The sequence below is a fragment of the Typha angustifolia genome, chromosome 12 (assembly GCF_048772165.1).
Source record: "Typha angustifolia cultivar Huaian chromosome 12, ASM4877216v1, whole genome shotgun sequence".
Taxonomy (NCBI): domain Eukaryota; kingdom Viridiplantae; phylum Streptophyta; class Magnoliopsida; order Poales; family Typhaceae; genus Typha; species Typha angustifolia.
Genome location: NC_133250.1, coordinates 7,502,391 through 7,564,337, shown reverse-complemented (window position 1 = coordinate 7,564,337; position 61,947 = coordinate 7,502,391). Strand labels below are relative to the sequence as shown.

Below are 61,947 nucleotides of genomic sequence, written 5' to 3'. Positions count from 1 at the left end.
AAACATGATTAAAAGGAGAAAGAAGAGAACAAGAGATTAAAAAGAATTACTTTTGTCGATTATGATGTTATGTGTCAATCATATGATAAATTTTTATTAGAAACTCTAACAGTAATCGATGAAGGACAAATTTGATAATTTTAATTAGTTTAAGGAATCTTCTTGTTTTTTATTTAAAAAAGAAGAAGATAATTGATTAAAAGAGCACTCAGAAATTTTATTTTATTTATTATTAACAGTTTTATACCTTAACGTTAATCTTTTTAAGCGGGGATAATTATACATATTAGTTAACTTAAGACTTAACTACACTCCGACGCCCTGTGCTTTGACCTGATATCACTTTGCTGCCTTATAATTATATTTTGAAAAGGTTTTTTTTACTAGACTAAATTACCCTCGTAAAGGTAAAAAGAAAAAACTTTTAGACAATTTTGCTCTCATTTCTTAGGATGCTTTCTTCTTTTCCAAGCCATCTCATTCCGAAGTAATTTTTGACTTCAGAATTTATCTCTTGTTATATAACTTTATAGGATAAAAAAAGTACTTCATCATATTAGGCTTCCTGCAACTAAAAAATAAAACAGAAAAACACAAATATGACACCTACGATCTATAGATAATTTTTGAAGTTACCATTAGATGTTGTAGGAGCTAAGTAAACAATGAGAAAGAAAGCTGCTACCTAAGGCGAAAGAAAACTAAATCTTATCATCTTCATATGAGATAGAGGTGTGCGATTTTTAAAGTACAAACAAAATTCATCTATTACGATTTTAGAAAAAATTAAAATATTAATATTGTCACAGAAGGAAAGAAGATGGGACGAGAATAGAAGTAAAAGAGGAAGAAAGAAGAGAAAAAAAATAAGATGAGGAGGGAAGAAGGGAAGAAGAATGAGTTTCATCCAATTGATAGTAAGTAAAGGTAGATAGGTAATTTTATACTATCAACTAGTAAACTTTAATATATTCCTCCATTAACATAGGGATAGAAAGATAATTTTAGGTCATTGCTAACGCTGTCTAAGGATTGTAGCTTTTCAAAAGTCTAGGAGATGTTTATACGCTTATATAATATATAAGGCAAAGTTATAGTGAGTCGAAGTATAAGAGGTAAAATATAATTAAGTCTTAATTTAACTGTATTCTCAGTCTAAGTAAAAAAAAAAACACATAAAAGTGTTCTGATGAAGGGTATTTTAGGTAGTTAAATTTTTTTATTTTTGAAATGAATGAAATATCTTTTATTCTAATACATGGGTCGAATGGTAAATAACGATTAGGGAAGATGTAAATGATTATATATGTAAAACGTAGGGTGTTTTTAATTAATTTTTAAAAAGATGAGGGGGGTGAAAGTAAAACATTAGCTCTATTTGAGGGGTCAAAGTGTAAAAAAGATTCCACTACATTTCACCGGTGACGAATGACGATTCCTTCCCAATAGGCCATATCTCCGGCACGACTCTCTCTCTCTCCTCCTCCTCAGTCTTCAAGCCGTTCCCTAGAATGGCTTCTCCCCTCTCCTTCCAATCCAAAACCCTAACCTTAACCCCCTTCCGGCCTCCCCCGACCTACCTCTCCCGCCGAGCGCACTTCGGTTTCCTCCCCACCCCCTTCCTCCTTCGCCGCTCCTTCGCCGCCAGGGTCGGGTCGGGCCCTCACCTTCCGGAATTCGAGACGGTCGACGGACTTGCGCGGGAGCTGTTCGGGAGGGTGGAGGGATTGATCTACACCGTCGCCGATGCCGCCGTCTCGTCCCCCGACACCACCGCGACCGTCGTCGAAGGCTCGAAGCAGCAAACGGGGGATTGGTTGTCGGGCATCACAGGATACATGGAGACTGTTTTGAAGGTTGGTAGTTTTTGTCGGTTTGAGTTCTGGATTTGATTTTGAAGGCTGTTTGGATAACAAGGAGCGGTTTTTGTAACATATATAGGGATTGCAATTATGTTAAGCAGTATTTAAGTAGTTGGATTTAGTTCAGGAGTGTATAATTGGAAATACACTAGGCTGAGGGATTGTACATGCATATTTGGGTGCATTTTAGAGTTCATTTCAGTGATTCAGATTGTGTACAACATCTATCTTAATCTTCTATTTTGTATTGAGTAATTTTAAAAACAATATGGATCTAATAGTCCAATATAATATATTCCCTTGCTTTATGCTATCGACATCATACCTTTTTAGTGTGTTCAATTATCATCTATTAGATATTTAACTTGGATGCTTCATCATAAGAATTACGTTGTTTAACCCCTTGAGGACTATTAAAATTTGTGGTCCTTTGATGCATATGCAAAGAATGTGTAAGCTAACGACAGATTTGGAGCACTAAAGCGTCATCAAAATTATATAGAGCAGACACTATTTTAGTTGGGAATCTTAGATTTGTATTGGCAATTTTTCTGTTAATATTTTTCTCTTTCTTGGTTCATCTACTGCAGGTTTTAAAAGATGGGCTATCAGTTCTTCATGTTCCATATGCGTATGGTTTTGCAATCATTCTTCTCACTATTCTTGTGAAGGCAGCTACATTTCCTTTGACTAAGAAACAGGTTTGATTTGTCCCATTTTATTGTTTAACATGATCTCTTCTAGTTGTTCTGCTTTTACTGTCCAGAGTTTATCTTCTAGTAGTTTTTGCATTTTTGATTGAGCTGCTTTTTGCATTTCACATTGAATGGAATGGGGAAAAAATAGTGAACCTTCCTTTTATCACTACTATTTATGATCATTTTAGATAGCAGAGTGATCAACTTGTAGCCTTATATGCATGTTAGCTTATTTGTTATCTGAAAGACACTTCTATAGATGCAATTAAATGAAGTTCTACATTATTTTAGCTAATTTTCTTGCAAACGGGTTCCTGATTTAACTTAACAATGCATAATAAGATGAGGTTATATAATATGTGAACAAGTCATTGAGAAAAGTAAAATAGAATCGGTTAAGAATTTATCGATCAGAAAATTAGAATATCCTGGGGAATGTAAATTCAGCAACACTGAAAATTAAGTGAGATATAGGAATATATTTTTCTTTCAAATATTGCCATACCCATGGGAATTTAATAATACATAATCTGTTAGATTGAATGATACATTACTTGTTTATATACAGTATCTTCTACCACTTCATAGAAGATTTTGGGAAGCTGCAGAATTATTAGATTTTCTATCAATAGATGAGTAGAAAAGTGTTTCTCACAAATTAAACTTCACATTTTCTGAATGAAATTGTATGAATTCAAGAAAACTTTACAATTATGATATGAGGTTCTCTTTCAAGAGCACTTGGAAGGCCTATTTTGCAACTAAACAATATTCAAGCATTAATAATATGAAGGAAAAATGTTAAACAAATGGGGTTCCTCAGGACATAAACCAAGTAAGAATAATGTAAATAAAGAGAGATGGAAAACACGGAGGGAGTCAGATGAAAGATATGTAGATTATGGAGATTGTTGTAGCTTGTAATAATTGTGTAGCTTAATTAGGAACCAAGGATTGAAGTGCCATCGACATGGGTGCTCCGGCTGCACAATCTTATATCCATGACGAGGATACAAATAAAAACTTATAATTGATCTGGAGGTTCAAATATAGTTATTAAATTGTTAGCACATGTTAATTGGAAAAGTTCATTATGTGATGCTGTAAATTAGCCAAAATGTACTGAGAATGCAATAGAAAGATGAACTTTCTCTATGAAAACCTTACCCTTCACTCTCGGTGGATGGGTGGAGTTCAAGTCTCGAGTGCAAACGAAGAATGAAAACCAAGTTATATGTAAAAGTAAAGAAGTGGAGGCAAAATTTTAAAGTCTATGTAGTTCTGTGTGTACTTCCTCTCTTTCATGAGGATGGCCAAGTGGCATGAAGAGGGATAGGTTCCTTTCTCTTATCCAATTAGAACCTTGCATCTGATTAGATTGTTTGTGGGGCCATTACTTACTAAGGTGATGATAGTAATTGAGATCATTAGTGATGTAGTGGAAAATAAGGAACATTTTGATATGAGGAAAGATAAAGAGGTATAGAATATATATATATAGTCCATGGATAAAAAATAGGTTATCCTAGGATCCCTTTCTCACATCCAAGTATATTTTTCCTTACTAATATAGTAAGATAAACAAGGAGGACAGGAGAATGCGGCATCCACCACAAAATTACAAGAGAAGAATAAAGAGAGGAAAAAGAAGAGTCCAACATGGGATATTAGAATCCTCCAGAGTCCACAGTCCACACCAAGAATTAATTTCAAATTCCAAAGTAAAGCTAAATATTTTCTAATTTTTCATTAAGACCATGGTTCAAGTATTGGTCGATCTCTGTCTGTATCACCAAAATGGATTCAAGTATTGGTCGATTTAGTCAGCCCCACTTCGAATTGCCCGAAACGGATGATCGATATAGCCGACACATATATTTTTTTCAAGCACCCAATCCCAATTTTGAAATTGATACTTAGAACCTTAATTAAGACTACATAAAGAGATAGGTAAATTAAAATGTATTTACTTCTAAATCTGATTAGTAACAAAACTGAGAAAGTACTTAAAGATAATTAAAATATCAATAAATTATCTCCGAATCAACTAAAATTTAACATTAGGAAGTTACATGTTAATTAGGATACTCTGAAAGATAATATTATTTTAGCTCAGAATAGTCTGGAAATTTGTAAAATATTGGAATACTAAGTTTCTATTTTCTATATGGTAGTCTGAGTATATACTATATAGACCCCATATAAATACATTTTAATACTATTCATGCTTAGTATTGTTGAAGATGTACAGTTACATGCTTTCTTCTTCATATCTAAATTCCTTTAATACACCTTAACATTATGAGATGGTTCTTAGTATAATATACTGCTTTCTGTTAGTTTTTTTTTAATCCTTGTCTATTTCCTGACTAGCATGTTTCTCATCTCTTTTCTATATTTATATTTTTTACTGCAGTGACAATAAAAAGATTGTCAATGGTTGGTTAACTTGTTACTGAATATGATCTTCCTTAATTTTTAAAAATTATGTTTGCACAAAAAAGCCTCTTGACTTTTGTGCAAAATTTTCATACATTTCTGTAATATGATTTGTTTCTTCTAGTTTCTACAACATTCTCTTTCAGTCAGTAGATTTACGTTTTTGTTTGTCTTCAGGAGATCTTATTATCAAGTTCTGTTAACATCACCTAGTTGAAAGTTTAAATCTTCTGGACTTGGTTCGTCCTTTTGGAGTCTGAGCCTTTCTTTCTTTTCAGGTTGAGTCGGCTTTGGCAATGCGATCACTTCAACCTCAAGTCAAGGCCATACAACAGCGTTATGCTGGTGATCAGGTAGTTGATCTTTATCAAACTTATAACCTTGTAAACTTTTGAAAATGCTACTATTGTCTGAATAGGTATGGTAAAGTTTCTGATACTTTTTTTCTTTCAGTTTCTTGGTGTCTATTTTGGAACTGACACTACTCTTATGCTTAGAAAATTTAGCAATTAATATATTTCATAAGGTAACATTCATGAAAATTCCTTTCTCCTTAATTTTGCAGGAAAGAATACAACTCGAAACTGCTCGCTTGTATAAATTGGCTGGTGTCAACCCTCTAGCTGGTACTTTTAACATGATTCTTCTTCGTAATATTTTGCTGTCGTCATAAATTTGGCAGCTTGTGTTTTCTATTATGGAAGCTTGTGAGTAGGGTGTCAACAATTTCATCAAGGAAACGTGAAGACATGTTCTAGTGTCAACTAGAATCTGACCAGATTGTTGCTTTCAAGATTGAGCATGTACTTAGTGAAGGACCGCTGCTGCTAGTCTTGGCATTATTTTTTATAGCAATTCTGGACATATTTATATGCACTTACAATATTTAAAGGCAAGGACGAGTAGTGGACATGCTTGTTGTGAGCAATATTACTGTGTCTTGCGCAAGATATAAATATCTACTTCAAATATATTGATATGTAGTTGCACCGTTTTTTGTTTGTTTAGGTGAAGCAATTCAATGTGCATTTATCTGTTCAATTATATGTTTTTTAGGACTTCTTTATGTCCTTATATTAGTGTATCTAATAGTCAATTTCTTGAACACCTTTACTGCATCAGGATGTTTGCCCACTCTGGCTACAATACCAGTTTGGATTGGGTTGTATAGGGCCCTCTCAAATGTAGCTGATGAGGTCAGATAGTTTAAAGTTGTTTTGGATACACTGCACTGCAGTCCTTATTTCTTTTTATGTGTTATATATACCTGACATGGTTTATTATAAATGAAGGGACTTCTGACTGAGGGCTTCTTCTGGATACCTTCTTTGGCTGGTCCGACTACCATTGCAGCTCGACAAAGTGGTAGTGGAATCTCTTGGCTTTTTCCTTTTACAGTAAGTGCACTGCATATGTTTTTTGTTTGGTTTTCCAGGATGCTAACATTAAGGAAACAGATGAATTATGTAATGGTATTTATAACCTCTCCTAAGTAATATACAAGCTTAGCAACTTTGAAATCTGCTTACTTTGATTCATTTATTTGGAATAAGAGTGAAATAATCTTCATCTTTATGACTTGGAAAGATATGGAAATGCAATTGCTAACCCTAACCATTTTGATATAAGAGAGTAATGGTGTCATAGTTAAACCGATGTAGTTGAGATCCGAAACTGGGAATCCTGAAAGCAATATGAACCTCTTTAACCATCTAAGTACAATCCTATTGGCAGGTATTTGTTGTTTTTTTTTCGTGTTTACTGTAATAAGAATCATAACAAGAGAGCTAATCTGTGTATTTCATGAAGATAAAGCTTATGACAGTGTGTTTCATAAGAAATTAATGTGGTTGCATTTGAAAGTAGTGGTTATTGAGACTGTAAGTGTGTTCAAGGATGTATGCTATAATCACAAGTAGCATAGGCCAATAGGGAGAGAAACAAGTGAATTTCTAATAGATGTTTGGAAATCTTGAACTAAAAGTACATCCAATCTGATCATATATCGTTTATGAAATGCTATATATATTCGTCTAATTTTGAGATGGTTCATGTCTTCTTCAGGATGGTCATCCACCTCTTGGATGGTCTGATACATTAGCCTATCTTGTTCTGCCAGTTCTTCTGGTTATCTCTCAGTATATATCAGCTCAAATTATGCAGCCGCCACAGGTTAGTGGTATTTGTAGAACTGTTAAACATTTTCTATAATATTTACATGACTATATATTTTTCTCCTAAAAGCTACACTTCCGTTGGTCCTTCAGCATATTTAATAAGATTCACTCCATGATTGCTACTTATCAGCTTATTGATTATTCATCAAACTATCAGTTCAGATATTTTTAATTTGTTACTTCTTGCAATAAGAGGCTTCTATTGTTATACTTAATACACATGTTAACTTCTTATGCTTTCTTGAGCTTGATAACTTGGCTTCGTTAAGATCTTACTTTCTTTTTCTCAAATTTGATCACCTTTATTATTGTTACTTTCTTTTTTAACTTTTTATGTATAGTTTTTGATTCTTCAAATTGTCTTTATTGCATCTTTTGTGCCTTAGAGATGAGTGACCCTCCTGACATCAAACATTAACATAGTTTTAATGTTTAGAGATAAGCTAGACTTTTACATGTCTAGGACCGTAGATGTACTTTTGGATGTCCTGGTTGAATGAGTCTTAGCTACAACAATAGTTTAATAATTATTACTGCCAAGCTAGGTTTCATTTCTTGCAAGTTTTTTTTTTTCTCTTGCTTTTGCCTGAACTTGGCACCAAATTTAAAGGTTGATGCAGGCTTTTGAATAGTCATAGTTTGAATATTCTTCCTTGAGCTTTGTCAACTCTGAGTTCTGATCATATCTGAAGCCTGCATCTAGCTATTTCTGGATTCTTCAGTACTTATTGAATCCCACTGAATTTGGATCTATTATTGTCTTTGAAAAAGAAGATCATGCTTTTAAGTTTTTCCAGGCATGAAAAGTTGGAGTATGCATACCTTGAGTTATATTGTGTATAACAAGTTTAATCCTTCAACTCTCTAAGATATGAAAAGTAATTGGAGAGCTTCGGGCATTTTTATTCCTATCATGAGCATGGTCCTTCTACCTTCTCAATCACTATTACATTCAGAATTGCTTTCTCTTCAAGCTCCTTGTTTCATAGATACTTGTGCCATTTTTTGGAGAGTGTGTCTTGATAAATTTTTCAAGTTGTTTGGCTTCAGTAAACTATGATACATTCAGCAAGGCTCTGAATCAAGAAAATTGGAGGTCCAATTAAAACTCTCAATCCCTCTATTAAAAAGAAAAATATCTATTATGTTTTTTTTCCTTTCACTGCCAAAAAAAGTAAAAAAAGAAAGAACTCACCAAGCCTTTTGTCTCAGCTATTTATGTGGATCCTTTTTGTCCAGTCATCTCTATTTACTGCAATGGTTGATGTCAAATCATGTCTTTTCTTACTAATTCCTCTCATGTTAGTTTTGGCTTCCCTTCCCTCTAGATGGGTGCAAAGATTATTTTCACTTATTTAGTTTCTTTATTGGATATTGTCAGAAACTGTATATTAACAGAGTTACCAATATTAAATTAATATTCAGTTTAATGGTTCATATTCTTCTGTCTCCAACTGGGTGGTGAAGTGACCAGAGGTCCTAAAAATGAGAGCTAGATTATAAATTCTATGCCGGGGAATGGAATTATTGTAGCATATTAATTTTTACCTCTCCGTGAAGTGTGATTAGTTTTCAACATTTCATTACTTGATCTGTCGATTACAAATCTCTATTATTTCATTTTCAGATACATGCACCGCTATCTTACAGAATAGTCAAATAAATATCAGTGTTGATCTCTTAATTTTTGTTTTCTTTTGTTGTGCAGAGTAATGATCCTAGTCAAAAGAGTGCTCAGGCTGTAACTAAGTTCCTTCCTTTGATGATTGGTTATTTTGCTCTTTCTGTTCCTTCTGGACTAAGTCTATATTGGTGAGCAGGTGTTACTTTCTTTTCAACTGTTCCTATTGAATAACTTATACGAGGTCAGAGAATAGTTTAGAATACTGAATTTTCTTGTAGAAAAATAGTTCTTATAGTCTTACAAGGTTGATTTGGCATGAAGGAGCTGGTTCTCTATTATTTAGTAAAATAGATTGTGATGTTTGTGGAGGCTTATGTAGTAAATGGTTCATGAGGAGATTGAACTGATTCAGAGTTTGGATGCTATTCTACATCTTTCTTGAACAAACACTTTGCCAAATTCTTTTTCTTGTGAAATTTTATGACTTCTAGAACATGTTGAACAGATGAATTTAGCTGAGAGAAAAGGACTGGTTAGAAGATTTAGCAATCACTTGCTGGAATTAGAAAAATGACTTGGATGTTTGCTAAAAACTGGCCTGAAATTTGATAATTTCATAAGGTTGTACAGGAAAGCATGGTGTTTATGAGAGAGATGTGGGTGTTATAGTTAACCTACGGATTAGGCTTCTAGAGAATTTTTTTGATACCCACATAGAGATTAAAGAGTAAAACCTCAGAGTTGCTCGAATTATTAGGATTGGTGTTTGATTCCTTATCTGATTGTCTTAGCAAGCTTAATTTGATAATTTCTATTATTTTTATAGGCTTGAAGGAAATATTCAGTGGAACATGTATTTTATTCCTCTGAGTTTCTGTTTCTTTCAGTTTCTGAACTAGATATTCTGTCCTCTTCTTAGTCACATTTTCTTTGTATCTATGTTATTACCGTTATTTGTATTTATTTGGCATGATATACTCTTCTGTTGTGGAAGATCCTTGCTAGTCTGAGAAGATTTTTGCTACCAGAGATATCTTTTGATCTATTAAAAAGGATCTAATCAGTCAGTTGAACTGATTTCTAGGTTCACAAATAATATTCTGAGCACAGCACAGCAATTATGGCTTCAAAAGCTTGGTGGCGCAAAGAACCCTGTTATAGAGTACATTGACAGAGCGGCTAGAGATGAACCATTGAACACTAACAAGTCTGGATCCACCATACAGAAGTCTGTAAGTGAACCTAAAGCAGAAAAAGCAAAGTCCCGCCAAGATATAAATTCTGGCGGATTACGTCCTGGTGAAAGGTTAATGTTGGATAATGCTCAGAAGACCATCTTCAAATCTTCATTTCCATTTTGCTTTTATTTAGTCATTAACTATAGGATGCAGGTTCAAACAACTTAAGGAGCAAGAGGCAAGGAGAAGAAAGCTAAAGGAAGAAGAGAAGAGAGCAAAAGAGGTAACTATAGATTCTCCAGTCATTGCTGAACAACAAAATATGGACGTTAAAGTTGTAAAGAACGCTGATGAACAGGTAGAAGCTGATTTATGCCTGGCTGTAGTTGGAACTCTGTTGTGCTACATCAATATTTTCTCAATAATAAAGCCACTGACACAAACAGTGTATATAAACAGGATTTTGACCAGGACCAAACAAAAGTGTACCTGCCAATGAATAACAATGGAGGACTTAGCCAGGATGCTGATTCCACTACAGATGTCAGGAATCTTAATGGGAATACACACAAGGTACTCATTAACTAGGACTCTTATGTGAAGGTTTCGTCTAACATGAATGTGATTTAAATTACTTGCGAAAAGAATCCACTTCTTTCTTTTCTAGCATAGTAGTTGGACAAAACGGAAGCAAGAGAATAGATGTCGTAATCGACATTGCTTGAGCTGCATGTAGAACAGTGAGAACTTATGTCACCTTGATGCGTTAAATTAGGTGCCTTTATGCCTCGTCTTATTATTTCTTTTGTGTGTTAGTTTTGGTCTTCCCCTCTCTCAATGCCTATTTCAATTAAAGCACTCTTACTTTTACTCTCTTGAACATGTCCAAACCACCTACAATCAATTATCATAGAAGCTATTCTCTGTCAGATGCACTAATTTTGACTCTCATTTCTTCTTTCTCTTTTGCTAATAGCCCAACCTCGCTTAAATTCTATATATACCTCACATACTAATTTTTCTGTATATTGGAGGTGATTATGAGATGTTAGTTGTTACTCATACATGTGGTTCCTTTTCAGTTCAATTATTCAGTAAATAGTGATATCATTTATGTGCCTTGATTTAGCTATCCATTGTTATACAATTATTTATGTTGGTACCCGGTGTGAATTCTAAGTACAGCCACATGAAAGATATCCATTCAACGACCTTAAGAAGAAATACATATTGCTCATCTGATCTAATATTGAGTTATATGGCTATATATCAGGATGAAGTGGCTGAGATGCATGCCTCCAGTATCAACCAGACTACAGAGAGTGCTTCTGATGTAAGAGATCAAGAGACTGAAAGAGAAGAAGCTTAGGGATGTAGAAACTGCAGTAACATTCTCCTCTCTACTCATGGCATTCTACACCATGTCCCAAATTATCATTGGGAGAGGTTATACCTTTTCCAGGGATGCTTGCAAGTTCAGCAGCAATAGTGCATCAAAGTTCTTATTCCATGGTCATACAAAGACCCTTTGGATGTAAAATATGTGATGCAGAAAAAAAAAAAAAACTCTATCCTGTGCATCAGTTTTGTTGGGATATAAGAATTTTACCTTCCAAGACCTATTTTTCCTTCTTCTATTTTTTTTTTAGGTATTATAGTATGATTTTCTCTCGCTGACTTTGGCAAAATGTATGATGAAAGCATGGATGATTCAAATAAGTGTATTGATTAAAATGAAATCCTTCCACCTTTCTATTTCAAAAAATAAGGTTGATTTACATACCTTTCTCTTCCATTCGTCCACACTGTGACTTGATGCCGTCATATAATTTGTGTTAATGGCTACTAAGGTTTTGTATCCTCAACAAACAAGCAAAAACAAAAACATCAAAAAAGAAAAGGAAAAAAGAAGAAGAAGGAAGAAGAGAAGATAGTAGGATCCGACCATTATAATTGAGCTATAATAGTCGGACTAACTGAATATATAAATAGTTTGGAAACATGCTAGTTTAAATATACAAATTGTTTGGGGGTAACATTCGAGTTTGGTTGGCACAATTCCCCAGTGTGCAAGATATTCCAGTCGCAGAAATTTATGCATCTGATTAGCAGAGGATCCGAGGTAAGATTCAAAAAACTGAGGAGCTCTCCCAGGCCTCGAGTAATCTCCTTTTTTTTTTTTTTTTTTTTTTTGTTAAATGCTCATTCCTCTTAAAAAAAAAAAACCTATACCGGAATTTTTTTTCTTTTTGTTTTTTGATGGTCAAGTGAATGAGCATGTTACTTAGGCAGGTGATCTGACCAATAGCTCATGGTTTTGGCTAGCTATTACGCAGCGGCTAGTTATGAACTAAAAAACATTTATACGTTTTAGCGAGTCCATGCGATACTTCAACTTTTTCGTAATATGAAGTAAGCATCAAAGTAAAATTAATATGAAAAGGAAAAAGCCTTCACTAACATTTAGATAAAAGCTATTTTAATGAAGTTTTAATTCTTTTCATTTACTCAAACTTTAGATAAAATACAAATAGTGAGTTCAAGCTACTAAGTTACCCTAATAAATATCTTTTCTAGATGCTTAAAAGGGAAGGTATATGATTGACGAGGTGTCATCCTTTTGCCCTTGTCTATCCAGCAGTGGATAAGCTTGAGGCTAATCCAATCGTTAATAAGATTGGGTTCAACTTAGTCTTTTGTGTTACTACTGTTTCGTCCAAAACTTAAATGAGATGTCACGTTCTCCCCCACCTAATGCATAGTTGTTCCAGCTGCTTGATGATTTTAAAAATCTACAATGAGGCTTTTGTATCACCATAGCAAGTTCATCCTTTTCCGACTTGTTTCGCCGTGTGGCAATTCTTTCCAACGCACTAAGTATTCAGTGGTTGGTATGACTCCTTGACGTCACATTATTTAAGAGTCACTTCTTTACTTTTATCAAGAGCGGATGTCATCATTGTTGGGACATGTCGTGACACTTTACAGCTGCAGTCTTTTAAGTCTTTTTGGTAAGACTACCGGATGGATTTTGAGATCTAGAGTTAATTCTAGTTTGTAGGCCACTTTGCCCACTTTCTTGACAATTACAAATGGCTCTTCGTATTGACGAATGAGCCCTTTGTGGACCTTTCGGAAAGCCTTGATCTGGTGTGATTGAAGTTTGACAAGAACTTGATCGCCCACTTCAAACTTTAGATGCCTTCACTTGTCATCCGCCCACTTCGTCTTCTACGTATCTTTCTCTAAGAAGGCCTTCGCAAGGTCGTTCTTCTCTTTTATATTTGCTACGAATTGTGAGGTATTTGGGTTGCGACATGCTTCACCTGTAGCAGTAGTATGCAGAGCGAGTGGTTGTTGTCTAGTTGCAAGCTCACAAGAGCTAGTATGCAACGCCTTGTTGCGCTGCATATTGTAGCAAAATTGGGCCATATCAAGGTGATGTTCCCAATCTCGCTGGTTAATACTCACATAATGCCTTATGTACTCTTCAAGTAGGGCATTGATGCGCTAGTTGTACACAATCTAACACTAATTATTATAAGCATTCATGCACTTCGTGTGTGATCCAATCTCGCTAATACTAAAAGTGAGCACAATGTTAGAATAAACTTAGTACAAATATTTACATATAAAACCTTCTCAATATTAGAAAATTAGAAAAACTATGGGAAAATAGAGAACGTTCACTAAGCAAGAAAACATAGTAGATCAACTCGTACCTCGTTGATAGATCAATCTGTATCTGAGGAACAACACTTGTACAACACAGTATAAGAATTTCACAATGATAAACCACAAAATAATATATAAGAAAAGAAAAAGTATAAGAGGATAATACTCAATTGAGAAGATGCACTTTATCACAGAGTCCAAACTATGAAATCTGATGCAAACGTCAAAAGTCAACTATAAATCCAATTAAGTAAAGATTTTCTTCTACTATGTTCACTCAATTTTTATCATACCCCATAGGTGTCTAAGCCAATGCCCTAATCTCATTAGAAGACCTTTGTTATTTTAATCTCCTAACTTAACTAAAAAGATACCCACATTACATCCTACTTTATTTAGGAAACCGAAAACAAGATGAACTAATATTCCTACTGAAATTAAATTAGGACTCTTTATGAGAAGTCCTAATCCAATGGTTTCCTTAGAGGGTTTATTGTTAAGGAGGTCCAACTTTGCCATCATGTCACCTCCTTTTCCTCTGAAGCCTATAGGCAACTTTGATGGGCTTTAAAAAGGCTAGGATACATTATGAAAGGGTCATTTTAGAGACTGGTTCTGAAACCATTTTGAAAGGTCCTTTGCTCAAAGGGGAGAAGAGCTCCTCCTGACATAGCAGGAGGTTAGCCTTTTCTCTTTCTTCTTTTAAATGTCTTTCTCTTTTGCCCTCTTTTCCAAGTGTTAAAGGATTCTTCACACTAGATTCATGTTGTTGAATGGGTAGCTAATTCAACAATTTGTTGGCTGGATATATACCTCTGAGCCGTAATTTCTAGTAGAGTTTTCAGCTCTTTTTTAGTTAGAATTTTGATCCAAAGTACCATAATACTATTTTATATCAAATACAATAAATATGATAAATTATCGAGATGCTTAAATTACTCTTCTTCTTTTTTTCATCAATTTTTCTAATAGATATAATAATGTATTTTAGTCATTTGGGCGAGACTCTATTAAGCAGAACAGAAACTTTTAACGATTCTGTACTAGGTTTGATAAATAAAATTATAATTTTAAATATAAGTACTTCTTATTTGAAAGGTAATTTTATTTTCCAACAATAAATATGAGGAATGATATTTATATATAGACATTTTATATATAAGTGGTTAACATCCATGTTGAGTTTTTTCTTTGAAAACTAGTAGGTGAGATATCATTCATTTTAAATCATAAGATTTTAATCAGCAAGTTAGTACCACTAAATTACAAGCCTAATATATAGAAAAAAAAATAGTTTGAAAACCCCACAACTTGAAAAGTATTTGTAGTACAACAATTAAATATTGTGTCAAGACTTTTGGGTGGAGTAAATATAGCAATTACAAGCACACCACAGATTGGAAGAAGTTTTCATTTGCTTTGTCACAACTCTAGCAGATGTAGAAGCAAGCATTACAACATCCTACACAAGAAAGAAAGATGAAGCAAGAAATGAAAATTAAAAAAATAAAACAAAAATAAATTATCGATTGTGATGGGAAAGGTGAGGGCGAGGATAATGACAACTACACCGTCTAAGCAAAGGAGGAGGAGAAAGACGGCAATAACGATGATAGAGGGATGTAGAGATTGATGATGACAGAAGCAATAGAGACCGAAGAAACAGTAGTGGCAGCGAGCCCCAAGAATGGGCGTGCCACAGGCACGGCATGGCATGGCACTTGCCAGCCGTGCCATAAGAGGAGAAGGAAAAAAAAACCGAGATACTCACCTTTATTGTCACTGACTGCCACTTCCCGGATTCGGATTCGCAACTTAAGTTATATATATATATATATATATATATATATATATTATTTCTCTCTCTTTCTCTTGATCTCATCTTTTCCCTTGTGCTAGGGCACTCGACACTCTTAGACGACGGCGATGGTGATCGACAACAAGTAGCTCGACGGCGAGCGACGGAACTATTAGGACTCGTGCCATGTGCCGGTATGTCGCTGGCACGACAAGTGCCGATCGACACGCTCAGCATGAAGATAATATTAAACAGTGAAAACGACAACAGAAGAGAATGAAAAAACAGAGAAAAAGAGAGAAGAAAGATGAGAAAACCTCCCATCAAAGACGAGTAGGTAGATAAACGAAGGAAAAGCAAAGTTAAACATTGGCCGTTAGAAAGAAAAAGAAAAAGAAAAGTTGAAAATAAATTTTATTTTAAAATTGATCCGTTGCTTCCGGTCAACATCTTATAGAGTACGTGCATCAAATGTACTCGCAAAGGTGGCCTCATCTTCTTTTTTTGTACGCCTACAAATTTGTTCTTTTTCTCAAAAAAAGGAAACAAATTTTTGATAATAACAAAATTACCCCCTCCCCTTGCATACATGATGCATGACTGGCATGGGCATCATTGTCATTTTACTTATGATTACTATAACAATAGCAATGCCCACAGATTTCACCTCTCCCCAACAAAACCACACTGCCACGTCTGCTCAACCCGCCCGCACGTCCTCGAACAAAACCACCCCTCCCGGTCCCGGAAGATGATCCATCGTCAATCCTTCTCCCCTCTCTCCTCCTCCTTCTCTCCATGGCCACCTCCTCTAAGCTCCTCTTCCGCCGGGCTGCAGCCGCCCGCGGCCACCTCCCTCCTCCTCCTACTGCGGCCCGCCTCGTCCGTTCCCATCCCCACTCCTCCAGCCCAAACCCTAGCCACCTCAAGACCTTCTCGATCTACCGGTGGAACCCGGACGACCCATCGAAGAAGCCCCACCTCCAGAACTACGAGGTCGACCTGTCCCAGTGCGGCCCGATGGTCCTCGACGCCCTCCTCAAGATCAAGAACGAGGCCGACCCCACCCTCACCTTCCGCCGCTCGTGCCGCGAGGGCATCTGCGGCTCCTGCGCCATGAACATCGACGGCGACAACGGCCTCGCCTGCCTCACCAAGATTGGGTCCGGATCTAATCATCGTCCGACGGTGATCGCGCCGCTGCCGCACATGTTCGTGGTGAAGGACTTGGTGGTCGACATGACCAATTTCTACGCGCAGTACAAGAGCGTGGAGCCGTGGCTCAAGAGGAAGGGGCCGGCGCCGGAGGGGGGGAAGGAGGTGCGCCAGAGCAAGGCGGAGAGGGCGAAGCTGGATGGGATGTACGAGTGCATCTTATGTGCTTGCTGTAGTACTTCGTGCCCTAGCTACTGGTGGAATCCCGAGACCTACCTCGGCCCCGCCGCCCTGCTCCAGGCCAATAGGTTCGTCATTCCTCGCTTATTCACATCTATTTCTCCTTCATTTTAAAAAGTTTACTTTATCGCATAATTGCTGCAACTCTCTACAAAGTTATCATAAACGCCGATGAGATCATTTGGTTCTAAAAGTAAAAGCAAGAATGGTATTTTGGTCATTCAGATGGGCCATCTTTTAGTGGGAGTGAATCTCTTAAATAATGGAAAATCTCCTCAATTTCTCTTTTTTTCCTTAACAGGGGTAAATTGCCTTAAGACAGCCTAACATTGACACTGAAATGTTATTTCTTTTAAAAGAAAAATCTAATGGACGACTAATAGAAGGGACATGCCGGATGTATTCTATAGAGTTTTTTTTTTTTAAAGAAGGTTTTCCATAGTTAAGTAGATCAATATGTCATGAAAGAAATATATAAGGGGGTCTATGTAAAAATGGACAACAGTTCGAGCAGTCTAAATGTTATTATTCCTGAGTAATTTTATTATTTGATCACCATATCTATCAATATTTGTATTTGTATGTAGGAAATAAAAGGAGATCAATGATGTCGTGCCGATGGTGGCACAACACCTTGGCACGGGCTAGCACACTCTGTGCTGAGACATGTTGACCAATATGGATGCATGTCGGATCGTTACACATGAGTGTCGTGCTATTCCGAATCAGCACGAGTGTGTCGAACCGTGCAGATTTACACAGATCGCATGAGGTTTAAAACAGGTCCATTATAGTGGTAAATCTAAAATATTTTATGAGGTCTTTTTTTTTATCATGTGACAAACATAACTTTTTTTTCTATTTCAATCATATAACTATTTGACTATAGTTATATCTTTAATTAAATAGGTCATTTACCAAAAGTAATCTAAAGATAATAGATTTTAAAACATATTTAAATGCTCCAAAATTTTTATTAAAGATATGACAAAGACATGCTAATGCATGTCAGTGGCACGCAAGGGGCGTGCCAACTGGAAATTGACATGGCACGTACCTTCGGCACGACCATTATTGAAGCAAATATAGTTTTGCAACTATGTGATCCATTTTCTCCATTTCCATTAGCGATATGTTGGGAATATTCTTTAAAAATTAACTATAATGATATTTCCAAAAGAGTCAGATATGAAATTTTGTTTCACACCAGGTCTGCTATCATGTATTTGACTCGGAATTTTGTGATCTTCCGCTTTCAAATACGAGTGTTAATTCATGTTCGATGATGTATTACATTTTTCCAGCAAAAGCATGGGAAACAGTTTTTCAGGCTACATTTTCTGACAAAATTATTCTGAAAATCACCTGCAATTTGGAAGATGTGGAGCTCATATTTTGCTGCATAAGCACTTCTATATGTAGATTGATATGCTAGCTCTACCATAGGAATTTAAGAAAGCCATCTGAAAACAAGAGCATGCATGATATATCTTTGGCACTGGAAAGAGCTAAGAAATTGTTCAAAGATTAGTACTTCTTTATGCAAATTTTCTCTTCCATCTTTTTGCTGCTATCTGAAAGCCTCCTACTATGCGGTGACTGACTAAAATTTGTTTGGCAATCAACATATATAGTTGCACTGACACTATAGTCTTGGCTGTTTATATCGACATTTATATAAAGCCAAATGTGTTTTTCCTGTTGCTCTGTAGATGGATTCAGGACAGCCGTGATCAATACACAAAGGAGCGTCTTGAGGCCCTAAATGACGAGTTCAAGCTCTATCGCTGCCACCTTATAAAGAACTGTGTTCATGCCTGTCCTAAGGGATTGAACCCAGCAAAGCATATTGAAACAATGAAGAAGATGCTGCTTCAGTAACTGGTTTCTGGTGTTTTCCTGTTTACAAGATGCTCGGAACTTTTTGTATGCTAGTAATTGCTACCCTGATCTCTTCATATTTGTACCTGTGAAATAAAAGCCAGGAGTTTCTTTTATCTTCAAGGAAGGACATGATTCTTGGTTTTGCATTCTGGTGTACTTTTGGTTCAGATTAGTATGCCTCCTTCAATGGAACTCATTTCCCCTACTACTTGAGGCATTTAAGAGTCATTACCGTTTCTCCTGAGGGAATGATGAATTTATTGTGATTATTTGTACATTTTCTGCACTAGATTATGCCACTAGTGGATTGGACTTTCTTTTTTTCTTTTAAGTCCTTTAAGTTGTGATTAGTTGTTATTGCAATTTTCAGAGCAGTGATTGACGTTCACTTATGAAATAAGACTAATGTTTTATAGTTATTCCGATTAATTATACTAGTATAAGAGATAGTTTGGCACTCGTTTAGTTTATGTATTTAGTTATATTCTAGTATGATATATAATAATTATATTTGATATAATATAAAATTAAAATAATAGTTTAACAAATGATTTAAAATATTTTCTATAATAACTGGACGGGGAGAAGAGAGAGTAGAGGAAATAGAACTAGAGAGTGAGTTTTTAAAAGATGAAAGATAGAGAGGAGAAAGAAGTAGGCATTACTATAGAGTAATATAGATAAAGTGGTTGTTTATTATTGTTTTAGTGTAAGGATATCTTATGAGTAATGACCATTTATTCGAATCTCAAGAAATTATTAAGCCTATTTGAGAATCATGAGAATAAATATGTCACTTTACTCTTATTTCCAGTTAATGAGGCCTTTTAGAAGGCTTATAAAAAAGAAAAGCACATGAGTAAAACAAATCGAGATAATTTAGAAAAAAATCATCCTTTGATTTGTTAGGTAGCTTAAAAGTGAAATTTAATAAATAACTAACAGTGATCCCTTTTTTTTCTTAAAAAATTAAAGCTATTTACCAACCAACTCTAATAGAATTAGTAGGTACCATGTTCATGACCAAGGAGGTCATGAGTTCAACTCCAATCCCAAATAATATTATGGAGAAATTATTTAGTGGTTTGGTGGTTTGGCTCGATTCGGTTGATGGCTCGGCAGTGCGGTTAGCTTGGAAGAATAGCTTGGCAACGCAATAGCTTGGAGTAGGTCTCGACGGCGTTTGATTCGAAGTAATTGTTCAGCGATGTATATGGCTTGAAGCCTAGACTAGACAGCTAAAAGCTCGGTGAGGCCTAAAGTGCCTCTGTATCTAGGGAGGGTTGGCTCTTTGTCCAGCCTATATTTAGCCTTCAGGCTCATAAATGAATAAAAAAAAATAGAGCTATTTATTATTGGTAAAAATTATTTTTTAAATTTATTTTTACAATCAAATATTAGAAAAATCAAAACCAACTTTTTCATCTCACATTTTGGCATCTAAACACTCCGACTATAAAAGACAGTAATATTAACCCCTTCCTATGACTAAAGAGATCGTATAATTAACTCCAACCATAAGCAATCAATATGAAGAAAATTATTTAGTAGCTTTGCTCAACGGTTCAACTCAATTGATGATTCGACAGTAGCTTGGAGCAAAATAGTTTGAAACAAATCTTGGCTAAGTAACACACATGATTTGAAGCCTAAATTAGACGTTTATTATATTAATTAAAATATGATGGGGCCTAAATATCTTTTTATCTAGAAAGGATTAGCTATATATTAGGTAAAATTTAGTGGAGCCTAAGCATTTATTTTATCTTAGATATGGTTTGCTCTTTTTTGAACCCAAATCCAGCCATCAGGTTTTTGAATGATAAAAGAAAATAGACAGAAATAAACAACTGAAAGGTACCGGATCCAAACACCCTTGAGACCACCGGACGGACCAGACCAAGATATCCGTGGGACCCGCTCTTGCCCTCTCTCTTCTCCACTCTTCACCAACCACAACACACCTAACTACACTAACCGCCACTCTCTCTCTCTCTCTCTCTCCTCTATTTAAATAATCTTCTTCCCTCCTCTCTTCTCCGGCAAACACTCTCCAATCACCACCACCCTCCGCTATCAGCCATGCACATCATGGCACAAGCCCGACCTCTCTTTCTCGTCACCACCGTCCTCCTTACCATCGCCGCCGCCGCCTCTGCCCAAACGCCATTGACGACGCCGATGTCGGACGACTACGGTTACGTCGAAGGACGGACGATTGTATACGATCCTCAAATGCTAGATAATCCTTTCTATAACCTCTCCGACTACGGATCTGCCGGAGCCGATCCCGGACCGGTTTCCTATTTCAACCCCAAACCCAAACCCGAAGCCAAGCACGAACCTAAACCGACCAAATCCAACCTTAAGAACGAGACCGAAGCTGACAGCCCCAGTCCCGCGCCTTCCTCCGGGGGTGAGGAAGGCACGCCAAGCCTGGCCCCTGAATTCGTTGCTGCACTGGAGGATATCGACGCACTTGACATGTTAACTAATTCCACTGACGTCGGGCCACCGGGATCGGACTACGGTAGCGCCTCCTCTGCCGAGGTGCCGTCGATGGCCGCCGCCGTTGTCGCCGCCGTCGGCTACTTGCTCTTCTGAGCTACTTCTTCTCAGTGAATGGATTCTTATTGGGTCATGGCTCAGAAAAGTAATATTAGATCGTATTCCATATAATGGAACTCAAATTGAATAATCTCTAGTTTTGTCTCCATATGAAGATCAGACAAGCAGTACTTATTTTTAAATTTCTTTTTCTTTTTTTTAAAATGAATTTTTTTGGATTTTATAAGAACATTAATTTGGATGGAGATTATCTTGACTACCAAGATGTCTTTTAGGGATTTTTTTTGATAATTGTGGCGGAAAATTTGCAAAACTTTATAATTGCTACTTAATTTGTTATTTATTGTGCTCCTTCGAAAATATCATTATGTCATCAGTTAAATCTAATTAATCATAATTAAAACTAAATTTAGATTAATAAAAGACTAATTTACCTTATATAAAATGGTTTGGAAAGATATCTAACATTACCAATATAAGATTTACAAAAGTTGGAGTTAATTTTATACATGCTAAGTTACTTCTTCTTCTTTTTTTATTGAATAAATGAGTTACTTTTTATTGCCCCATTAATAACATCACTTCTTAAATATGTTCTCCTCTATGAAAATATTGGGTATTTATTGAAAGCACTCTATCTTTTATTTTATTTTCATTCATACCATATCATATAAATATTTATTATTTCACCCTATATTTCACTTAAAATACTTTAATATCATGTTATTAGTTTTTTTTAATGGTCAGTTACTATATAGATGAGCTAAAATAACTATAGATGCAAATTGATATTAATATTCTTGAATACATTTTTTAGCATAAGATAAAAATAAATTATAAAAATTATATTTGAAAGTCAAATGAGGGATATTTTAAGCATTTTTTTTTTCATCTTCAAAAGTAATATATCATTCTCTATTTTATTAGCTGTTGTTAGAGTAAACTAAGATTAAATTGAGTAAGTTCTCTCTTAACTATGATCCCCGGTACCACTTATACCTAAGGGTATAATCGAATAGTAAGAAAATCATATCCATATATTTTTCTCAAATGCAGATCTAAATATGGATACTAAATATGATTACCATATCTACTAAACACCATTACAGATATGGATTGGATCAGATATCAAACATATCCATATTTATTTTCTAAATGAATAGGAACTTGTGATATAATTAATGATCCAGGGATAATCAGTAATATATGTTAAAACTATATTAGAGATTTACATATAAGTATTAAAAAAAAATTACATTATGGGAGCTTTTAGATAACACCCTTACATTTTTATCATTTTTTTTTATTAACATCTCGGCTTTGAGGCTTTTGTAATTTTATCCTTTTTTTTTTCTCCTTTTCAACATATTACAGTCAGTTTTTTATGAACTTTTTCCCTTGCAAAAGAAGCCTTTAATTTCCAAATAAATGATTTAGGACTAGGGGTGTAAACGAGCCGAGCTTGATCGAGCCTGGCTCTAATCAAGCTTGAATTGAAATTAATTTCGAGCCTGTCTTTGTGATCAAGCTTGAATTGAAATAATTTCAATCCGAGCCAATTTCGAGCTTAAACGAGCTGCTTAATTAGCAATTTCAAGTCTTATCAATTTCAAACCATTTTCGAGCCTGAGCAAGCTTGAATTAATTTAGGCTTAAATTAAGCTTGAAATAAAACCTAATTCAACTATAAAGATATAAATATTATCAAAATATAAATTACAAGCAATAAAGATAAATGAGTTAGAAAACTATAAGCTACTAAAATATAAATTACAAACAATAAAGATAATCGTGTCAGAAAATAATAGCCGAAATTCTAAATGGGTGAAAGAGTTTGACCTGATGGTTCATATTAGTTTGATATTACTCATATAATATATATATATATATATTCGAGCCTTATTTGAGCCGACTCGATTGAGCCGGCTCGGGATCAAGCTTGGCTCGAATTTAATTTCGAGCCTAGCTTTAATGATCAAGCTCGGCTCAGCCTATTTTTGAGCCGAGCTTGATCGAGCATTATCGAGTTGAGCTCGAGCCAGCTCGATTATTTTGACAACCCTATTTAGAACCTTCCACAGTTTGATTTTGATCGGTATCATTTTTCTTGAAGTCGAAGCTTTTCTTGGAGCATGATGTATAGGGCAATTATAATTCCTATAACCCTTATTGGTGAGATTGTCTTTAGGTTAAACACTAAAAAAAAATAGTACCTTATCTTTCTACAATTATTCTTCCTTGGAAACACATTTGGATATAAGTTTATTTATACTCTAGGATTTATTTTGGGTGTTGTAAGCTGTCTTAATTTGGCTAAACTCGAGAGACAAACAGTTAAAAAGTATAGTATAAAAGTCCTTAATTTTGGTTTGAACATGAATCATCTTAAAAGTATACTCTCTAATCCTATTAGCATCTGCATATTTCATGCTCGTCAGATCATACAATAGTTTTTCAGCTTCAACTTTATTAGATGTAAGATATTTATTTCCTACAAGAATAAAGAATTCTTTGGCATTATTGGCCACAAGCAAGTACTCATAAGATGTTGGAAAATAGAGTTTTTTCATTAAGATCATGCTTAACCTATTGATTTTTCCCATTTGTATAATGATCAATGTGTTTAGGATCGAGAGTTATTAGTAGTAGTTTAGGAGATTCCTTTCATGCAAGGTTAAATCAGTATCTTGTTTCCATCTTTTATAGTTGGAACTAGTTAGTCTCAATTGTAAGAGTATCTTCAAGGGAAGGCTCTATAATTGGAGCAGAAAGGTTTTAAATATAGAGCTAAGAGCCCGGTGCACTCCAATACACCGGGCTCTATATTTATATTTAATTAATATAATTTTTATACTTATATATTATATTTTAAATCACTTAATGTTATTAATTTTTAATAAAAAATATATGGTTAGAAAACTCTTATTGATATCTTTATAATAAGACTAATATTTAATAGTTTCAGAAATAATTTTATTATTTGTTTAATTAAAAACATCGAAATTATATTACATGAAATAAAAATAAAACATTTAGAATAACTTAAATAATTTAATATTAAACTCATTTTAAAAATCTCAATGAAAGTATTCTAATGGTATTATTTTAATTAAAAATTAATTAGCAAAACTAATTATATATTCAGTTTAATTAATTAGATTATTTAATAAAGGATATAGAAAGAATTTAAATTTTTGAATTAAACTTTTATAGGGCAAAATTGGTATTTTCAAAAGTTAAATAATATCGAAGCTAAGCTCTAAATTTTTATATGAGGCTCCATATTTAAAGCTCCACTATAGCGGTTCCAAATTTGGAGTCCTATTTGGGGCTCGATTGGAGCTCCAAATTTGGAGTTTTGGAGTTCGGTTGAAGATGCTCTAACAATTTTACTATTCTTAGCAAATGAAAATATGTAAAATAACAAAAATATGTATCATATTAGCAACTTAATCAAAAAAATATATGCTTTAAACAAAATAAAATATATTTATCTAGAGAGAGTCCACTACATCATTGTAAATTTTCCTTTCAGCTGAGAATGCAACATACAGTAAATCCTGTCTTCATGAGACTGATCTATGAAAATATAACTAATTGTCGAAGACTCTATCCAACTTTAGGCCGATAGACTCATCTAGATTAGCACATTTCTGAATTCAATCTTCATAATTATTCTAAAATTACAATACATAATAACCTCCTATAGATAGATAATTATATGCCATAAACCCAGACATTTTTCCGACAACCATTTATTTGCCCAAAAACAAGAATATGCATACTAATATAGTTGGTATGCTCACGATCAATCAAAGCACATTTAAGATCACTCATACATGACAGCATTCAAAATTTAATAGCAATAATATTTACAATAATTACATAATTTAGATATTAAATAAAAAAACAATCACTTGTTAATAACTAGCAAAAGCTTAGCTAGACATAGCATTGGTTAATAACTAGCAGATTGGTATTAATCGAATGTCTTAGGCTTAATCGAACAGGCATTACAGATTTAAAATAATAGGTATAGCATATTTGAATGTCCCGAGATCAATTTTTGTTCTTGGTTTTCTAGATTCGTATTTAAATTAATTAATGGAAATCTAATTTTATAAAATTCTAGCATGTATTAGAAGAGAATAAATTTGGATAGAAATTGGAAATGAGAGAAATTGAGAGAGACCGATAGGAATACGAGAAATAGGTAGAAATGTCACGGTAAAAATTTTTAGGCTTAGGTTTGGATGGGAAGAGAGAAATATAAGAATGAGAATGAGGAAAAAAGTAACTTTTCCTCTATATCTCTTTGCCATCTCTAGCCCTAGCAAAGCAATCTACAAGGGTTGGGATTTTCTTCTCCCCTCCATCGAGAGTTTTCTCTAGTTGTTGGTCCCCTCTCCCCTCTTCCTAGCCTCGGTTGGGAGGATGGGAGAGGTATTTTTCTCTTTATGACAAGGTATTTCTTCCCTCCTCCTTCCCCTCCTTCCACTCTTTCCTTTTTCCTTCTCTTTTTCTTCTTCCTCCTCCTCCTCTCTTCTCTCTTCATTATTTCTTCTCCCTCTTTTCTTCTTCTTTCTCTCTCCCTTCCTTGTTTTGCTTGACTAAGGTTGTCACTATTAGGGTCACCATAACCATAGTTGTTGAGGTCATAGTCATTGCGGACGAGGTCACTACAACCATGGCCATCTAGGTCACGGTCCCCTTTCTTCCTCCTCCCCTCATTCTCTTCCCATTTCTTTCTCTCATTTTATTTCCTCTTTTCTCCACTTTTGTACCATCTCTTTGTCCGTCGCTGCCACCTCCACTACCGCCTGATGCTACTTTCATCCCTATTTCCTCGCTAGCAAGGGTGATAACTATGGTTGGTGATTGCCAAGTCACATAGTTTCTTTGGTGGTGGTTATTTTACTTTTTGTAGGTTGTAGCTACATCACTTCAGGATCTGTTCAAGATTGAAAAGAAGCTTAAGCTAGTTGGCCTACTATGATTGAATGTGTTGAATGCGTTTTATTCAAATTTTGTGTGCTCTTAGAGATTGATGCTTATTTTTTTTGTAGTGCCAATCGAGGAGCTCTTCAAAATATCTCCTCTTTTCTTTGTGTATCAAGCTTGTAAAAGATGATTAGATTTAATGAAATTATCGGTATATATGGACCTTCTTTTAAAATACAAGAAAAGAGAATGAGGAAAAAAGTTCAGAGATTGAGAGAAGTGAGAATGATAGCTATTAGGAGAGGAAAATGTTAGGAGAAGAAAGGGAGAGTGAGATGATTAACAAAGATCATGAGTTAGGGAGGAAGTATAAATAAACTAGATATTAGTCATTATGTTCATTTTAGGAATAATTTTTTTCTTATTTTAAAATACGACTCCTTATTTTAGAATAATAATTAAATATTATAATAACATCATTTTAGAATATAAACATTATTCATCATCTTATTCCGAATTACATGTGAACGTAAGAATAATTATTCATAAAATAAAAAATTTATTTTAAAAATAATAAAAAGGAATATATATTTTAAAATTAACCTTATTTCTAAAGTAATATTTTCTTTAAGAGGTCTAATTGTAGTGATACTAGATCATAATTCAGGAGATCAAGGTGCAATGTAACCTCTAATTAACTCAATGTATTTTTAAGGCACTTTAGTATCCTTACCATAGGTATGAATGATAATAAAAATAAAACACATGCGTTTTGGTAATTTTCCATTAAAAAATATATTTTTCCCTTGGTTTAAAAACTAATGAAAATCTAATTAAATGCACGTATAACATGTTTTTAAGTGCAATTAATCTCCTCTTTGCATGCATGCATGCCTATTCCTACTTTGGTATGTACGTAGTTTTATATCTTCCCTTCTTTTGTGGGACAACAACAGACGGTCGTGGGATATCAACTGTTTTTAACCAAAATTAACAATCGCCATTCTCCACCATTGCCTCCTCCCTCCCTATATAAACGCATCCACCCCCTTCTCCTCCTCTTCCATCCTCTCTCACCTCCGTTTTAATCTCCCTCTCTCTCTCTCTAAAATTTCCTCGTCACCTCCACCATGGCCGGAGCCCGGCCCTTCCTCATCGCCGCCACCGTCGTCGTCCTCCTAGCCGTCCTCGCCGCCGCGTCGGCCGACGACTCCGACTCGAGCATCCTGACGCCGGTTGCGATGACGCCGGTGTCGGACTACGGATCGGCCGAAGTGCCGTCGGCCGATTACTTGGACACCGACGACGCTGCGCCTGCTGGAGCCCCGCTCGGGACCACCGCGACCAAGCCCGAGGACGACACCGGCGCCGCCGGATACTCGCCACCGCCCTCCGGGAACGGTGCTTCTCCCGTCGGGGCAACCACCGCGGCAGCCGTCGCCGCCGCCGCTGCCGCCGCGGGCATCTTCGTCTTCTGATCGTTAGCTCTTAGAGGGTGTTGTGAGAGGGTCTATTCTTGATCTTCTTAATTAATATGCTTGGAAATGCGTGGAGCTCTCTTTGTTGTATCTCCAATGGAGACTATGTACGTGAACTGTTCATTCATATTCTAGTATTGTTTTGGACTTCCCCGAGATGAGGATGAGGTGAGAATTTAAGACAGATCTCTCATGTGAATGTTTCCCTTTGTCTCAAGGGTCAACATAGAAAGTAATGTCTGATCATTATCAACTAACTATTTTATATCTATTTGACTTAATTATTTCACATTTGAATAATGAAATGTTTGATGGAGAGAGAAACTATCTTAGTTGTTCAATCTTTAGATAGCTAAGGTTGCAAATATATATCTTCCCACTTTCTCTCTTGGACTCCTGGGGCTGCCATTTGTTAAAATCGTTTCAAACTTCGTTTCTTTGTATGAAAACTCATGCAGGATAGATTGCCTTCCAATGATAGAAATCCATTAATGGAGATTGGCTACGTCGAGATCACCAAAGAGCAAAATACTTTGTATTCTATTATATATCGAAGAGCAGAAATACTTTTAGATCTTAAGGGCTCCGAGCACTCTATTTATTTATATATCGGATGTGGAGGGATATGTTATTATGACCCTGGATTATTTTTAGGTTAATCTAAAGAAAAGCAACACCTGGAAAGCCTCTTCCTCTCTTATCTCCTCATTTTTGAAACTTTTATTCTTTAAATCATGTTCTTCGTGAAGCAAATCAAGATGCCAATTGGATTTAGTTATACTCTTATTTTGAGCTTCGACTTTTTAATTAATTTTTTACTTGGACACGGCTGTCTTATAACGAAATTATTGTTTACACCGTAACATATTTTCACTATTTATAAATCATGCCCTATAATTTAACAAATATTTATAAAAAAATTCTACTATTAGATCCGTTAGCCAAATTTAACCACAGCCCTACGTTAACCTAACTATATTAAAAAGATTATAAAATATCCTCAGCTAAGTTATACTTACCCAATATATACTATGGGTGTTTTAGTTATTTATTTATTTTTTAAATTTTATGGAATATTCCCATTTGCCCTAATAGTTTTAGTTCAAGTTTAACGTACAGTGTTTTTCACATATATTGGTTAAATTATATAGCTCGACTTTTAAATAGTAAAAATATAAGGCATAAACTATAATTTTACTAAAATGCAGTGTTATATGTAAATTTCCTTAAAAATATAAAAAAAAAATCTCCTCTCCACATAGTTAGATAGGAGCCTCCTACACTAAGACACCCTTTTCTAGGATATAATTTGTACCAAAAATCTATCATTTCTTGCCTATATCACTTTTTTTTTCTGACCAAATATGCATTCTATTGTAGGGAAAGAGAGAAATAGTTTGCATTGCATCAAATATAGGTAACAAGTAATAATTCATCCTATTATGGACTTAAAATTCTCTCTGTATATATATCTGCAATTTTTAATTTTAGGCTGCATAAATTCGCACTATAATATATCTATACTAAAGTCTAAGAAAGAATGTGTCTATATATATATATATATAGTTAATACGTTAATATGGTATTAGAGCAAGAGGTATCAAATTTATAACTCAATTTGATATACATTTTTTTTTATAGAAAAGGTATATATTATTTTAAAAGGAGATATATTATTTGTCAATTACCTAAGAGTTTAAGATTTTAGGACAATTAAGCATGGATCTAATATAATTATGTAAATAAACTAAAATTTTTGAGGTTCCTTGGGCTTTATGTCTAGGCCCAAGAATGGCCCTCAACATGTTGGTAATTTTTATATGATGGAAGATCATCCACTATATGATTGCAATACCAGAGAATAAGTCTTTTTAAGTTTAAAAATAAATGCAGAACTTGATTTTAAAAGTCAAATGAAATGTAATTTTAGTTTTTTCTACTTTTTAAAATAATAAAATATTCTTTATTAATGATTGTTAGGGTAAAATTAAACTATGTTTGTGACATTTAAAGTAAAATGTAGGGTTGAATAATAAATATCCATAGATGATGTTTACGATGAGATTTTTATAAATTACATCCTATATTTTATCTATTTTATGATTTGCATCCCGTCTTTAGGGATTTTATAATGCGACCCCTTATTTTTCCTATAATGTTTATTTAATACCCTCAGTCAATTTAACCTAACCATAATCAAACTGAATGATACCAGAAAGAGAATATTATGTTATAATCCACTATGTAATTTATAATATTTTCAAATTACCCTTGCACTTATCTCTAATTTTATTCATAACTTGAACATCCATATTTGTTACTTTTTTTCAAACCATGGAGAACATCATATAAATACCAAGTCAATCTTAGAGCTTCCAAATTCCAAGCTATGGAGATCTTAGAGCTTCCCAAACGCCAAACCGATTGTTGCTTGCGACTTCAAAGATGGGGAGGGAGATGAAGAAAATTTAGAGAAAGATGGAGAAAAATAGGTAAAGTTGGGGGACGCTTCTAAGGCTTATACCTGGTAGGGATTTTGAGGAATTATCGTGGGTTGTGGGTTTTGATATAATTTTGTGAGATAAAGTTTAGTTATAGATAAGAAGATTTAAATTTTGTGGGGTTAAGGTTTAGTTTGGAGAAGATGGATTTTGTGGGGATTTAGGTTATGTCAAAAACTTTTAAGGGTATTTTAGTAATATTTGAACTAGAGTCACATAAACTATATAACATTATTAATGTTAGTTAGCTAAAGTAACATTAGGATGTTAAATAGACATTATAGAGAAAATGAGGGGTCGTATTATAAAATCTCCATAGACGAGATGTGAATCACAAAATAGGCAGAATATAGGGTGTGATTCGTAAAAATTACTTACAATGATATCAGGGTATTTTTAATTCTAAATATATTTTTAAAATTAAAAAGACCATTGTGCTTAGTAAAATCAAGACCGTAATATGATAGAACTTCTCACACGAGTCACATCAATCAAACGCTAAAAAAAAAAAGGCCTAGAGGGAGACAAATGATAGTAATCCAAATCTAGAAATGCCCAGTAGAAGTCAAATGCGCGAAGGGATGCGATTGGCAATTCCTCCTGGTGCAATATACAGGAAAGGGTACGATTCAGGGAGGGAGTCTTGGGATCTCGTTCGACATTTGCCCATTTTCTTTTATCCCGTGACAAGATCTGTCGCTGACGACGCGTTCGATAAAAGTCCTCAGAGGCCATGAAGTTTGGATTTCTGGCTTGAAACCCATCTCAATTATGATGGCAAGAATTGGGTTTTTTCTGATGTTGTTGCTAATTGTCTTGGCGGCGGCGGCGACGGTGGAGGAGCAGAAGGCGCCGTGGAGGATCCACACGTTGTTCTCGGTGGAATGCCAGGATTACTTCGATTGGCAAACAGTGGGGCTGGTTCATAGCTACCGCAAGGCGCGGCAGCCGGGGCCCATCACCCGCCTCCTTAGCTGCACCGACGAGGAGCGCCGCCATTATCGGGGGATGGACCTCGCTCCCACCTTCGAGGTCCCTTCCATGAGCCGCCACCCCCGGACAGGAGATTGGTAAATTCTCATTGTTTGGTTGGTATTTGTTTGTTGCATTGAGTTTATCTGTCTTTGGATTGTGAACATTTTGAGATTACACGGTATGACGTTCAAAATTAGAGCTTGTTAGAGTTCAGTTGGTAATAAAGTTTGCCTTTTGAGATGAAATTCCGAGAATTGAGTCAAACAAGATAACACATGTGACTTGCTGAATAGGTATGCAAGTTGACTTTGTTGGGTTCCACTTAGTTTGATGGTTCTCAAGGTAAAGGATGTTCTACATTTGTGTTAAATATTGGACGACTTGCTCCTTCTTTATTGGGAAAGGTATGTGAGGCTTGTTTCCTGTGCTATAAAATGAAGTAAGATGCTAGTCTATGTGGACTGCTAAGTCTTGCTCATATTGCTGTGGTATCTCTTGAATTCTCTTATTTGGGTGGGGGAGAGGAAGTATTCGGAGGCCAATGAAGCCATTAAATCTTAGTATCTCACAAAATGAATAACATAAAATTTTCTTTATCTTTCATTCTTCATAGGTATGTTCTGAAATTTTCTTTAACTACAATGTTATAACATTGCCAATATTCTAGTATCTGGAGAGAGCGAAAAATTTGTGGATTGATTATCACTTTCTTCTCCCTATCTTCTTATTCTCAGGTACCCTGCTATTAATAAACCTGCAGGTGTTGTCCATTGGCTAAAGCATAGTAAAGATGCTAAAAATGTTGACTGGGTTGTAATTTTAGATGCTGATATGATTATTCGAGGTCCAATAATTCCTTGGGAACTTGGCGCAGAAAAAGGCCGACCTGTTGCTGCATTCTATGGGTATTGATATTCCCTGATAAGTTTTTTTTTTTTTTCCTGGTTTAGCTAAACCATGGAAAAGGATAAGACTTTGATTCCTTTGTTCTTTCTTAAATTTATTACAAGTTACAAGTTTATAAGTTTATAACTGCATCTAAGCTTATTAAGTCTAGGAAGATGAATGCTATGGTTTGTATGCAACTTCAGCTTTAATCGATTCTTGAGTGCAACTGTTCTTTTCCTTCTTTTTCTCCTGATTATATCATAAAATAATTTATTCATGCATTTATAACTAAATATTTAGTATTCTTTTGCACACCTATCCCTCAAAGAATGCTATTTTGCATATATTCTGCTGAAATTATTACAATGGTACATTTGCCCTTCTAGATGGATATGTCATCCATTCATATGTACAGAATATAGATGGAGGTTTGGAAATTTAGAGGAATATGCATGAATTCTGAGTGGAAACATATACAATCGTTGAAGTATAGGAAGATTGCCAAGGCGTCAAGTACTGCACTGGACCACTTCTATCACTAGCTTGGGTTCTCTGCACCTATTATGAAGTTGCATTGTGTTCAACATTTTCACAGTATAAGGAAGTAAAGTGGATAGATTACAAAATCAATTGTATAATTGTGAGTCTAGATTCTAAAATATATATATAACTTTTAATCTGAAATTTGATCGGGCTTTACATTGTTTTAGGGGATCCATAGACATGTGGAGTTTTGTTTCATAAGAATAAGTGGCAAGTTAAAGCTTTCAAATATTGTATAGTTCATGATTGGAATTCTACAGAATCATATTAATAAATTCCTTCAGAAATAGTTTTTGCAATAATTTGAAAATCATAATCATCCCAGCATGTACAAGATGAATTATATCTTGTTTCATATAATAAAATTTCAAAGTTGGATGTCATAACCAATCAAGGTTAGACTTTGAAATAGAACATTTATCATAGTTCTCATCAGCTGGATTAATGGTAATGTGGATTGGATCAAACTGGCTTTCCTGCTTTGAAATAAGGACCCCCTTATAAGCACTTGTGGTTTTGGTATTTCTTAAAAGTAAAGATTGTCATGCTGTGGCACGTATATTGTCAGCCATAGATTTGATTCCTCTATGTTGAAGTCACTGAAAGTTTTGTTTATTTTATTACTTTTAATATACACTAAGCTACTATCTACTATTTGAGTATTTTCTGTTATTGACCCTTTTCCAATATTTATCCAGTTTATGTGTTCTTTGATTTAGATACTTAAGGGGCTGTAATAATATACTTGCACGTCTGCACACAAGGCATCCAGAATTATGTGACAAGGTTGGTGGACTTCTAGCTATGCATATTGATGACTTGAGGGCTTTGGCACCATTGTGGCTTTCAAAGACAGAGGAAGTCCGAGAAGATCGGGCCCATTGGGGAACAAATATTACTGGTGACATTTATGGCCAGGGTTGGATAAGTGAGATGTATGGATACTCATTTGGTGCAGCTGAAGTAAGCAGAATTAGTGTTCTCCAATAAATTCTGTAGCTGCTTTGTACTTTTGCCTCATTATGACAATATGTTTTCTTTGACAATTTCCTTTGTGTTCATCGTATTATCTTCAACAGGCAGGCCTTCGCCACAAGATAAATGATGACTTGATGTTATATCCAGGTTATATTCCAAGAGTGCATGCCGAGCCTATTCTCCTGCACTATGGTTTGCCATTTAAAGTTGGGAACTGGTCTTTTAGTAAATTAGACCATCATGAAGATAGCATTGCCTATGATTGCAATCGTCTTTTCCCTGCACCACCATTTCCTAGAGAGGTAAAAAGGCACAGTTAATCATGTTGCAACATTTAATCTGTCTGTTGAACTTTCCCCAGTAGATAGTCAGGTACTCGGATGTACTACAAAACACCATAATATGATTTCTGGTTGTTTTGGGTATGCAGGTCGAGATGATGGAAGTTGATCGAAATGCACGGCGAGGCTTATTTCTAAGCTTAGAATGCATTAACACTTTGAATGAAGGACTTCTGTTACATCACGCATCAATGGGGTGTCCCAAACCACAGTGGTCAAAATACTTGAGTTTTTTGAAAAGTAGGAGATTTTCAGAGCTTACCAAGCCAAAATACCTAAAACCTCATCAGATGGGTGATCAACTGTCTAAGGAAAAAATGATCTCTGATGAATCAGAAAAGGCGCATCCTAAAATACACACTCTTTTTTCAACAGAATGTTCAACATATTTTGATTGGCAAACAGTTGGGCTTATGCATAGCTTTCATTTAAGCGGCCAACCTGGTAATATTACACGGCTGCTTAGTTGTACTGATGAAGACTTGAAGAAATACAAGGGCCATGATCTTGCCCCCACACATTATGTTCCATCAATGACCGAACATCCACTGACTGGAGACTGGTAATCTATCTTTAGCTCAATTTATATATTTTGGCCAGAAATAGTTTGTCCTGTGCATCCTTTTGTGCGTGTAATACTGTAATGCATCCATCTAATATGAATACTCTAGCTTCATGTTGACCTTCCCATTAACATATTTTTTGAAGATAAAGGTTGGACGAGTTTGTGGATCAAATATAACTCCTTACCATTATAAGACTATATTCACTTTCGCTGCACTGTCATAGTTCATGGCTTGATATGTACATATAGACATGTATCGTGTATACATCCATGTATTCCTAATATACATACAATTCCTTTCTGAAAGACAGTCTAACATAGATATAGGGACAGTGCGGATGTATATATATGATACACACACATGTGCATGTGTGTGTTAGATTCAATAAGTTGGATTTTGACCTTACATCCTCTATACATTTTGGTGCTTTATGCTTTTTGTATGGTGCCCCATTTTGTCCACACTCCATAGGCTGCATGGGAATTGAGTCCTAAGCATGGATGGTTGTGCCGATTAGCACGGGGTGTGCCGGTCGGTACTTGCCATGCTGGCGGCATACCAGCATGTGGCACGAGGGGTGTTGCACGGCTCCCCTCCTAATAGCTTCGCCATCGACCTCATCGTCATCGCTGTCGCCACTCGCCTTTGCCATCGCCGTGGCCGCTCACCTTCGTCGTTGCTGTCGCCGTCGCCCAAGCTCGCGTCAGGTGCCCTAGCCAGAGAGAGAGAGAGAGAGAGAGAGAGAGAGAGAGAGAGAGAGAGAGAGAGAGAGAGGGGGGGGTTTATCGATTAAAACTTAAGTTGTGGATTCAGATTCTCTCTCTATCTATCTCTTTTTTTTTCCTCCCTCGGGCTAGGGCACCCGACGCGAGCTCGGGTAATGGCGAGGTGAAGGTGAAGGTGTTACCTTTTTCTCTCATTTTCTTACAGCACGATCGACAAATGCCGCGGCACGTGCTATGCCGGCCAGCGGTTGGCATGGTCTGTGCCTGTGGCATACGGCCATCGTTGGTCCTAAGGTTGTAGATAGATGATCTCACTTGTTTCCCTTATAGGGGCTCAAAAGTTAATTCTGAGTTTGTTCCATTTGGACAGTTGGCAATTAACTTCTTAATTTTTTAATTCCCTCTAGTCATTTGACATTAAGTTGTTCCCTCCAGACACGTACTTTTGATTTTACTCAATGCAAGGGAGTACTTGGACGATTTCTTCTATATCTTACTTTGTCTCTTCTCAGTCAATTCCTGCTGCAGTTATCCTAAGCTATATCTCTACTTGTATTATGTGCGTTATATTAGTTAAAAATTCATGAAGTTATCCTTAAGTTCTGTGGATGTTCAAATCAACAAACTTTAACAATCAAACATAATGGTTAACACTTGTTTGGTCATGAACATATGCTGTGAGGGAAAATATACATACATGCATACATACATATATATATATATATATATATATATAATTTATTTCTTCTTGTTAGGTACCCAGCTATCAATAAGCCAGCAGCAGTTCTCCATTGGCTTAACCATGTGCGGACTGATGCAGAGTTCATAGTTATTCTGGATGCTGACATGATAATGAGAGGTCCCATTACACCATGGGATTATGGTGCAAAACGTGGCCATCCAGTTTCAACTCCCTATGAGTGAGTGCGTCACATTGATAGAGATAAACAATTAAACATAACATGTCACTAAACTGTTTATATGTTCTCATGGAATTGTCCTTTCCATGTCTCAGATACCTTATCGGTTGCGATAATGTTCTTGCAAAGATTCATACTCGCAATCCTGCAGCGTGTGACAAGGTTGGTGGTGTCATCATCATGCACATAGATGATCTACGGAAGTTTGCCTTACTGTGGCTGCACAAGACAGAGGAGGTTCGGGCTGACAAAGCTCACTATGCAACGAATATTACTGGGGATATATATGGAGCTGGTTGGATAAGTGAGATGTATGGTTACTCATTTGGTGCAGCTGAGGTATGTTTCATTTTTCATTATAAATACTGCATTTTATTTTTCCCTTTTAAATTTGAAGAGGTCCCATCTAGTTTACATCTGAATTCATCATGAACATGATTATGACTTCTTGCTTGCCCTTATACCAGAGATGTCTACCCTCGAAGAACTTATTAGCAATAGCCCTCTAGACTTATCACCGATTCTTCAATCTTGTAAAACTTCTATAACAATAACCATCCCATCTGCTGCATGGAACATCTGAATTAGCAGGTTTAGTTTGTCCTTTAGCTTCCTTGATATTTCTTCTTGATGACAGTCTACTTGAACAAACATTAATAGTTGTAATTCTATATTTTTCCTATCTCTTCCCTAGAACCTCTCATTTAAAATTAGTTCTCAAGTAATGAATGAAATTGTTCATTAACTGCTTCATCTTTGAAATGGTTTTCCTCTAATGGAGGTGCATATTGTGATGATATCATGATAACCTATTTATTGCCTTATTGGTAAGCCAGTTTGTAGTTTTTGTACAATATATGGATAGATATGATAGCTGAGACATGAACCTTGTCAAAAGGGGGACACAATGGGTGGGGAGAGATAATAAAAAAAATTTACACCTATATAATTGTTGTCTGTAGATACACAGTCAACAATAGTATGGTTTAGGAGTTGATTTTTTGGATTTAGGTTTTATATCATATTACAAGTAGCGTACTTATAGCATGCTTATCTTTTGTTTAACTTTTTCTGATAAAAGATAATGAAGCATCTCTTACTTATTAAGAAAGAATGGAAGCAGGGATTTAAACGAGCTGAGCTTGAGTGAGCTGAATAGGCTCAGCTTGGCTTGACTTGAAATAGCTGGAAGCTAATATCGACCACTGCTCGAGCCGGCAAATAGCCGGATTAAGATTGGCTCGATTGGCTCAAATGTCAATTTTGAATAGGCTCAATCAGCTTGGATTACAAAAATCCAGCTTGAGTGACCCACTTCTCTGTTCCAGCAACTGCCAGGAAGCTCTAAATCTAATAAGAACATTGTGAGAATTGTGGGACAGAACTTCTGATATGGGACTAAACAGAAAATCAAATATAATAGAAGAAGAAACTAAAAGCAGTTGCACTACTATGAATTCGAAAATTGAACCCTTCAGCACCTTAAAAAGTGCTCTACCAACTTCGCTAGAGGATGCAGAGTGAGAAATAAACAACTATATATATATATAATGCTTTACACTATTACTAAGGCATATGTTCAAGCTAAACTGAGCTGAGCTCGAGTGAAATTCAGCTCATTTAGCAAGTGAGTGAGCTCAAATCATACTGCAAAGTGCAAAAAAGTATTACATACAAGAAATAAGTTAAGCAGTATCCTTTTGTTAATTTGATTTCTGCTGTAGTACCATGTCCAAGTTTTGTCATTTATGTCTGTCTTAGTTTCTATAATTAGACCCAATATTTATATCTTCCTCTTTGCTCTGCAATATTAGATTTGGAAATCTCTCTTCAAGTTACCCTTTTCATGATCATATTGGCAATGCTTCACAAAATAAATACTGTACGCCCTTTTTCCTTAAAGGGCTAATACTGACATATATCTAAACTGTATCCACATCTTTCAAATTTTTTTATATTTCAAAGAAGTATATTGTCTATATCCATGTTGTAATAGGTTGAGGAACAATAGTTACCCAGTACAGATACACACAAGGATATTGGGCATATATATTTCATAGATTCACTGTAACCTTCACATAGGATCATCTTGAATAAACTGTACTGTAAAGTGATAGATTATTATGATATTATTTACACATAAGAAATGAGACTAAATTCCTTGACATCAAACTATTTGTAAGCTCAGTTTACACCCTTTTGTATCGCACACTGATCTGCATACATGTTTCCCCTCTGTTTCTGTGCGCATGTGTACCAAAATTATCTTAAATATTTTGTAAAAGATTTCACATATTGTTAGTTATTGAATACACCTAGAGATTTTCAAAAGCTCATCCTGAGGTGACATAAAGTGGGAGGACTTGAAGGTCACAATCTTGAACCTATGTAGAATCCAAAGACAGACTATGGGGTACCTCCTTGAACAATGCATTCATTTGTATTATTCATTGCATATGAGTACTCTCAGGAATCAGGATAAAACATATTGTTTTTTTCTGTTATAATCCTATCTTAAAAGTTCAAAGGACCCATACAGCAAACTCCAATTAATGACGGAACAAGGCTTTGCTGCTGTTTTTATAGTTGAATGTTGTCTCAAAACCAATTTAGATCTTCTGAATGACATTCTCCAATGTTCTCCACATGCAGTTGAATCTCAGTCACATCATAAAGAGGGACATACTGATATATCCAGGGTATGTCCCTGAACCTGGAGCCAGTTACAAGGTGTTCCATTATGGTCTGAGGTTTTCCGTTGGTAACTGGAGCTTCGACAAGGCTGATTGGAGAGACACTGACATAGTTAACACATGCTGGGCTAAGTTTCCTGAACCACCTGATCCATCTACTGTCTCCACAGATGACGAAAACAGTCGGAAGAGGGATCTCCTAAGTATTGAATGTGCAAAAACTTTGAATGAAGCTCTATATCTACATCATCAGCAGAGGAACTGCCCAACTCATTTTGAAAAAGGTGCAGGAACATTTATGTCAATAGATGAAAGGAACAGTGAGAACTTGCATGTCACAAGGAAAATCCCTATTTCCAGTTTTGCATCTAATGTGTCATCATTTCCTCGATCAAGCCGAGTGTTCAGGTCCTTGAGGTTTCAGATTGTTGCACTTTGGGCTCTTCTAGTGTTAGGCTTCCTGATTGTGATCTCCATGGGCCTCTCTAGCAATAAAGGAGAGGGTTCAAGAGCAAAGTCTAGTAGAAGTAAGAGAACACACACTAGAGTTCTACCTACCAGTGGAAACAACAAATTATATGATAAGGATGATTATGATATTGATATAGCTTCGAAAGCTTGAAATATTGTAAACATTATCTTTTCACATGTGCAATTTTCTCATGCCGACCGAGTGCCGGATATTGTAAATGACGCAGGTGGCTGACGGTTAAATGGACCAACAAGTTCAAGAAGGTGAAAGGATCTCTAAGGTGGAATAATATTAACTTCATCATAGATGCCCTTCTCAGAAGTTTGTTTGGTGGATGGTTGATGACTTGAATATCATTGTCATACATGATGTCTCTAATCCTTTTTGGAGGAAATTGATCCCTTTGGAAGTTATTATATCATTGAGGTATCTCCACTTCTCGTCAATCCATAGAACTTTTTACAGATGTAATCAAGCTGACCGTGCTCTCTTATTATATTGAGAATTTTGTTGTTTTGTGAGAAATGGGAGCATAGTGCATACTCCTCTTGTTGGCTTGATTCTACAAAGTTCTATCTTATTATCAAGAGTGGCTTTTTGACCAAAGCTAGGTCTCCTCACAAACTTATTTACCCAATAGATCCATCTTTCAGACTAATTACTTAAAAAAGATCTAGTTGCTGACATGTCAACTGCAAATAAATAGGTCCAATAGAAAAATGTTGAACTCTTTTAACTTTTGCTGATCTTTTTTAAGTGTACTATTACAAATATAAAATATTATTCTTATCAGTGAGAAATATAAATATATGGAGATTTGACTTGTATTTATCTTATCTAAATTTAAATTTAATATTTTTCTTAGTTTAACCAATTGTAATATGATAAACTTCTCCTGTTTACCTTAGTTTATCAGCACTAGAGAGGACTTAAGCCTCGGCCTTAAAAGAACTAAAGCATATACATCCATATAAAAAGGAATTTGTATAGATTCTCACTTTCTATACTAATCTCTATTAGGAGGAAAACATCAAAGAGATTAGCATTGAATTTTTCAATGCTTTACAACTCATGTAAGAGTATATATATATTTTTTCCATTAGAAATATGAAGTGGCAGCTGAAGTGTTTGAAACAGACTCCTTTCCTTTTTTTATATTAAAGTTTGAGAGGAAATTATTTGAGTAAATAAATTTATTAGGACAAACTTTCCAAATATCACAATTGGGCATTCTTCAAAATATCATAATGTCACTAAAATTATAGAGCTCTTTAAATCTAACTAATCATAGTTAAAATTTATTTAAAAAAACTTAGATTGGGAAAAGACTATTTTGCCATTATATTCATTATTTGCAATAGTTTTAAAACTATCTAGCATTACCCAATATCAATCATGCTACAAGGAAAACAAATCCTCTTGTCTGCAAGAAAAAAGAAATCAGTGATAAATATTTCATACTCAACTTCATTGAATGTTTCTTAAAGAGATACTAGCAATTATCCCTTTTTAAAAAGTTCTCAGTGGCAATTGTGTAAAAACAAACAAACCCAAGTTTGCATTTGTATGGCCCATGGCTATAGCATTTACTTTCTTATCACTGTCTAGATATATTCTAATATTAAGCTAAAATTCAGTGTTAATATGTGGTGATTAGAGAAAACACAAGCCTCCAAGAAATCCTTTCAAAAGAAAACCATGAGGAGGTTGGCAAAAGAGATGGACATGCTGCATTGCATGCTTGATTTGATATAAAGAATGGTCATGTTTTGTAGAACAAGGAGTGAGTTTAGAAAATATTTCTACACCTTCTTCCTTGCCGCTTAGCCTAGCTGGGAGGGTGGAAAGCCCTAAGGTAGCTTTGGATGGCAATGAGAGTTCAATTATTTACATGGAAACTCTGTTGAGGCAAATTGCCCACTCGGGCCAATCTGTATGAGATCCGAACTGGACCTGGCGATAATTGTGCCTTATGTGGCATTCATTTGGAGACCATAGAACACCTTTTTTCTCATGCAAATATATCCTGGAGGTGTGGGTCCAGCTGGCTATAGATCTGGGATGGGAATCCGATGGAGGGTGCAATGTAGACTCCAACTGGCTTTGCATGGAATGGTACCGGAATTAGGCTAAGAATACCACTCGCAAGGTGCTCATTGGAGCAACTCTATGGATGGTTTGGAAGCAGCAGAATGCTAAAGTCTTTCGCGGAGACAATGACCAACCGAGAATGGTGGTGCGTAAAGCAGTGGATTATGCTAAGCCACTGGATTTGGGGAGCAAGCTGGCTAAGCCGAGGAGGGGGTGTAGATGGATGGCCTTATCGTGATCGTGGACGGTGCATTCTCGGAGGGTGACTACTAAAGGGGAGTTGGAGGCGTGCTCTGGTCGGTCAAAGGCGCTCTTCTAAAAGTGGCCTTGGAGCCTACGCTGGGGGACTCGGTGTTGTTGGCTGAAAGCTAGGCCCTCCAGCTTTGGCCGGTTCTAGTAAAGGGACTCAGCTTGGTGGAAGTTGAGACCGACTCGCTCGAACTTGTGCAGATCATAAAGGTGGAGATCGATTGTCCGTGGAAACTCCAAAGTCTGGTTGCTGAGTGCAAAATGTTACTCAGATCTTTTTCAAATTATTATCTTTTGCATGTATTTAGAGAAGAAATCTATGCGATCGACTGGGTAGCTAAATAGGGTAAGACTGCGTCTCAAGCTCTTTTGTTGGGTCCGGACGAACCTATCCCCCCAGATTTTTATAATTGCCAGTCTTTTGATGCCTTGAACCCAACTACAGGATAGGCCAGCTGAATCTAGCTCCTATTTCAAAAAAAAAAAAGTTTAGAAAATATTTTATTAAAAAAACTTGTGAGGAGAGAGAGACAGAGTGAGAGGATGATAGCAATGATATATTTTCAAAGGTAAAATGATATATTTATTAGAAAAAAAATTGTGAGAAGAGAGACAAAGAGGGAAAGTAGTATTAAAGTTATAATTAATTGAAGTAATATCCATCAAGGGCAAATTGTAATCCAATTTTCTTATTAAATTGATATAAGCTGATGGTTATAAAATAATTTTATTGAGAAATATGCATTAGTAAACTAATATTGAGATAAGTTACTATTCAATTACAAAACTAATATAAATCTCACTATACTAGAATAAGTCACTTCTCCTCTTCTCTCAACATTTCCTTCTTCCTCTTAAATTCCCTCTACTTACCACTCTCTCTCAATTTCTCTCTCTCTGTTTCCATCCCCACATTTTCTATCCTAATCTCAACCCAATCTTAATTTAATGGTGACATTGCTTATAATTTACTTTTCTCTTCTTTCTCTCAATCTATTCTAATCTCTCTCCCTCTCAATAACCTCTATCAAATTTTTTTTTTCTCGAACAAACAAAATATACACAATACACAAAAATACGGGCAATTTTATAAAAAATATTTTTTTTCGTTAACGACGTAAGTGATACCGAGTCATAATTCATGTCATCAAAGTATATAATATATCTAAATAAAAAAAAAGAAAAAAAGAAAATCTTAGAGCATTCATAAAAAGCCATAGGTTTTGAAGGTTAAAAGGATACAAGTGCAAATATAAACTTTAGAAGGGTATACATGTAAATAAGAAAACTTCGAGGGGTATTCTTAAAAAAGAATGCCACTGGTGTTTGTTTCTTTTACGATCTGAGGTGCTCGTTTCTTGCCTTTTTCCTACCTATCACATAGTTGTCCTCTCTCTCTCTCTCTCTCTCTCTCTCTCTCTCTCTCTCTCGCTATCCAAATTCTCTGTACCTAGAAACCCAAATATACGAAGAAGATACGGAACGTTTTTTACAAAAAGAACAAATGAAAGAAGCGAACCCCGAGTGTGGAAAAAGATTGTAATTTTCTGTGCAAAAATTTATGGGCAATCCTTTGCTTTCTCCAAAATCCAAATCCTCTCCTACTTGGCCACTCCTCGTCTTTCTCAACCACATGCGAGTTAATCTCTCTATATCTCTTTCTTCTGACGCATAGCATCAAACAGTAGAGAGGCACTCCAGTCCTCCGCTTCGCCATGCCTTCTCCTAGCATCCAAGAGTTCCAAGAAAGGATCGCCACACGCATCACGCCTTGGAATCGCTCATTCCAGTTTTGGGTTCGGGCAGTTGATATCTATACCGGCTATAAGGTCCTCTCTCTCTCTCTCTCTCTCTCTCTCTCACTTTCTGTGTCCATATATTACATATGTATATTATCTCTGTTCTTTTTTACTGTAGACTGGTTTTTATTTGAGATTCTTGAACTGGTTTGGTTGTTGGATGTTGTTTAGATTTGTCAGTTGCGAACTGGGTTCGTAAAGGATGAGGAGAAGAGAGAGGCAATGTGGGAGAGGCAGCACGAGCTTGCGGCCGAGAAGATGTATTCTCTTTGCTCTGAGCTTGGCGGGCTCTTTCTAAAGGTACCAAGTTGGTGCCTTGTTTGATCTGTTTGGTTTAGGGGATGATGTGTTATTTAGTTGGATCAAAAAGCTCTATTTTTTGGTATAGTATGTGATGTTTTGGTTTATATTTTGGAAGAGTTATTGGATAGTATGGTTCAAGACATGAACTTTTTGGTTTTACCTTGTTCCCTGGTTGCTTCTTCGAGGGTGTGAGGGATTAAGGAGTAGTTTTTGAAGCATTAAAAAACTTATCTAATGGTTGCTCATTTGGCCATCTTCTGTTCATGCATCGGTGTTTTGTAGTTTCTGTTACAGAAAATGACCAATGTTCGGCAGATCTATTATTGTCTGAGGAAATAAATTTAATTTGCATCCTCTCTTCTCAAACTTGATTTGCATCCCCTAAATAGTATCTTATATTAGATGTAGAAAATATCTCTTTGGGAACTTACTTATGTTGTCTTCTGAAACTCATTTTTTTCCTTTAATTGTAAGGAATCCTTTCGTGATCATTTTATGCACCAATTTTTAAGTCGGAGATAATAGCTGTCTTGTTATTTTTGAATAATTTCAGCATGTGGAACAATTTGGTGATGTATGTCCTTATTTTAATTGCATATCTTTGTAACGCTGAAGGGTTGATTTTGATATTTCATATCATTGAATTATAATCAGGGTGCTCAAATTCTGGGTAAGCCTGATTTGGCCCCTGCAGCTTGGGTGAGAAGACTCGTCACATTGTGTGACAAGGCTCCTGCCACCCCAATCAAAGTGGTTCAGCAAATACTGGAGAAGGAGTTAGGAAAGGGTTTTGGCGAAGTCTTCGAACGTTTTGATGCTGACCCTGTTGGATCTGCTTCAATTGCACAGGTTTGTTATAACTTTCACGATCTTCACAAGATAAGTTGAGACTGACCATAACGCCATAATGACCATCTTTGTTAGTTTCCTCTCTAAATTTTCGTTTATGAATCTATTCATTGAGATTAAACTTCACTTGTAGTTTTTATTATACTTTGACTTGGAAAGTTGCAACAAAGGTGAAAGGGGAACTCTTAATCAAAATTTTCATCTTCATTCCTTGTCTAAACCATTTGCATATTTCACAATTGTATTAAACTACCAAGATGGTAGCACTTGTCCTCTTTGTGTCTTGCTCTTCCCACCCTTGTAATGTTGAGATGGCTTGGATGATGATTACAATACTGCCAATTTAGAAGATTACCAAGATCTTCTGAATTACAATAGGAAAACTTAATAAGAGATCTTACACAATATTAACTCTATTTCCTAGGCTGATAAAGATCCTTTGGAAGAGAGCTGAGGATCCTCTGCATATTGAGGATGGGTATGAAAATTATGTGTATTATTCAGGAAGATAATTTTTGCTGCAACTTTTGAGATGTATCACATGAGTCTATTCTTCTTCTTTTTTTTTTTCTGTCAATTCTTCTGTTCTGTAAATGTTGGACCAAAGTGAACTTCTAATATCACTCTGTGGAGTGATAGTGTATCATCCTTTTTGGTTTCATAATGATACTAGGTGATCAATTCATTTCAACAAAAAAAATTTGAGATTTGAATTAGGAAATTGCTAGCTATTTAGTATTTAAGCAAATACAAAATGGTGATACTATGTCTAAAATACATTATGTATTAGTATCTTTTATTTGGATTAGGATAAAAAATTACTTTTCTGGAAGTGACCACCTTGATGTTATGTTCAGTCAGCTAATGCAAATTGCCCATGAACTAAATACGTACGCCTGACTAGCCTCTCCAGGGATGACTAAAGAGAAAGTGAATGAAGCAGAGCAATTTGTTGTTGGATAGCTATGTCTGAAATATGTTATGTACTAGTATCTTTTATTTGGATTAGGATAAAAAAATACTTTTCTGGAAGTGATCCCTTATTTCATTTTTCTTTAATTTTTGGCATCAAATGCTTGAACATATGTCTGAATCTTCTAATATTGGTGTCATATCTATTTATTTTATTTTAGTTACTATTCATCGATGTCAACCCATCAGCTTGGAATAGTTGAATTAAGGCACAAAATAAGCTTGAACTTGGCTCAGTATTGAAATGAGCCTAGCTAGGCTCAATCTTAGCTCTAACAGTATTGTTCAATATGTTATATCATAGAATGGTAACATTTCTTTTTCATATTATATAATAATTATATCTTATCCTAGGTTCATCGTGCAAGACTTAAATGTACAAAGACTGATGTTGCTGTCAAGGTGAGGACCAATAGAAAGGTTCAGTTATACAATTTCCTCCATGTTTAATTTTATATATAGGTATTAATGTCCACAAAACGTTCTAGGTGCAACATCCAGGAGTTCATCATTTAATGATGATAGATATCCAGAATGTGCAAGCGTTTGTCTTGTTTTTGCAAAAGACAGATATCAAGTTTGATCTGTTTTCGATCACCAAAGAGATTGAGAAGCAGGTATATCACTATTTTGTTTAATGCTTCTTAAACTTCTTTCCTATTTCTTATTGTCATTTTTTTTTTGCTTGAGACAGTTCTTGCCAAGTTCTGGCAAAAGATCTTAGTTGATTGTTAACAGCATTGCTCTTTCATATTTTTTTGTTAGATACATAGCACAGTTGCAACTGCAGAAGAGCCAAAAAAAAAAAAAATTCTATTACAGCTAAGATGTGGCAATAATCTTCTGACATGCATAAAGAAATTCTGGCTTCACATTTCTAATCTTTACAGCAGTGACATTCAAGACGATGCCAATCTTTACAGCTATGTTCAAAATTCTAGACAAATCATTTTGATTGCAACTCTAAGTGCCCTAAGCTGATGCTGTAAAATGCAATTGTCATGGGGCCCTCTACACAACTACTCTAGGTAATGGGAAATAGGGGTTAAACATGGCTTAACTAGGTTTGGATGTATGATCTCCAAAAAAAACTGGCTCTGTAGATATCTATTGTAAGTGGTGAACAAGCTTCTAAACAAGTACATTTCTTCTTTACATTTTTAAGTGCTTAGAAGATGCTTTCTTACTTCCTAGTTGGCTCGCTGCACTCTTTCCAAAATCTTGTTGTTGCTTACAAAGTGCACACACATTATCTTATGGTTCCTACCATATCATTTAATTATAATGAATAAATTGCTACTAATTGTCCATCGCTTCTTATTCTTGTTGAATCTTGTATGCCTGCAAAAGGTTGGATATGAATTTGATTTTCTGCGAGAAGCTGAGGCTATGGAAAGAATAAGACATACCTTTAATGCTAACAACAAGAAGGTTCCTGTTTTGGTGCCCCGAGTGATTCCTGGCATGGTGACCAGGTATGGTGTAACAACTGCTACCAAGGACTAGTGCAAGTGATAAATCATTAGCCATTTTCTTTCTATGTTTCTTTCTAACCTAAAACATGTGTCAGATAAGCACATGATACATGTATATGACACAGTGAGAGATATACAGATATTCTTTTGCCTAATTTCCAAGATTTTGGAAAACTGTCCAGAAGATACAAGATGATCATCTGCATGTATGCTGTATATATTATGTTCAATTCTTAGTCCTTGACTTCAATAAGACCAGTTATCCATGAATGATATCCAATAAAAACTCTTGTGCAGCTAGAAGGACTATCATGCTGTTATGAACATTTCATTTAATGTGATTTCCAAACATAATTTATTTATCATCCAAATTTCAAGAGAGTCACTAAATATCATACATGGATAAACAAGATTTGATGATTCTGTTGGATTTGCTTGTTTTGATGGATAATAAGTGCTTTTTAACATATCTGTGCTGCAAGAAAATGTTGAAGCTACTTGATCAAGAAGGACAAATCTTACAAAGCATATATGTTAAATATTTCTCAAAATCTTACTTTTTCATTAGAAATAATTGAAGCCTTGAAGGTGGAAAGCAAGATACAATTGCTACAAGTGATAACCAACTCAGATCACCTACTTATGTTTTGTTATCAATGTGAAAACTGAAAAGCATCCAAGAACCATTAATTCATGTATAGAAAGGCATAAGCACACAATTTTGAGAACCATCAATTCATGTGATAATTTGTGTGAATTGCAATAAATTTTCTTCACTCTCACATGACTGCAAAGCAAAGGACAGGATCATGACATAGGTTGATCAAGAAAGACATATCTGTGCTGCAAGAAATTGTTGAAACTACTTGATCAAGAAAGATAATCTTACAAAGCATATATGTTAAATATTTCTCGAAATCATACTTTAACATTAGAAATAATTGAAGCCTTGAAGGCAGAAGGCAAGAAACAATTGCTTAAGTGATAACCAACTCAGATCACCTATTTATGTTTTGTTATCAATGTGAAAACTGAAAAGTACCAAGAACCATCAATTCACGCATAGGAAGGCATAAGCACACAATTTTGAGAACCATCAATTCATGTGATAAATTTTCTTCACTCTCACTTGACCGCAAAGCAGAGGACAGGATCATAAAATAAGTCTGTCCTTGATTTGCCTATTATGGGATCCATTAATAGCTACTCTGGCTAATGCTCTGTATATGTGATAACAAGAGGTAGTGGGATATAAGAAGATTTATTTTGAAAAGGTAATCAATTAAACCTATAAGTAAACTTCTGGATAATATAACATTTGAACCTCCTTATGCATATGAGAAATCATCCATGAAATGTAGGCACATTCATCTACTCTGAGCTTTCCTTGGGTCGCATCCAAGAACAAACTTTCTCATATTCATCCTCCGTATGGTTTTGTGTTGCTTACAGAAAGACCCTTACTCTCCCATGGAATTTTGAACCAGTAGGTGGAATTTTTCCTGTCAAGAATCCAAAGTCAGTTGATATAATCTTCATTGTCTCATATGGCTTGCCTCATTTTTATTTGTTTCCTGCATCCTCTTTTACAACTTTCAGCCTTTTAGGACATGCAATCCTCCTTAATTAGTTCTTAGTTTATGGTTATATTGTCTTATGCTGTGTTAAGGTATTAAATGTGGTAATGCTCTATCTGTAGCTTAATAGATAAGGATATTTTGATGGATACTCAGAGTTGCTGTAATGAGAATTTCCTTTATCAACTTGCTTCGTTAGTTACTGTTCTTTATAGTTGAACACAGAATCCTTATCTACTTGCTTCACTAAATTTCTTAACTATTTCAAGTTTGCAACCATATAATTTCTACATTTTGGATCACTTGGTTAGGAAGGTCTTAATAATGGAGTTTATACATGGGACCCCAATAATGAATCTTGGCCATGAAATAGCTAAAAGGGGCATAGATCCTGGTGGTAAAATTGCAGCAATGGCAAAACAGTAAGCCCCTATATCATTCTAAAGAGTGTTTTCTCATTTTCTTTGTCTGTGCTACTATGGATAATTTAAATATAAAATATTGCTATAGTGATAGTAAGATCTGATAAATATGTGCTTCAGATTAGTAACTCCGTAAATATTAACTCAAAGGCTTTTAAAGTTGACTATACAAGTTCTTTATTTTGTTTCTAGTTTGTTGATCATGTGGAATATGTGTTCTACTGTGGCCAGTTTGTCGCAGACAGTTTTTACCTCTTTTGCTTTTTGTGGTACCTAAGATTCCCCTGCTGTAAGTTTTAAATACAAGTTTGAGAAGTCATCACTTAAATAAGACATTTTTTAAAGGTAATGAAGTTCAGATTTGTGTTTATAATGATTAAAGTGCACTTTAGTTTAGGATTCTTCCTAAGATGCTTGGGCTCAAATGGTTTAACCAAGGCAGGTCATTGGATATGAGATTAATGCTAGCTAGCTATCCTTTTAATGAAGTCGTCAGTGGATATTATGTCATAAAGAAAAGACATAATCTGTGACTAGCATAAAATAATAAATAATTAAGTATAGGTAGTTACTTAAACTTGTGTACATCTCTAAAAGATCTTCAAAGCATGTGACAATATAGAAGCCCCATGGTAAGCATGGAACTCTATGTTATTTTTACTTTGCAAGGTTTTAAGTATCGGTTTCGGGATTAGGATATGCCGTCCAAAAAATTAGTATGTATCGTCTCATAGGCCAATCCTTTTTAGACAATTTGGATCAAGATCAGCCAAATCAGTTTCGGCCGATCCTGGTTGGGATTGGTCAAAACTTCAATCCATATTAGAGCTTGGTCTGTGTCATTGGTTGTGGCCATTGGGCTGAGTTATGGCATGGTATGTGCAACGTGTCTCGTGGCTCTTTCCAACAAGGTACTATGGAGGTCTCTCATGGAGAGTTAAAACTTGTGCGAAGTATAGTTTGATAACAAGAATATTAAGGTTGTCCTAAAGTACATGGAAACTAACTATAATGGGGATGTGATTGTGGTTTAGACTACAGTTGTAATTAGAGATTTCTGATGCTAGATGACATAGCAGTCTTGTAAACAATGATGGAATGTGTTCAGATTGAAAAGAACATAGTACTAGTACCACCTAGATTGTTGATTAAACATGTGGCAAATGAATCTACAAAATGAGAGAGCTGTCGAGATCAATTGAAGGCAACATGATGGGGACAAGCTGAGTCAGTTTCAGTTTCCAATTGAAGCTGAATCCTCTTGAGAAATTCTTGTGTTGTGCCAAAATAAAATAATATGAGAAGGATATGGACTTCGATTAAAAAGTAATCTAATTATGGTTTCATAAATGAGTATATATTTGAACAACACTAGTCTGTATATTTCTTTTAGGATTTTAAACCATTTGAGTTGAGCTATCTAAATTGGTCAAATGTTTTCAAAATTACTGAGGGTATTAGCTTGTTCTCATATCTGAGGCTCTGAGATATATAATTGGCAACAATAGGTTGTCTAGTTTTATTCTTGCTGGTAAAACTGAAGATAGCCAATCGTGTCCCACATTTGCATAGTTATTAAATTTCTAAAGAATATTAACTAACATTCTTGTTCCTAATTAAACAATATTCTAAGATGATGAAATCTTTTACAAGCTAGATTTTTTCAAAATTAATAAGAACAAATACCTGATTTCATTTTGCGAAGTTTGTTTTAATGCAGGAAAATTTTGAAAAACCTGGCACTTGCTTATGGACAAATGATTTTGAAGGATGGTTTTTTTCATGCAGATCCACATCCTGGAAACATCCTTGTATGCAAGGACTCAGAGGCAAGTTCTTCACTGTGATGAATTTGGAGTATCTATTTACCTTCAGCCTCTTGTTTATTACTTGCAGTTGTATTCTGCACTCATTAAAGCCTTTGCAGATTTCTAGCTCTTAAGGTCCCATGGAATATATTTTTTTCCTCCTATTGCCTTTCCCTATCAGGTTTCCTTGCTCGATTATGGTCAAGTGAAGCAACTATGTGACAACTTACGGCTTGGATATGCAAATCTTGTTCTTGCAATTGCTGACAAAGACTCATCAAGAGCTGCACAAAGTTACAAGTATCATACCTTCCCTTCCCTAATTGTATAATTGCATGTCGAATATGCTAATGGGAGTATCAAGAAAACGTTTAAAAGTCATTCCATGCCCTGCCTGGGTCATAACAATCAAGTAAAAAAGTTCACCATCAGATAAATATATATGAGTTAAATCCTTATGTCTTATATTATCTTACAGGGAGCTTGGTATAGAGACCTTGAGCACATGTGCTAATGTACAAGAAGAACTGCTTAATTTAGCCCTAAGGATGTTTGATACTAAACTTCCTCCTGGGGTAACTGTTATGTCACCATTCTCAGAAGATTCTTCACTAAACAAAGTGGCCGTTCAGGTATATACTAGTAATGATTAAGTCAATTAATGGTGTATTATTAGCATTTTGTGGTACATCCATTCAGAAGTAACTTGCAAGTTGCAACTACCTTGGAACTATTGCAGTTACAATCTAGCTAGTCTTTTTTTTTTTTTTAAAAAAATTATGCTTTCCTAATTGCTTGTTGATTTCAGTCATTGCACCTATGGCATTTAGCATTGAGATTATAGGAAACCTTACTTTATGTATAAAATTAAGACTAAGAATGACTAGGATCTTGGTTATTTGATTAAAGAGGAAGGGGAAATGGGGTGCATGGCTTCTTGTGCTGGAGTAAGAAGAGTATAAAAGAAATGACAAAACATAGGGAAGAGGTTGTAGAAGAAATGGGGGAGTGGGAGAGCAATGGCAGGGTGGCTGGGGAACTTGGTATACTAGAACAACTACTATGCAAGAATTTTTTTCTGTTGATTATTGGTTCTCTTCTTACTATAAAAGAAAATGAAATGCCATCTTGAAAGTTGAAACCCATTAATTATGCAAAACTGCAAACGTTGAATAGCAACGATGGATCCATTATTCACCAAGTTTTTATGGTTTGAAGAATTAGTAAACATCTTTAAACTTTTGCTGGTTCCATGGAAGCTTCGAGTTAAAACATTCCTAAGGCCCCAATCCAGTGTTCTGCTTTGAATGCCTACACATTGGCTTTTGGATCCAGAGGGTTAAATGTGATTTCAAACATGTATACTGAAGGTGTTATTTCTGGCTTCATATCGAGCTGATTTGGAGTAGAGTAATGTGTACTAACGATGACCATGCCGACCGGTACGGGGCGTGCCAGTAGGCATTTGCTGTGCCAGCGGCGTACCGACACGTGGCACGAGGGATGCTGCATGGTACTCTTCCTAGCAGTGCTTCACTAAAGACTCTTCGTCATCATCGTAGTCGCTCCCCGTCAGCGGCGACAACAAAGCGCTACTAGTCTCTGTCCTTTTTTTCTCTCCCTCTCTTGTGGCACGGTCATCCATGATGTGTACTACAATAACTTGGATGAAGAGGAAGCAAATCAGCTACAGTCAAATTTGTTAGGAAGGAAGAGGAGAAAAGGACAAAGAGATAGGTGGTGGAAAAGAAAGGATGATAAGTGGAAGCAAGAACATGTCAGCTAGTGGATTGGTAGGTTGGTAAAGATCTGTAATTCAAGACTAGAGGTTTTGGGAAAAGAGTAGTAATCCCTGGTCAGTAGTCAAAAAGTCTCGAGTTTAGGTAGCAAGAGTCTTGGTTCAAGTCGGACTTCCCTTCAACTGAAAGAGGAAAGTCATGTTGCCAAGAGAGATCTGACCTTATCTAAGTGAGAATTGAAGTGGTTCATGAACCGTTGATTCTTTGACGGACTTTGAGAGGTTACCTGCAATCTTTAAGGTTCAGTAAGGCAAGTTGAGTAATGCAAAACAATGTCCCAGATGATGCAAACCATAAGAATCTACCAGTGGGGTATCCAAAGTCCACTAAACAATGGTAACTGAATTTGCAAAATCTACTAACGGGGTGTTAGAATCCATCAACAAAAGAAAATATGAGGAAGCTCTTAAAAATTAATAATTATTCATTACCCTTTAGCAAAGCCTTACAAGCCTTTATATAGGCAAAAACTAAAAAGAAATAAACTAAACTATCTTCACAAAACAAGACCAAAGTATCCAACAAATAAAACATAAAACTCTCTCTCCCTCTCTCTCTCTCATAATCTTTCACCCAATCAAAGCTTCCTATACTTGCGACTATAAACGTGTCTGATTGATGATTTGGGAGTTGTGCTCACACTAACTATCTCAGAGTAGGACAAACTCGACTCGATCGAGTGAGACTTTGGACGGCTCTGATAGTATTCCAATAAATTTAGATCAATTTGTTATAGCTTATCACAAGTAATTCATGTGCTATCGTAATCTGGATGATCTCTCCATTGGATTAGGAAACTCTGATCTACTCCTTTAGTAGTAGATATTATTTGTTTATCCAAAATAGTATCTATCTTTTCAGTGTGTGGGTAGAAAAGGGAAAGTGTTAAGGTCAAAACCAGATATATATATATGGTGGAGTAGGAGTATTGTGTCATATGATCTGACCTGAGCCCGTATCCAAATATGGATAGAAGTTTTAAAAAATATCCGAATCTGGATTCAGATCCGGATACAGTTATACATTAGTTGGTCGGATTCGGATCGGGATATCTTATACACAAATACCTTATCTAGCTAAACCCTAACCTCCACCTCTCTCCCCATTCAATCAAAAATTGGAACAGCAGCCTCCATCTCTCTCCCTTTTCATGCGCCACTGCCGTCGTCTTTCTCCCTCTTCATCGGCAGCCACCCCACCCCGTCTACCATTGGCTCAAGGCAGAGCTCCTCAAAGATCACACCTTCAGCTTCACCAATGAGTCCCGTCAATGGATTGATAACTTCTCGGGCACGAGATCTAAGTTCAACTCTTTAATCTCCCCCCCAAGCATTACCCTCCCTTTAGCACAACAATCATTACCACCTCACAACCAGATTCCATCATCACCTAGATAAATCTGGTAACGGGTAGAAAATCAGATTTTTTTTTCCATAGGAATATGGTGTTGAAGTGTATTTATGAGTAGTAGTCTAAATGCGAAAAAAATAAATAGATTCTTTTACTGATTAACTTTGGATCTTTCTGATTTGCTGGTTTGAATGAAAAAGCTGAACCCATTTCTCGAAGAAACTAATATTTTGGATCTTGAAGATTTGGGGTGTTCTTATATTAATAGAGTTTGGATTCTAATAAGTTTCAATTATTGGTATCTCTGCTGTGAAGAATTTGTATTCCAATTCACTAAAGTTGCTGCAACTATTTCTTGCTGTTGATGTGTTTATTCTAGTTGTTTCATGTCATAGTGGTGATTTGGTAATAGATTTAGTCTGAGAAATGAGGCACTTAACTGCAACTAGGAAAGAGCATTTCTGTAAACTTCCAAATGAATGAGCATCTTGATAAGAGCGGAACGTCTGCTTCAATATCTGGATTGGTTACAGGAAAGCAGTCCGCGCAATCGAGAGAAAATATTTACTAGATATTCTCACGTTGTCAGAAAATTACGAAATCAAGGGTGGTCGATTAGTAACTTCTTGATCTATATTTTTTGTATTTATGCCTGTCGCAGATTCGGATTGCAACTGGAATGAAAATGCATAAGAGTGGGGGTGATGGTGGTGGTGTCGAGTGGAGGTGATGATAAGGTTAGGGATAATAGTGGAGATGAGGGTAGATAGTTTATGAAGTTTAGGGGATAAGGATGAAGGAGGAGAAGTGGTCAAGATCCTAAGGAGGAGGGAGGACTTGACAGACGAGGGAGGTTAGAAAAATATCGTCATCGAGATGGTGCACAGCTAGGGTTTGAAGGAAGGGGGGAAGAGAGATTAGGGTAGAGAGGATAGAAGGAGATAGAAATCAAGATTCATTCATCATAATTTTTTTGGTTGTTATCAATACCTTAAGAGGCTAACCAAACAAGCCAAAAATAACAATTATTAATCTTAGAAACAGTGGATTCTCGTCGATTGCGTTCGAACGGGTCGATCGCATTCGAGCGCACAAATTGCTCTCTCTATCAATGTGAATACCTACATGCGTTTGAAAGGGCGTTCAAACGTGTCCTCTCCCGCGTTCAAACGTGACATACATAAATCTTATTTTTTTGGAAATAAACAACTAGTATAATAAGAAAAGACTCCAGCAAAATGTATTACATTTGTATGATGGATGTGCTACATGGTTCTTTTGTTTCCTTAACTAATATCTGTTATGTGAAAGATATCCTAATGCTTTTACCTATTTGTGTTTTGAAGAATGTTAATATTTATATATTACATGAGTGAATTGTGTTTGTTGGAAATATCAGATGGATAAAATATAAAAATTCTAAACAGAGTACTTATAGATCCATTATTCGTGTTTTTCTCTCTATGAAGCAATGAATGTGTAAGAAGAGATTGTTTGTTCTTTCTTTCTTAATATGGTTTAGTTGAACTAATAATGTACTTTTTCATGCTGTAGAAGCTTTCCAATGTCTACTACCTTAGATCGTCAATTTAAGCTTTTACAAATAGTTAACCATCACAATCTACTGCAAGCTCCTTGTTCTATGAATCTTTACTGAACTAGTTCCGGTTTGCAATTTTCTCTACCTTTGTAGAGTGAAGAATATATATGTTTAATTTTTATAGACTATTAAAAGATCCAGTTCATATTCATATCAACATGCAATCCAATCCGTATCGATTATAGATTCGATCAATATCTGATCTATATCCGTATCTCTTTAGTTAGGGTATAGTTTTAAATTTTGTTACCCATATTATTGAAATTTGTATCCTGAGCAAAAATATGGATTAAGATGTGAATTGAGCACTATCTGATCCATCGTCTCTAGTCATACGGGTCATTTAGGATATACAAAGGAGTCTTGTAAGCAATTAGGTTATCAATATTCAAAGTGGAAGTAATTCTGTGATAAAAAGGAATATCAGTGACATACATTTCAATATTTTGAAAGGTCCGACACTATGAGCTTACAATTTTCTCACGATTTTAGATAAAAATTGCTCGGGTCTGACGCAAAGTATGATAGTCTCAAATATGAAATTCCTTAGCACGCCTATGCTAATCAACCTGTCGTTTATATTGAAGATTACTAATTTCAATTTGCTTACGGATTCCTTAATGCAATGAATGTATATGATATGCAAAAACTTCTATAGACTCAGAGACCCTAGCATGTAGTGACATAAGAAGATCTAAAGTTTTACAAGCTCTAAATTCATGAATAACCTCAAATTGACTCATGCATATAGACCTATTAATGAAATTATTGTATTTAATTGAGCTATAAGAATGATGGAATCTCAGTTTCCTTTGTTATGTTCCCCTACTAAAAATTGTAAAAGATTTTCAAAGGTACAACAATCAATCTGATGATGGTAAGCTATTGAGAACTTCAATTTCGTGGCTATCATGTGCCTATAAAGCCATTCCATAAGTAACTCATAAATCGAGCATCCCATTCTAACACGGTCTACCACTAGAGCATTTAAGGAAGTCAAGGAAAGGATGATGGAAGCCCTTGTGAATGTGCCTTCCAGACTTTTAGGGGATATCCGAAGTGGAGTGTGACACCTTCGAGATTGGAATAAGTGGTATCATTAGCCAAGAACACCAATCATGTTGTCGATTTTAGCAAGAAACTAAATGAATAAAGAAAGTACTATTCTACATGTAACAAAGAGTTCTATGCGGTTATTTAAACTTCGTGCAATTGGCATCATTATTTGCTTCTGCACGAATTCATGCTATACTTTGACCATGAAGCTCTTCAGTATCTCAACTCTCAGAAAAAAAAGAAGTTAATGCTAGGCATGGTCATTGGATATGCTTGAAAGGCAAGCAAATACTTTGTAAGAATCAATATACATATCCTTTTACTGAACATTACGCTGTTTGATGCTGTGATATATAGGATCCTCCTGTCAAATAAGAACATATGCATGTGGCAGTAGAGGAGCCAAGCATTACATCTCTCCATTCTATGAGCCAAGTACAGTACCTTTTGTTGGATAAACTCACCACTCAAACGGACCAGCAGATACACAATAGCACATGCATTAGTTAAAATTTTAGTTTACCTTTTTGTCTTTGATTTATGTCTGGTTTCTTGTCTGATTGCAGGACTTTTTCCCTCTTACTATTGTGAGTTCTTACTTTAGTTCCATCTTTGTCTTATAGAATTTCCCAGAGGAGCTTTTTTGTATTCTCCGAACAATGCAGCTGTTGCGAGGTCTCAGCGTTGGATTGGGTATTAATTATTCTTGTGCAGAGCAGTGGAGGCCTATTGCTGAGGAAGCTTTGTACAGGGCTGGAAGACTAAAAGGTATTCTTGCCTGTCATCATCATTAACATTATCCTCAATCATGGATCTCAACTGCACTGATTTCTGTGTCGTATATAGCATACAGAAACTGATCCTTGCATGTTATATACCTCCATAAGCTATCACAAAACTCATACTATTTAACCTTGATTTTTTTTTGTTGTCTTCCAGTTGAGGATATGAAAGCACGCAGACGTGGCGGCCTCTTTAGAAGAACATTTGGAAGGAAGGAGTTTGAATATCAAAGAATATAAACTTATAGAATTCATACTACGATGCTGCAGATGCTCGAATTTCTATTCATTGAACAGAAAATTTGCGGGACTTCTCATGTTACATGTGGTATTAGCAACAAATTTAATCTTTTTGTACACCTGAAAGGGCAATTTGTAATTCATGGTACATATTCACAGGATCTTTCTGGCTCTTTGTAATTCATGGTACATATTATTTCTGATCTTTTTTATGTTCAAATATGATGTTTAACCTCAGTTGCAAGAGCATTTTCTTTTGCAAGCAAACTTATTCTTTCTTCCCCTTTTTGAAGAACCAGAGAAATCCTAAGTTTAAACTTGCATAAGATGATGAATATAATATCAGATATTAAGTAGTTCAGTGAAAGAGAAATCTCCAGAAAGCTGAGAGATAAGCTGCAAGAACCAAACAGAGAGGAACCAGTCTTTCTCTAATGTATTCTTTTGCATGATCTTCCTCCAGTTCTTTCGTGGTAAGTTGGTGAAATTTTCTCAATGACGAACTAAATTTCGTAGCCCAGGTAGATAGATATGGAAGAAGGATATCTTCCAAGATGAATAATGCATGACAATATAATCTAGGGAGGTATTGGAGTTCAACTCTCCTTGGGAGGTATTGGAGTATTGGAGTTCAACTTGGGAGGTATTGGAGTTCAACTCTCCTCATTGACGGTTTGTGATTTTATGGCGTCACCAAAACTTCCCCACAGTTTTGAGTTTTTGCCCATACTAGCTCTGTTCCAAATTTTTTTTAAACTGTGCTCTCAAAGGATCTAATTCACTATAGTCCTAATAAAAACGCTAAACTGGTCAGTATTTTATATATAATGGTCAGTATTTATATATAATGGTCAGTATTTTATATATATAGATCTCTTTAACTTTAGTCTTTAAACAGTTAAAGCAAAAAATTGCCTAATGATAAAAACGCCAAATTGATAAATGTTTTTGTTAAGACTACAGTAAATTAGATTCTATCCGATAATAAGTTTGAAACGTAGTCTATTTCAGTTAAAAAAATATATATATAATTAGTCTAGTTTGGCCAAAAACTCCACAAATTTTCAAAAACAAGAAAAAGGAACAAATGCTATAGGTTATATCTATAAGAGGTCGGCAAATATAATATATATATCATTTCTGGTACATTTCTTGATAACATGCGAGAGTTCACTGTATCATTCGCCTCAACAATGCACAGGTAGGATTCCTCCCATTGTTTAAACACAGCGTACATTCAAACTTTGTTCTCAGGAAACTATACAAACTTGTCCCAAATACTAGCTTTAACAGCACAAGAACATAATGAAAACTCTTAAAAGTACAATCTCGGCAATCTTAATAGATCACTGAAGCAAGTTGCTGTAGAATTAAGGTCGAAAAACTACAGCAGGTACAAGTGGTTTTGACACAGTAATCATATGTGCCAATTGTTCAAAGTTCCATTCAGAGTATATGCTCAAATGATTAAAATCACCAGACACATGAGATGACAAATAAATTCATTCAAGAATCACCCTATCAAAGTTCAGATTCAAAAAGCATTAACTGTTTGTTCAAAGCCAACCATCAACAAATGAAGATTGCTTCATTAGATACTCTCGAAAGAAAAAAGAAAAAGAAAAAACCAATCAAAGAAAAGGAAAATGCATGAAGGAATTAATTGCAGAGTTGGATTACATCAACCTTTAGCATGTCAACCAAAAATTGCTGAAAATGATAAGGTCTCTGCTTCTGTTCTTATATGGATTTTGGAAACTAGTATGTGTACTCTCATAAGCTTCTTAGACATTTGGCCCTTCGCATGCTTCATACCTCCTATATACAGTCAATCCTGTACAATGTTCATGAATCCCCAAGGTTGTAGAGGTGAGCAGAGAAAGTTATCAGCATTCATAGTATCGATCTCATCATAGAATTATGTAAAGTGAGTTACCAAATAGATAAATTTTATGCAGAAGTTTGGCCGAGTATCATGTGAGGAAGAAGCACAGGCGCACTACTTGTAGCTTTTGAAGAGGCAACTTCTTCTAGGCGCTTCCACATGGCTTCCTGTTTAGATTTGATCTCATTTTCTTTGGCTTCATCTTCTTCAAACTTCTTCATGCACTCCATAAACAGTTCAGGGTCATGTTCAGAGAATAGCTTACGGACATTCTGTGTGAGACTTTGAACTGCTTTGTTCCAATGGCCACTTGTATTTCTCTCCAATGCAGGGAAGATTATAGGTAATAACACCTTATAGTTTTGTCTAATTAAGCTCTCAATATGATCGTTGTTCCATAAAAATAATGCTCTCTCAGCCACCTGTAAAAGAAAAGCAGGAGAATATCTATGACTGTAGCCACAGAGTGCTTCAAATATATGTGGATGAACAAGTATAGACTTTATGCTCAAAGGTATTAAACCCATAGTTCTATAAATAGTCCAAGAATTCGTGCAGTTTTGAATAACAATATTAAGCACTTCCATCACATTTATTAGATACAAATATTTAGTTTGACCATCCTTATATGGCTAACCCCACGAAATATTATTAACATAGATTCTAAATACTAATATACATTCTAGCTCAGTCTTCATGCAGTATGTCTTACCACTTCATAATAGTGGATCAGCTGACTGATGTAATGGTCAAACATTATCATGATATTGGTACTAAAATTTGCCACTACTCTTTTGAGTTTGACGGATATGAAAATTACATGTTCTCAAGATTGCAAAATAAACCAATTCGATAGATCACTTGTATTAAAATGTTCCATTTCTTTTATATCTCTGGATGTTTCGCTTGAAATCGATAAACGCCTATTAAGTTACATGTGACTAATACAAGGCTTATATCTGGTTAGATTAATATAGGTCAAGTGTTTTGCAGATGTAATCAAGATAGCTCAAAGTAATCTACAACCCTGACAGCCCTTTCCAAAAGTATGGGGTTATCTAAAGCTAAAAGCACAGTTGAGAAGCTCCATGAAAAATATAAAGAAATTAGTTATGACCTATGGTGACTCTCTGAAGTTGGTATCTAGTTCATTGGTCACAGCCAAACCAGTAGAGAGTGAAGTTTGATATAAACCTTAATAAGCCAGTTGATGGTTGAAACTTATCTACCTTCGCATTGCATTTTCCGCTACAACCTCGAGCAAAGTTGCAAATTTCTCTTGTGCATAATGAGATCTTGAAACTATATGAAATAAAATAAGTTCCGCTTCTTTATATGCTTAGAAGAAAATTTCTCTTGTGCATACATGAGATCTTGAAACTATATGAAACATAATAAGTTATGCTTCTTTATACACTTAGAAGATCAATGTGTTGTATTCTCAATCTGGAGATCCTGCAATGTTACTATGAACACGACATCTCGATTTTCCATTTTTGTACAACATGATACACTATCAACCAAGGTTCTGAAACTCAGTATTAGGATTAGAATTGGGCGTTAGAAAAAACAAACGATACTTATCGAGCATATCAATTGTTTCGTCATATCGGCAGCCTGTATCGAATCGCGTTATTTGTAATTACGTAAAATTCTAAATATTATTTAAAAATATAGAAAATTTTCTAAAAAATTTTAAAAAAATATATAAATAGTCACGTATGAAGCCTAAAAATTAAATAGAAAACTTACTAAAAAACTATGATAAATTCTAACTTGAATTTAACAAATTTTTATACTCATAAATTACTATCATAAAACAAGCTGAGAAGTTAAAGAATGGGTGAGAAAGAGAGAAGAGAAATAAGAAAAAATACTCACCTGAATTTACCAGAGAGCGGAGTAGCTGGAGGGGCTTACTGGATTGGCCATTAGATGAGCTCAATAAAGTGTGAGGAGTGTGTGTGAAAAATAGAGAGTAAAAATTGAAAAGAATACAACTGAAGATATCAATTATAGGTTAAATATATTTTAGATTCGAACTTAATCTTAAAAAAAAAATGTAGTTTTGGCTAAGTTTCAACTGAGACTGTCGAGACGGCCAATAGGACCGAAATCGGCCAATCCTAGAAGGAAATTAGTCATTACACTAGTTTCGGGTCCAGATCAAGATCGATTATCCCTATCCAATTCGGGATTGGCCAATTTGGGATCCATACTATCAGCTCATAAATCCTATTAAGTACCTTGCAAGGAATCCAAAGTTGTAGATTACTTTGATAAATGTATATTATCATTTTCTAGACCCCACACTTGATATGAATTAGGTAGGTAATATAGATAAAGCTAGCAGCATGCCCAAAAGCAGTGC

General features: G+C 35.4%; 5 protein-coding genes across 7 annotated transcripts in view; 4 read left to right on the top strand and 1 right to left on the bottom strand.

Annotated features, from left to right (window-relative positions):
* The first annotated feature begins 1,414 nt into the window (after positions 1-1,414).
* LOC140771853 (ALBINO3-like protein 1, chloroplastic) lies at positions 1,415-11,747 on the top strand. The gene is made up of 12 exons (XM_073113618.1): positions 1,415-1,856; positions 2,453-2,563; positions 5,278-5,352; positions 5,565-5,625; positions 6,122-6,195; positions 6,292-6,396; positions 7,064-7,171; positions 8,885-8,988; positions 9,885-10,106; positions 10,192-10,336; positions 10,438-10,551; positions 11,252-11,747. Exons 1-12 carry the CDS (start codon positions 1,512-1,514, stop codon positions 11,345-11,347), a joined length of 1,560 nt encoding a protein of 519 aa, XP_072969719.1. The 5' UTR covers positions 1,415-1,511; the 3' UTR covers positions 11,348-11,747.
* A 4,383-nt stretch (positions 11,748-16,130) lies between these two features.
* On the top strand, positions 16,131-19,061 carry LOC140771854 (succinate dehydrogenase [ubiquinone] iron-sulfur subunit 1, mitochondrial-like). The gene is made up of 2 exons (XM_073113619.1): positions 16,131-16,914; positions 18,559-19,061. Exons 1-2 carry the CDS (start codon positions 16,250-16,252, stop codon positions 18,725-18,727), a joined length of 834 nt encoding a protein of 277 aa, XP_072969720.1. The 5' UTR covers positions 16,131-16,249; the 3' UTR covers positions 18,728-19,061.
* An 11,637-nt stretch (positions 19,062-30,698) lies between these two features.
* Positions 30,699-39,925, top strand: LOC140772549 (peptidyl serine alpha-galactosyltransferase). Its single transcript, XM_073114675.1, has 8 exons — positions 30,699-31,288; positions 31,928-32,098; positions 33,344-33,587; positions 33,704-33,904; positions 34,033-34,505; positions 35,990-36,154; positions 36,250-36,493; positions 38,807-39,925. Exons 1-8 carry the CDS (start codon positions 30,990-30,992, stop codon positions 39,467-39,469), a joined length of 2,460 nt encoding a protein of 819 aa, XP_072970776.1. The 5' UTR covers positions 30,699-30,989; the 3' UTR covers positions 39,470-39,925.
* A 3,153-nt stretch (positions 39,926-43,078) lies between these two features.
* Positions 43,079-57,928, top strand: LOC140772261 (uncharacterized). The gene is made up of 12 exons (XM_073114241.1): positions 43,079-43,488; positions 43,630-43,758; positions 44,416-44,610; positions 45,937-45,984; positions 46,071-46,199; positions 46,933-47,057; positions 48,946-49,056; positions 50,777-50,885; positions 51,046-51,164; positions 51,343-51,496; positions 57,293-57,437; positions 57,609-57,928. The coding sequence occupies exons 1-12, from the start codon at positions 43,375-43,377 to the stop codon at positions 57,689-57,691; spliced, it is 1,461 nt and encodes a 486-aa protein (XP_072970342.1). The 5' UTR covers positions 43,079-43,374; the 3' UTR covers positions 57,692-57,928.
* Positions 57,929-59,176: 1,248 nt separating this feature from the next.
* LOC140771698 (serine/threonine protein phosphatase 2A 57 kDa regulatory subunit B' theta isoform-like) overlaps positions 59,177-61,947 on the bottom strand; it is an 8,519-nt gene continuing 5,748 nt past the window's right edge. For 2 of the 3 annotated variants that reach the window (XM_073113308.1, XM_073113310.1), the window contains exon 3: positions 59,177-59,998. In XM_073113308.1, coding sequence (XP_072969409.1) covers positions 59,642-59,998 — 357 coding nt within the window. In that variant the 3' untranslated portion in view covers positions 59,177-59,641. The remainder of the gene's footprint in view (positions 59,999-61,947) is intronic. The other variant, XM_073113309.1, reaches the window with a different exon arrangement.

Excerpts from the sequence above, each read along its gene's own strand:
- LOC140771853 (XM_073113618.1), top strand. The coding sequence starts at position 1,512 with ATGGCTTCTCCCCTCTCCTTCCAATCCAAAACCCTAACCTTAACCCCC. Across the intron at positions 5,353-5,564 it reads AGCGTTATGCTGGTGATCAG|GAAAGAATACAACTCGAAAC; the intron begins GTAGTTGATCTT and ends TTAATTTTGCAG. Across the intron at positions 10,337-10,437 it reads TAAAGAACGCTGATGAACAG|GATTTTGACCAGGACCAAAC; the intron begins GTAGAAGCTGAT and ends GTATATAAACAG.
- LOC140772261 (XM_073114241.1), top strand. The coding sequence starts at position 43,375 with ATGCCTTCTCCTAGCATCCAAGAGTTCCAAGAAAGGATCGCCACACGC. Across the intron at positions 43,759-44,415 it reads TTGGCGGGCTCTTTCTAAAG|GGTGCTCAAATTCTGGGTAA; the intron begins GTACCAAGTTGG and ends AATTATAATCAG. Across the intron at positions 47,058-48,945 it reads ATTCCTGGCATGGTGACCAG|GAAGGTCTTAATAATGGAGT; the intron begins GTATGGTGTAAC and ends TCACTTGGTTAG.
- LOC140771854 (XM_073113619.1), top strand. The coding sequence starts at position 16,250 with ATGGCCACCTCCTCTAAGCTCCTCTTCCGCCGGGCTGCAGCCGCCCGC. Across the intron at positions 16,915-18,558 it reads GCCCTGCTCCAGGCCAATAG|ATGGATTCAGGACAGCCGTG; the intron begins GTTCGTCATTCC and ends GTTGCTCTGTAG.
- LOC140772549 (XM_073114675.1), top strand. The coding sequence starts at position 30,990 with ATGATGGCAAGAATTGGGTTTTTTCTGATGTTGTTGCTAATTGTCTTG. Across the intron at positions 33,588-33,703 it reads ACTCATTTGGTGCAGCTGAA|GCAGGCCTTCGCCACAAGAT; the intron begins GTAAGCAGAATT and ends TATCTTCAACAG. Across the intron at positions 33,905-34,032 it reads CACCACCATTTCCTAGAGAG|GTCGAGATGATGGAAGTTGA; the intron begins GTAAAAAGGCAC and ends TTGGGTATGCAG.